At 37.4% G+C, this 72,089-nt stretch overlaps 1 protein-coding gene, 1 non-coding gene and 1 pseudogene across 8 annotated transcripts; 2 read left to right on the top strand and 1 right to left on the bottom strand.

Moving 5' to 3' along the window:
- The first annotated feature begins 15,614 nt into the window (after positions 1–15,614).
- LOC114394328 lies at positions 15,615–15,721 on the top strand. Its single transcript, XR_003662729.1, has one exon. It is a non-coding gene; the product is annotated as a small nucleolar RNA R71 (small nucleolar RNA).
- Positions 15,722–50,291: 34,570 nt separating this feature from the next.
- On the bottom strand, positions 50,292–64,450 carry LOC114394145 (tRNA 2'-phosphotransferase 1-like). Of its 7 annotated transcripts, none has more exons than XM_028355747.1 (14): positions 64,184–64,448; positions 61,801–61,890; positions 61,620–61,695; positions 57,004–57,072; positions 56,160–56,233; positions 55,993–56,053; positions 55,507–55,608; positions 54,456–54,566; positions 53,992–54,139; positions 53,199–53,288; positions 52,132–52,186; positions 51,695–51,817; positions 50,649–50,705; positions 50,292–50,490 (listed from the first exon to the last, which is right to left on the bottom strand). In XM_028355747.1, exons 3-14 carry the CDS (start codon positions 61,664–61,666, stop codon positions 50,366–50,368), a joined length of 1,062 nt encoding a protein of 353 aa, XP_028211548.1. In that variant the 5' UTR covers positions 61,667–61,695; positions 61,801–61,890; positions 64,184–64,448; the 3' UTR covers positions 50,292–50,365. The 7 variants fall into 7 exon arrangements, with proteins under 7 accessions (XP_028211548.1, XP_028211552.1, XP_028211550.1 ...); XM_028355751.1 differs by having other exon boundaries at positions 57,004–57,069; positions 64,184–64,444; XM_028355749.1 differs by lacking the exon at positions 55,507–55,608 and having other exon boundaries at positions 64,184–64,450.
- LOC114392409 lies at positions 58,440–59,574 on the top strand (annotated as a pseudogene).
- Positions 64,451–72,089: the final 7,639 nt, after the last annotated feature.

The following is a 72,089-nucleotide window of genomic DNA, read 5'->3' as shown; positions in this document are numbered from 1 at the left end:
TCAAGTCTAGCAACAGGAGTGAAAGTTTCATCGAAGTCTACACCTTCAATCTGAGTGTAGCCTTGAGCAACAAGTCTGGCCTTGTTTCTGGTTATAACACCTTCTTCATTGGTTTTGTTCTTGAAGATCCACTTGGTGCCAATCACATTAGTTCCCTCGGGTCTCGGAACTAGCTCCCAGACTTCATTCCTTTTGAATTGCTCCAATTCTTCTTGCATAGCATTGATCCAGAACTCATCAGTCAGTGCCTCTTTCACATTCTTGGGCTCAATTTTGGAGACAAAACATGAATTTGAGACAATCTCAATCTCCCTTGATCTTGTAGTGACTCCTTTGTTTGGATCTCCTATAATCAGCTCCTTGGGGTGCATCTTCTGGATTCTAATGGAGGGTTTCTTGTCAGGTTGGTTGATGTTTGGTTCATCTGTAGCAGAATCAGAGTTTTCTGCATTTTCTGCACTTTTAGCTGTATCTGCTACATTGTCTCCCGATGTTCTGACATCTTCTTCGACATCCTTCTTTCTTGCTGGAGTTAGATCATCAACAACCACATTGATGGATTCCATCACAGTTTTGGTTCTGGAATTGAATACTCTATATGCTCTGCTGTTTGTAGAGTATCCCAGGAATATTCCTGCATCACTCTTGGGATCCATCTTTCTCCTTTGCTCTCTATCTGCCAAAATGTAACATGGACTTCCAAAGATGTGGAAGTGCTTGACAGTTGGCTTCCTCCCTTTCCAGATTTCATACAGTGTGGTTGGAGTCCCTCTTCTAAGTGTGACTCTGTTGTGGATGTAGCATGCGGTGTTCATGGCTTCAGCCCAGAGATTATAGGGAAGTTCTTTGGCATGAAGCATGACCCTAGCAGCCTCTTGCAAAGTCCTGTTTTTCCTTTCAACTATGCCATTTTGTTGTGGTGTAATGGCTGCAGAGAACTCATGAGTGATGCCTTCAGATGTGCAGAATTCAGTGAACCTGCTGTTTTCAAATTCTCTGCCATGGTCACTCCTGATTCTCTTGATGACACAGTCTTTTTCTCTTTGAAGTTTTAGACTCAACTCCTTGAATACTTCAAAGGTGTCCGATTTCTCTCTGATAAAGTTGACCCAGGTAAATCTGGAGAAATCATCCACAACAACATAGGCATACCTCTTTCCTCCAAGGCTTTCAACTTGCATAGGCCCCATCAAGTCCATGTGAAGTAGTTCCAGCACCCTGGAAGTGGTCTGATGTTGAAGCTTCTGGTGGGACATCTTGACTTGCTTTCCAATCTGACATTCACCACAGATTCTGCCTTCTTCTATTTTCAGATTGGGAATGCCTCTAACAGCACCTTTGTCAATGATTTTCTTCATGCCTCTTAAGTGCAGATGTCCAAATCTTTGATGCCATATTCTGACTTCATCTTCTTTGGAGGATAGACATGTGGATGAGTAACTGGTTTCTTCTTGAGGTGTCCATAGGTAACAGTTGTCCTTTGATCTGCTGCCCTTCATTAGAACTTCACTCTTCTCATTTGTCACCAAGCATTCTGACTTTGTGAAGTTTACATTGAATCCTTCATCACACAGCTGACTGATGCTGATCAAGTTTGCAGTCAGTCCCTTCACCAGCAGTACTTTGTTCAGACTAGGAAGTCCATCATGGACTAGCTTTCCCATTCCAGTGATCTTTCCTTTAGAGCCATCTCCAAATGTCACATAGCTAGTGGAGCAAGGTTCAATGTTCACCAGGAATTCTTTGACTCCTGTCATGTGTCTGGAACAGCCGCTATCTAGGTACCAATCTTCCTTAGCTGATGCTCTAAGTGAAGTATGAACAACAAGACTAACAGTCTTGTGTTTTGGAACCCACATCATCTTCCTTCCGCTGTTGCTGCTTTGAGTTCCATGATGTGGATGGCCATGTAGATGATAGCAAAATGGCTTTATGTGACCATACTTGCCACAGTAGTGACACCTCCACTTCTTTCTTTTGCTCTTTTTCTGCTGCGTTCCATGATGTCGAGACCGATGTTGTGACATCGTGGCTCCAGTGCTGTTTTTGGCAGGAACAAATCCTGTCATGGTTATTCTGCCAGCAGATTCATGATTAAACCCAAGTCCTCTCTGGTTTCCAACATTCTTCCCAAGCTGTAGCACCTCATCAAGCATATCTGAGCCTTTATTCAGCATCTTTATTGATTTGGTCATGTTTTCCAGTTTAGAGTTCAGAAAACCGACTTCTCCTTTAAGCTCAGAGATCTCCTCTTCATGTGCCTCCTTCTCAGCCTCCAGATTTGCAATGACCTTCTTTAGTTGTGCTTCTTGCTGAAGAATTTTCTCACTTTTGATGCATAGTTCTCTATAGGATATAGCAAGCTCATCAAAAGTGATTTCACTATCTGTATCACTTGAATCTTCAGCAGATTCAAATCTCCCAGTGAGTGCATTCACATCTCTGTCAGAATCACTTTCTTGTTCACTCTCTGTATCATCAGACCGACATACAGAAAGTCCTTTCCTCTGCTTCTTGAGATGAGTGGGACATTCAGCTTTGATGTGTCCAAAGCCTTCACACCCACGGCATTGAATTCCTTTGCTGTGACTGGGCTTTTCATCTGACCTTTTCTGGTATTCACTACCTTTCCTGATGTCGAAAGGGATGTTCCGGACATGTGGTTTCTGCCTCCTGTCCATTCTGTTCAGCACTCTGTTGAATTGTTTTCCAAGGAGCACAACTGCATTAGTCAGACCTTCATCAGTATCCAGGTCATACTCATCTTCTTCTCCTTTATCATTGGACACGAACGCCAAATTCTTGCTCTTCTTTTCAGCCCTATCCGAGAGTCCTAGCTCAAAGGTTTGAAGGGAACCAATGAGTTCATCTACTCTCATGTTGCAGATGTCTTGGGCCTCCTCTATTGCAGTGACTTTCATGTCAAATCTCTTAGGCAAGGATCTGAGGATCTTTCTCACCAGCTTTTCATCTGTCATTCTTTCTCCCAAGGCAGTGCAAGCATTGGCAATTTCAAGAATGTTCATGTGGAAGTCATGAATACACTCTTCCTCCTTCATCTTCAGATTTTCGAATTTTGTGGCCAATAGTTGCAATCTAGACATCTTTACTTTGGAGGTTCCTTCATGAGTGGTTTTCAGGATCTCCCATGCATCCTTGGCCACTGTGCATGTGTTGATCAGTCTGAAGATATTCTTGTCAACTCCATTGAATAGAGCATTCAAAGCTTTGGAGTTTCCGAGTGCCAATTCGTCTTCTTCTTTTGTCCAGTCTTCTTCTGGCTTCAATTCATTTGTGGGCTTTCCTTCTGTGTCCAGCATCTTGGGATGTTCCCAGCCTTTGATGACAGCTTTCCAGGTTCTGCTATCCAGTGATTTGAGAAAGGCCACCATCCTTGCTTTCCAGTATTCATAGTTGGTTCCATCCAGGATTGGTGGTCTGTTTACTGGTCCTCCTTCTTTCTCCATGTTCATCAGAATTTATCTCCCTAGATCTCACTCAGTGATTTCGAGTGCCTGCTCTGATACCAATTGAAATTCTGATACTGGGGACAGATGTCGTACAGGATGTCACGACATCACGCTTCAGAACATGCAGATTATCTCTGAGTGTATGAACAGATTAAACAAGTAAATAACACAAGAGAATTGTTAACCCAGTTCGGTGCAACCTCACCTACATCTGGGGGCTACCAAGCCAGGGAGGAAATCCACTAAAATAGTGTTAGTTCAAGGTCTAACAGCCACTGTTTACAACCTTCTCACCTAACCACTACCCGTGCGACCTCTACCTAAGAGCCACTCTTAGATATGAGAACCCCGCTCACTCCCTCTCAATCACACTCCCGTGTTTACAATTAAATCAAAGACACACCAGAGATTGCTCTCTGAACAATAGAGATCAACTCTACACAAACTACAGAGATCAACTCTACACACTATAGAGATCAACTCTACACACTCAGGTCCAACACTTGATGTTAGAGTACCATCAAGGTGGCTCACAAAACACTCAAGTCCCAATCCTCACAAAATAACTCTTCAATCCCGGACTTGGTACAGAACTCTTGCAGCCTTCATGTTTATATAGCAGTGTGCGTTTCTGGGCTGCAACTACTTGTGCTGGATTAGATCTATCATTTTCCTGAAAATCTGCGCTTAAAGATCTAAAAGATACAGTTTGATCTTTTAGTTTTTATCTTTAATCTTTAATCCCTGAACGAACTCTTCTACTTTGAAATTCGAACTTTAATTATCTTTTAATTCGTTCCTAAAGATAGATCGTCTAATCTGTTGCTAACTGCACAATAATCTGTTAAAGAGATAACAGATTTATGTGTCCAGTATTTTCGGGCCGGATGTCAGGACATCGTGTCCGACATCGTGAATCCTGCAGCTTCATTTGACTTTTATCTTGCCTTGTGCATTGTGCAGCACCTCCAGTGTTTTCGGGCAGGATGTCCAGGACATTGTATCCGACATCGTGGATCCTGCAGCTTCAATTCTTCATTTGACATTTTATCTTGCCTTGTGCATAGTGCAGCCCGATCTTATTCCTTGACATAACGTTGGACATCTTGTGCAGCAACTTCCAGCTTTCCTTCATTGTCTAAGTGCTTATGTTTTAACAAAATCTTAGCCAATCTTTTAAACACTCAGTAGAGCTAAGCACTAACAAAATACACACCAGAGATTACTCTCTGAACAATAGAGATCAACTCCACACACTATAGAGATCAACTCTACACACTCTAGAGATCAACTCTACACACTCAGGTCCAACACTTGATGTTAGGGTAACATCAAGGTGGCTCACAAAAGACTCAAGTCCCAAAACTCACAAAATAACTCTTCAATCCTGGACTTGGTACAAAACTCGTGCAGCCTTCATGTTTATATAGCAGTGTGCGTTTCTGGGCTGCAACAACTTGTGCTGGATAAGATCTATCACTTTCCTGAAAATCTGCACTTAAAGATCTAAAAGATATAGTTTGATCTTTTAGTTTTTATCTTTAATCTTTAATCCCTGAACGAACTATTCAAGTTTGTAATTCGAACTTTAATTATCTTTTAATTCGTTCCTAAATATAGATCACCAAATCTGTTGCTAACTGCACAATAATCTGTTAAAGAGATAACAGATTTATGTGTCCAGTATTTTCGGGCCGGATGTTAGGACATCGTGTCCGACATCGTGAATCCTGCAGCTTCATTTGACTTTTATCTTGCCTTGTGCATTGTGCAGCACCTCCAGTGTTTTCGGGCAGGATGTCCAGGACATTGTATCCGACATCGTGGATCCTGCAGCTTCAATTCTTCATTTGACATTTTATCTTGCCTTGTGCATAGTGCAGCCCGATCTTATTCCTTGACATAACGTTGGACATCTTGTGCAGCAACTTCCAGCTTTCCTTCATTGTCTAAGTGCTTATGTTTTAACAAAATCTTAGCCAATCTTTTAAACACTCAGTAGAGCTAAGCACTAACAATCTCCCCCTTTGGCAAATTTTGTCTAAAACATACTTAGACACTTCCTGAGCAGGTACGAGCAGTTATGCAAGTGGGATCAGCAACTTCCATTATCAGAGTAATCAAGCACAGCGGAATTGGTAATGGCGACAGCAAAATTCTGCAAGTTGCAAGTCGTTTCCAGGATGTCAAGACATCTCACGTGACATCAGCTTTCTGCTCCCCCTGTCTCCATGCTCTTACTGCAGCAACTTCTATCAGCTACTAGTCTTTTCCAGGATGTCAAGACATCTCATGTGACATCAGCGTTCTGCTCCCCCTTACTGCAGCATCTTCTATCAGCTACTATTACACCAGTCATCATCAGCAGCAGCAGTCTCCCCCTCAGGATCATATACATACAACTCCCCCTCAAAATCATGAATCATGCATACATCGTATCCTACTTCTCAAAATCATACATCATGCATAACACTACTATTGCATACATAGTATCCTACTACTCAAAATCATGCATGATAATACTATTACTCCCCCTTTTTAGGCAGAATTTGACAAAAGTAGAATGCATGAACTTAAAGTGCAAATATTACAGACCAATAGTAATAAATTGTTCAAAGGGACATGCCCCTATAGCTAGTAAGAGGCAAAAATAAAGGTCTGATGGTCATGGGGTGGCTTCAGAATCATCATCATCCGATTCTGTATCCTCTGCTGCATCTTCCTCTTCCTCAGCTGCCTCTTCTTCTTGCTCAGCTGCTTCTTCTTCCTCAGCTGCTTCACCATCATCAATGCCACTGTCTGTGAGTCTTTCGATCAGCCGTTCCAGCTCCATTTTCTTCTCTGTGGTGGCTTTGATGGTTGCTTCCAGCACCTTGCATGTGTCCTTGAGTTCAGCAATCAAGGCATCCTTGGATACAGCACCTGAAGCAGCAGCTTTCCCTGATGTCGAGACAATGTCTGGGACATGTGTCCCCTCAAACAGTTTGTAATGCAGGGATAGAGGAGATTCTCTCTTCATCACAGAGTCAGTGTAGTTTAAAATATTGGGATGTTGACTCAACATAATGCCACACAATACAGTTGGGAAGGCAATGGGTAATTTGACAGCAAAGGATTCTGAATGCTTAACAGTTTGATCAAATATATAGTTTCCAAAATTAAATTTGGACTTGGTTCCAACAGCATACAGAAATTTACCCAAACCTGTGGCAACAGTGGAAGTGTGATTGGTGGGTACCCAGTTTGCAGCTCCAATCCTGTGCAGGATTGCATATTTCACACTTAGCTTCCCTGCAGAAAGCTTCCCTTTCTTTGGCCAATGCTGGACTTGTTTGGCAGTGATTTCCTTGGCAATTTGATGCTCAGAGACAGTAATATCCACCACTCCATCTGTTGGTCTGCCCAGGTATTTGTTGATTACAGCAGGGGAGAATCTAACACATTTTCCTCTGACAAATACTTTTTGATACTCATCACTCTTTCTGTTTGTTATGTCAGAGGGAATGTTGACAATAAATTCCCTGACTAGGCTTTCATAACAGTCTCCCAACTTGGTGACTGTCTTCAGTAGTCCAGCAGCCTTAATGAGGTCCATGATCTCCTTGCAAGCCAAGGCATCTCTTCCCAATTCTCTTTCAACCGCAAGTCTGCGTTGATACACATATTTCCACTTTTCAACATTGCCAATGGAGTGGAAAGAGATGTTGTCCAATGGTGCATCAGGAACATTTCCAGGCACCTTTCTCCCAGATTTCTTGGCCCTCTTTGATGTCGAGACATCTAGTTCGACATCATCATCAGAATCAGATGAGGAAATTTCTTTCCTCTTCTTGGAGGGGATTGCAACTTTGCTCCTTCTGGATTTGGTAGGAGTGATTGGAGTGCTCTTCTTCTGGGCCATAGTTTTGATTCGTCCAGACCTCTTAATGGGGGTTTTCCCTTTTCTGCTTTGTAACCTTTCTGCAATGCCAGGTGCCAACCTGTTGGCAATGGGTTCCTCATCAGATTCTACTCCTTCAAGGTCAATGAGGTCACCTGGAGCAGGTTCTGGTGCCCTTGGTGCAGGGGTCTCCTCTGTGGCTTGTTCCTCTTTGCTGGGTGAAGAGACGACTTCAGCATTTGGGGTGGAAGATGTTGGAACATCTTTCTCAGCATCAGGAACAGCAACATCTAGGGTGGAAGATGTTGGAACATCTTCATCAGCATCAGGCACAGAGGCATTTTTCAGGATGTTACTCACAATACTGCGGATCTTCTTATCCATCTCTGTGTCTACTTCCCTAGGACTTGTTGCAAGGCTAGGGTTTTCAGAAATCTTCACACCCTGTTGTCGTTTGGGAACCAGTTTTTCAGGAACAGGGGCTGAACCAGGAATCATTTGTATAGGCTGGATATTGAATTCAGGTCGTTCCTGGTTTGATGGTGCTTTGGTGGATGATGGAGATGATGGTACAGAGGGTGAACCAGGAGCTGAAGTTTCTTTTGGTGAGGTAGCCATGGAAAAGCAGAGCGTTTGGAATGATTTCATAAATCTCTGAGAGCTGTTGGGGAATGCTGAAAACGAGATTTCCACGAAAATATAAGTTTGAATGAGGAATGTAGAGGGGCGTGTAAAGCAACGGTCGAATTCGTTTTGGCTTAGTAGTGAACGTGCTATTAATGTTAAGTGAGACGTTTGAGCACGTTCAGATAGCAGTAGCTGCTATAATTCCTCTAGCAGACAAATGCCCAGCTTGCCCCTCAGTTTTTCAAACTGATTTGCATCCAATGCCTTTGTGAAAATATCTGCTATTTGTTCCTCAGTGTCAACATGCTCCAGTGTGATAACTTTATCATCAACAAGCTCTCTGATATAGTGATGTCTAATGTCAATGTGCTTGGTTCTGCTGTGTTGCACAGGATTTTTAGAAATATTAATAGCACTCAAGTTGTCACAGTATAATGTCATGACATCTTGTTCGACATTGTACTCCTTGAGCATCTGCTTCATCCAAACTAGTTGTGAACAGCTGCTTCCTGCTGCAATATACTCGGCTTCTGCAGTAGATAGGGACACACAGTTCTGCTTCTTGCTGAACCATGAAATAAGATTGTTGCCCAGATAGAAGCATCCACCAGAAGTGCTTTTTCTGTCATCTGCACTTCCAGCCCAATCAGCATCACAATACCCAACCAGCATTGAATCTGAACAATGACAGTACATAATCCCATAGTCACTGGTGCCATTTACATATTTCAGAATTCTCTTTACTTGAGTCAAGTGACTTATCTTAGGATTGGCTTGATATCTTGCACAAACACCTACTGCATAGGTGATGTCGGGTCTGCTAGCTGTTAAATATAGTAAGCTCCCAATCATGCTTCTGTACAGACTTTGATCAACACTGGTGCCAGCTTCATCTTTTGACAGCTTCAAGTGAGTAGGTGCAGGTGTTCTTTTATGGCTGGCATTCTCCATCCCAAACTTCTTGACAATGTTCTTTGCATACTTGCTTTGTGAGAGGAATATGGAGTCTTCCATCTGCTTCACTTGGAGTCCCAGAAAATAAGTCAGCTCTCCAACAAGACTCATCTCAAATTCAGACTTCATCTGTTGGACAAAATGTCGAAGCATCTCATTCGACATCCCTCCAAACACAATGTCATCAACATATATCTGTGCTATCATCAAGTTTTCAGCATCTTGTTTGACAAAGAGAGTCTTGTCAATTCCTCCCTTCCTATACCCTTGCTGAGTAAGGAACTCTGTTAGCCTTTCATACCAAGCTCTTGGAGCTTGCTTCAATCCATAGAGAGCCTTCTTGAGCCTGTATACATGATCTGGATGAGTTGGATCTACAAATCCCTTTGGCTGCTCCACATAGACTTCTTCATTCAGGTATCCATTCAGAAACGCGCTCTTCACATTCATCTGATACAGCTTGAATTTGAGGATGCAAGCTACACCAAGTAACAATCTGATGGACTCAAGTCTAGCAACAGGGGCGAAAGTTTCATCAAAGTCTACACCTTCAATCTGAGTGTAGCCTTGAGCAACAAGTCTGGCCTTGTTTCTGGTTATAACACCTTCTTCATTGGTTTTGTTCTTGAAGATCCACTTGGTGCCAATTACATTAGTTCCCTCGGGTCTAGGAACTAGCTCCCAAACTTCATTCCTTTTGAATTGCCCCAATTCTTCTTGCATAGCATTGATCCAGAACTCATCAGTCAGTGCCTCTTTCACATTCTTGGGCTCAATTTTGGAGACAAAGCATGAATTGGAGACAATCTCAATCTCCCTTGATCTTGTAGTGACCCCTCTGTTTGGATCTCCTATAATCAGCTCCTTGGGGTGCATCTTCTGGATTCTAATGGAGGGTTTCTTGTCAGGTTGATTGATGTTTGGTTCATCTGTAGCAGAATCAGAGTTTTCTGTATTTTCTGCACTTTTAGCTGTATCTGCTACATTGTCTCCCGATGTTCTGACATCTTCTTCGACATCCTTCTTTCTTGCTGGAGTTAGATCATCAACAACCACATTGATGGATTCCATCACAGTTCTGGTTCTGGAATTGAATACTCTATATGCTCTGCTGTTTGTAGAGTATCCCAGGAATATTCCTGCATCACTCTTGGGATCCATCTTTCTCCTTTGCTCTCTATCTGCCAAAATGTAACATGGACTTCCAAAGATGTGGAAGTGCTTGACAGTTGGCTTCCTCCCTTTCCAGATTTCATACAGTGTGGTTGGAGTCCCTCTTCTAAGTGTGACTCTGTTGTGGATGTAGCATGCGGTGTTCATGGCTTCAGCCCAGATATTATAGGGAAGTTCTTTGGCATGAAGCATGACCCTAGCAGCCTCTTGCAAAGTCCTGTTTTTCCTTTCAACTATGCCATTCTGTTGTGGTGTAATGGCTGCAGAGAACTCATGAGTGATGCCTTCAGATGTGCAGAATTCAGTGAACCTGCTGTTCTCAAACTCTCTGCCATGGTCACTCCTGATTCTCTTGATGACACAGTCCTTTTCTCTTTGAAGTCTTAGACTCAACTCCTTGAATACTTCAAAGGTGTCTGATTTCTCTCTGATAAAGTTGACCCAGGTAAATCTGGAGAAATCATCCACAACAACATAGGCATACCTCTTTCCTCCAAGGCTTTCAACTTGCATAGGCCCCATCAAGTCCATGTGAAGTAGTTCCAGCACCCTGGAAGTGGTCTGATGTTGAAGCTTCTGGTGGGACATCTTGACTTGCTTTCCAATCTGACATTCACCACAGATTCTGCCTTCTTCTATTTTCAGATTGGGAATGCCTCTAACAGCACCTTTGTCAATGATTTTCTTCATACCTCTTAAGTGCAGATATCCAAATCTTTGATGCCATATTTTGACTTCATCTTCTTTGGAGAATAGACATGTGGAGGAGTAACTGGTTTCTTGAGGTGTCCATAGGTAACAGTTGTCCTTTGACCTGCTGCCCTTCATTAGAACTTCACTCTTCTCATTTGTCACCAAGCATTCTGACTTTGTGAAGTTTACATTGAATCCTTCATCACACAGCTGACTTATGCTGATCAAGTTTGCAGTCAGTCCCTTCACCAGCAGTACTTTGTCCAGACTAGGAAGTCCATCATGGACTAGCTTTCCCATTCCAGTGATCTTTCCTATAGAGCCATCTCCAAATGTCACATAGCTAGTGGAGCAAGGTTCAATGTTCACCAGGAATTCTTTGACTCCTGTCATGTGTCTGGAACAGCCGCTATCTAGGTACCAATCTTCCTTAGCTGATGCTCTAAGTGAAGTATGAACAACAAGACTAACAGTCTTGTGTTTTGGAACCCACACCATCTTCCTTCCGCTGTTGCTGCTTTGAGTTCCATGATGTGGATGGCCATGTAAATGATAGCAAAAGGGCTTTATGTGACCATACTTGCCACAGTAGTGACACCTCCACTTCTTTCTTTTGCTCTTTTTCTGCTGCGTTCCAAGATGTCGAGACCGATGTTGTGACATCGTGGCTCCAGTGCTGTTTTTGGCAGGAACAAATCCTGTCATGGTTATTCTACCAGCAGATTTATGATTAAACCCAAGTCCTCTCTGGTTTCCAACATTCTTCCCAAGCTGTAGCACCTCATCAAGCATATCTGAGCCTTTATTCAGCATCTTAATTGATTTGGTCATGTTTTCCAGTTTAGAGTTCAGAAAACCGACTTCTCCTTTAAGCTCAGAGATCTCCTCTTCATGTGCCTCCTTCTCAGCCTCCAGATTTGCAATGACCTTCTTAAGTTGTGCTTCTTGCTGAAGAATCTTCTCACTTTTGATGCATAGTTCTCTATAGGATATAGCAAGCTCATCAAAAGTGATTTCACTATCTGTATCACTTGAATCTTCAGCAGATTCAAATCTCCCAGTGAGTGCATTCACATCTCTGTCAGAATCACTTTCTTGTTCATTCTCTGTATCATCAGACCGACATACAGAAAGTCCTTTCCTCTGCTTCTTGAGATGAGTGGGACATTCAGCTATGATGTGTCCATAGCCTTCACACCCATGGCATTGAATTCCTTTGCTGTGACTGGGCTTTTCATCTGACCTTTTCTGGTATTTACTACCTTTCCTGATGTCGAAAGGGATGTTCTGGACATGTGGTTTCTGCCTCCTGTCCATTCTGTTCAGCACTTTGTTGAACTGCTTTCCAAGGAGCACAACTGCGTTAGTCAGACCTTCATCAGTGTCCAGGTCATACTCATCTTCTTCTCCTTCATCATTGGACATGAAAGCCAGATTCTTGCTCTTCTTTTCAGCCCTATCCGAGAGTCCTAGCTCAAAGGTTTGAAGGGAACCAATGAGTTCATCTACTCTCATGTTGCAAATGTCTTGGGCCTCCTCTATTGCAGTGACTTTCATGTCAAATCTCCTAGGCAAGGATCTGAGGATCTTTCTCACCAGCTTTTCATCTGTCATTCTCTCTCCCAAGGCAGTGCAAGCATTGGCAATTTCAAGAATGTTCATGTGGAAGTCATGAATACATTCTTCCTCCTTCATCTTCAGATTTTCGAATTTTGTAGCCAAGAGTTGCAATCTGGACATCTTCACTTTGGAGGTTCCTTCATGAGTGGTTTTCAGGATCTCCCATGCATCTTTGGCCACTGTGCATGTGTTGATCAGTCTGAAGATATTCTTGTCAACTCCATTGAATAGAGCATTCAAAGCTTTGGAGTTTCCAAGTGCCAATTCGTCTTCCTCTTTTGTCCAGTCTTCTTCTGGCTTCAATTCATCAGTGGGCTTTCCTTCTGTGTCCAGCATCTTGGGATGTTCCCAGCCTTTGATGACAGCTTTCCAGGTTCTGCTATCCAGCGATTTGAGGAAGGCCACCATCCTTGCTTTCCAGTATTCATAGTTGGTTCCATCCAGAATTGGTGGTCTGTTCACTGGTCCTCCTTCTTTCTCCATGTTCATCAGAATTTATCTCCCTAGATCTCACTCAGTGATTTCGAGTGCCTGCTCTGATACCAAATGAAATTCTGATACTGGGGACAGATGTCGTACAGGATGTCACAACATCACGCTTCAGAACATGCAGATTATATTTGACAGTATGAACAGTTTAAACAAGTAAATAACACAAGAGAATTGTTAACCCAGTTCGGTGCAACCTCACCTACATTTGGGGGCTACCAAGCCAGGGAGGAAATTCACTAAAATAGTGTTAGTTCGAAGATCTAACAGCCACTGTTTACAACCTTCTCACCTAACCACTACCCGTGCAATCTCTACCTAAGAGCCACTCTTAGATATGAGAACCCCTCTCACTCCCTCTCAACACTCTCCCGTGTTTACAATTAAATCAAATACACACCAGAGATTACTCTCTGAACAATAGAGATCAACTCCACACACTATAGAGATCAACTCTACACACTCTAGAGATCAACTCTACACACTCAGGTCCAACACTTGATGTTAGGGTAACATCAAGGTGGCTCACAAAAGACTCAAGTCCCAAAACTCACAAAATAACTCTTCAATCCCGGACTTGGTACAAAACTCGTGCAGCCTTCATGTTTATATAGCAGTGTGCGTTTCTGGGCTGCAACAACTTGTGCTGGATAAGATCTATCACTTTCCTGAAAATCTGCACTTAAAGATCTAAAAGATACAGTTTGATCTTTTAGTTTTTATCTTTAATCTTTAATCCCTGAACGAACTCTTCTACTTTGAAATTCGAACTTTAGTTATCTTTTAATTCGTTCCTAAAGATAGATCGTCTAATCTGTTGCTAACTGCACAATAATCTGTTAAAGAGATAACAGATTTATGTGTCCAGTATTTTCGGGCCGGATGTCAGGACATCGTGTCCGACATCGTGAATCCTGCAGCTTCATTTGACTTTTATCTTGCCTTGTGCATTGTGCAGCACCTCCAGTGTTTTCGGGCAGGATGTCCAGGACATTGTATCCGACATCGTGGATCCTGCAGCTTCAATTCTTCATTTGACATTTTATCTTGCCTTGTGCATAGTGCAGCCCGATCTTATTCCTTGACATAGCGTTGGACATCTTGTGCAGCAACTTCCAGCTTTCCTTCATTGTCTAAGTGCTTATGTTTTAACAAAATCTTAGCCAATCTTTTAAACACTCAGTAGAGCTAAGCACTAACAATCTCCTCCATATTCAAAATATAAAAATCAATAGGAAAAATCAGTTCACCAACTCTAACTAAGATATCCTCTATGAAACCAACAGGATAGGCAACACTTCTATTAGCTAAATGAATTACCACATCAATTGACTGCAAAGGACCAAGAGATAGAGAATTAAAAATAGACAGAGGCATAACACTAACAAAAGCTCCTAAATATATCATGGCATTGTCAAACTTATTGTTCCCTATAATACATGGTATGCTGAATGTACCTGGATCTTTACATTTTTCAGGGATTTGGGGAACAGATTTACCAATCAATGCAGAGACATTTCTGCCCATACTAATTCTTTCACTTCCTTTAAGCTTCCGCTTATTAGTGCACATCTCCTTCAAGAATTTAGCATATCTTGGAATTTTCTTTATTGCATCCAGCAGAGGTATGTTTACCTCTACTTTTCTAAATGTTTCCAAGATCTCCTTCTCTGTTTCTTCCATTTTTTTGTTGGAAATTGCTCTTGGAGGGAATGGAAGAGGGATATGCTGCTTCTCGTTAGATTCACATGGATAGAAATTGTTAGGTAACTTACCCTTTAAATTTTTGTCATCATCTTTTTCTGGAGTAGAGTGAAGTTGGGCAGGTTCATTTGTGGATGAGGAGGATGTTGCTGGTTAAGGTCCTTGACACTGCTTTCCCGACCTCAATGTAATGACACTCACATTTTTGGGATTCTGGACAGATTGAGAAGGTAATCTGTCATAATTCTGGGACTGTTGTTGATTTAACTGTGTAGCCAATTGTCTCATCTGATTAGTTAAGCTCTGAATGGAGGCTCTGGTCTCTTGTTGAAATTGCATGTTTTGCATAGTCATTTGCCTCACAAGTTCTTCAAGGGAAGGTTGCAGAGGAGCCTCAACTGTTTGCTGTTTCTGGGGCTGTTGCTGTTGGATTGGTGGAGGAACGTATGGTCTGCTTGGGCTAGCAGCATTTTGAAAATAAGGTTGTTGTTGCTGCTGTTGTGAAGGATTCAACCATCTAAGGTTAGGATGATTCCTCCACCTGGGATTGTACCTGTTGCTGGAGAGGTAATAATTGTTCTGTTGTGGCTGATTTTGCTGCTGAGGTTGAGGAGGTCTATTGTAGATGTTTACAGCATAGGCTTCAGGCTGTTCAATTGCTTCAGATTGTTGCACAAAAGGGCAAAGGTCTGTGTGGTGGTCGGCAGAGGAGCATAAACCACAGAGTCTGGCGACAGGTGCAGATTTTTTATTCATGGCCAGTTGGGTTACCAGGTTAACCAAGGCATCTAGTTTACCTTCAAGCTTCTTAGTCTCACCTGATGAAGATGAATTCGTGGCTACTTCATGCACTCTGCTGGGAGTTGGAAGCCATCTTCTCAATTAAATTTCTGGCTTCAGCAGGGGTCATGTCTCCAAGGGCTCCACCACTGGAAGCATCTATCATACTTCTCTCCATGTTACTGAGTCCTTCATAAAAATATTGGAGAAGAAGCTGCTCTGAAATCTGGTGGTGAGGGCAAATGGCACATAATTTTTTAAATCTCTCCCAGTATTCATATAAGCTCTCTCCACTAAGTTGTCTAATGCCTGAAATATCCTTTCTGATGGTCGTGGTCCTGGAAGCAGGGAAATTTTTTTCTAAGAACACTCTCTTGAGGTCATCCCAGCTCGTGATGGACCATGGAGCAAGGTAATAAAGCCAGTCCTTTGCCACTCCCTCTAAAGAATGAGGAAAGGCCTTTAGAAATATGTGATCCTCCTGGACATCTGGGGGTTTCATGGTGGAGCAGGCAATATGGAATTCTTTCAGATGCTTGTGTGGGCCTTCACCTGCAAGGCCATGAAACTTTGGAAGCAAATGGATTAGTCTAGTTTTAAGAACTTATGGGACATCCTCATCAGGGTATTGGATGCACAAGCTTTCGTAGGTGAAATCAGGTGCAACCATTTCCCTTAGAGTCCTCTCACGGGTGGAGGTTGTGCCATGTTCTCAGAATGTTCAAAATCAGAATGAGCAAAACTATAATGCTCAAAATCACCAATAACAGAATGCTCAGGATGCTCAAAAGGTACTAAATGATGTCTAACTAATCTATGAAATGTCCTATCTATCTCAGGATCAAAGGGTTGTAAGTCAGATTGATTGACTCTAGTTATACACTATATTCAGCATGCACAACTAGTTGCCTTCTTATGCAAGTAACACTGTAGGTTTGAACTACAGCTACCATTAAATGATATCCAAATTACTTGAAATTTTGTGAGCAACCTTATAAAATGATGATAAGATAGCACAAAAAATTTCAAACAAAAATTCAAAGTGTAACTATAGAAGCTAAAAATAATAAGTTAAGAAAAATAAGAGAATAATACTTGGAAAATAAAAAACTTTTGGCAGAATCGCAATTTTTGGAAGAAAAAGACCTCAGCTGGCCTATAGCGGGCTGTCATGGCATGGGAAATTTTTTTCTACCCCAAATACATATATAATAATTGCGATTTTGATAACCGGAGCAAAAGTTATGGCCGTTTGAAGTTTTGACAAAAATCAAATTTGCTACTTTTTTGGAACTTTCAAATCTGACCAAACTAAGGGCTCCAACTATTTTTTCCACAAAATATGGATCAAAAGAAGTGATCACAAAAAAAATTCAGCCAAAAATAACAACTATAGTTACCAAAAAAAATATCCTAATTAATTTAGCAAGGGTGGTCTCTAAAATCCGTCGCTAAGGGATTTCCACTACTACCCTGTTTTCCAGTTCACAAAAGTGGTCGCTAAATTCGTCGCAAAGCTCTATTCACAGCAAAACACAAAAACTGAAACAGGGGAAGCGCTGAACTAAAACAGAACACACAATAAACAAAATAACAAGGTACTAACACAATACTAACACAACATGAAAGAATTAAACACTAACACGACACTAGCTATTATGAACCTTTGAACACTGCTCCCCAGCAACGGCGCCAAATTTGATCGAGGCCGTACCCGAATCAAATAAATATTAAAAATGCAGTATCTAGGAAGTGATCCTAGATCGTCTCCCAACGAGCAATGGCCAACCAAACGTTCATAACAGATAGTAGGAAAATAGTAACGAATTGGGGGGGGGGGGGGGGTTGTTGTTTTTGTAAATTAAACAGCGAGTAAAATTGAATTAGAAAATATCAGAATTAAAACACGTTGCTTCCCCTTGATTCACAAGCAAGTCTCTTATCCTAGGTTACGAGAGTTTATCCTTTATCAGTTCAACTACTTAATCCAACCCTAAATTAAATTACTAAGCGAAATTTAACATAAGGCATTCATTATGTGATTAAGCAACACATACACCAATTAATCATAAACGATCATTAAGCATGAACGTAAATTAAGCGCAGAGACAATTACTCAAGCACTAAGCATGCATGAATTAATAGCAACAAATTCAGAGTAATTAGTGAAGAGGAAAAATTGAACATAATTTAATAGTAATAATAGAACCTCAAAGAGAACTGTGCTTGATCCTCAAGAGAAAATAACGCTGGTGACTTAGCCTTCCATTAATCAATAGAGAACGAAATTATAGATTGAAGAACGAAATTTTATTGTTGAAATGAAAAGTAAAAACTGGAATTGCAAAACGGAAAAGTGTCTAAAAGAAGAAAAGCCTAAAACTAAAAACGAAAACAGGAGAGAGAGAGAGAGAAGGGAAGAGAGAGCCTAAACTAGAACCTTGGTGCTGTTATATAGTTTTCAACCCCAAAGCTTACAAATATGTTTTAAGTCCAAGCCCATAAATAAAATAAAATCTAGATGAAATAAAATCTTAATAAGATAAGATAAGATCTAGATGAAATAATATCTAGATTAGATAAAATCTAGATAAGATAAGATTTGATCTAGGTAAGATAAAATTTGATAAAATTGTCTGCTCTCTTCAAGTCCAAGCCCAATTCTGGATTCAAGCCCAATTGCTTATAATTCTCCTAAAATTAAATTAAAAACACAAAATTAGTCCAATAGGCCCAAATGATAAAACTGCATAATTAATTTGATAATTAAGACTAATCAGTAATTAAAATGGTGCAAAAAGGGTTAAGAAATAAGAGAAAATAATGGCACATCACTTACTTTTGAGGAGACACAGGTTTGTGCATATGTCTTCAATCCAAACATGGACCCGAGGTACATTGGCTCACCTTTTACTCATACAAATTATATAAGTCATGGTTCAAGTCATTTATATTCATGGTTATTATTTTACTGGATTTTGACTACTATAATTGTTTAATTTTTTGGGAATGCTTATATTAGCGGGAACACAATTTTGTATGGAGCAGGAAACAACTTGGGGACACGACAAAAATTTTCGTCATTATGTCCCAATAAGCCAATAAAGGAGGAGGTATATGGTTCTTTCATCCCTAAGTATCCTATTGTAGTAAAAATAATTCACAAATTTGGAAGTTGAAAAATTTGACAATTAATTGGTTGTAGATAATAGTATTCATGACTTTGAAGGTTGCTTATAGCCAACTCTACCACACAAGGAGTGTTTGGTGTATGCCCCTAGCTTATGCGGTACAGGATACATCATATGGCTATTCAAGACAACACAAATATTAATTAACCTATATAATTTATGTAAATAATTCCAAAAAGTGGCATTTCATTTTGATTTCAGTTGGACGTAATTGATGGAACCCCAGTGGAAACTCTCATTAAGCATTATGGGAAGGATTGGATGCCTTCATTTTCAAACTTAAAGCTGATAAATAATTTTTATAAATTAAATGAAACTCATCATTGACTGATAAAAAATGAAAAGAAATGGGTACATAATGTTACAATAAAACTAAAATCATGTCCTGCTGATGAGACACATGACAAAAATGAATTATTATTACATGGTATATATTAATTAATGATAATTACTTTTTCTTCAGATATATATACCCATCCATCAAAATAAGGATCATTGGTATCTGATGGTCATACACATGCATGACAAAAAAATTTATCATCTGGTTTGTGAACTAACAAGTCAAACCACATATGATCGAAAAGTCACTATTAAAATCATGGTTTGTTTATATATCAAATTTATTAACTATCAAATTAATCACATTATTATATGTACATTGACTAACAATAATAATATTGATATATATAAACAGGGTCATGTCATGCTCACTGTTCTCCAAACTGTGTTTGAAACACAAGATTTGCTTTTTGGATTTGATGGAATGGATAGTTGGGACATTGTGGAAGCTAGAAGAATCCCTAATTGTGGATCCAAGTTACTTTTAAAAACATAATCCATTTAGTATAAATTCATGTTATATTTCACAAATAATGAAATACATAAAATATGTTTTTGGTTTAAAAAAATGTAATTAATACAATTGCAGTGAGAAATCAGCATTATGGGTCCTAGAGTGGAAACAAATGGAGCAATCATTTGTGAGTGTCTTGTATGGAGTGGTAGGAATGTTGCACCTATGGTTAAAATTTGATAACTTTTATTTTATTTTAAAGCAACCACATTTTTATTTCATGTACTCCATAATGTACATAATAAATGTCCTAATTTATGACATGAAATTGCAACTTGATGAAAAGGCAGTGAGAATAAAGGTGACAATGATATTGCGACTAGGGACACACAACCACTACAAGGAAGACTTGATCAGAAATGCAAAACGCACTTGGCATGACTGTATTCATGGCAAACATTGACAGTCACTATATTTTTTGGAGTATTTTTTGTTTGGTGAACGGGATGGGCAATCATTTAATATATCTTTAATATTGCATATAAAAGGAAATATTAAAAATATATTATCAATATTGATTTTGATTTGCCCAATATTTCAATATAAAGTCTAGTAGAAACCATGAAAGATACTTTTTTTTTTGTATTTTGGACTCCCCGTGCAATGCCAAATAATTACATATATGTTGCAGTCAATCTAAATGTCCCTAATTCTTACTTTATATAATTTACAAGGATTTACAATTATTCTAGCGGTTCATTGCATACTTATGAATTACAATATATGAGGTGATCTAAAATATAATATTTTGTTACATATAATACGTAGTGAACAAATAAAAAGAGAGGGGGTTGAAGAATCTGATTAAACAAATGGAATTTCTTCAACTAAGTTGTAAAAAAGAAGAATAAAATGAAGTTTTTTTAAACATCCCCTCTTGCTACTCTAACCTCCCCAACCACGATTTTATACACACACACACACACACACACACACACACATTCTAAATATTCAACCTCAAAATAATAAATTGTATTGATAGTGGATATAATAAAACATAGTAAGTAGTAGTAAATAAAATAGGACATCTATAAAAATTGGGTGGGTTCCATCATTTCTATGATTTTTTTTAGAAATGGCCAAACAATTGGTGCATTGGTCTTTGCAGCCTTCATGCTTTTTGCTGGTTGGTTTCATTATCACAAAGCTGCTCCAAAATTGGCTTGGTCCCAACATGTAAATCCAAATTCAATCACCATTTTATCGGGCTCCTGGGGTTGGGATCTCTTTCTTGGGCAGCACATCATGCCATATTTAATTCTTGCCCGTAAAACTAGACACCAATCTTAGTATTGGCACTGAAAATGTTAAAATTTGCATTATATCTACATACCATTTACCTATAAAATTAACCATATCACAACATCAACAAATCAACATAATGGCTCATCCAACTGGGCTTATTTTTCATGTTAACAATTATATGCAACTGCCCCAATACAATTAATTAATCCCATGTTGGTACAAACATGGATCAAATAAAATTGCATATGGTAAAAACATTGCTTCAGTTTACTTTGCGGATTGGGGATGTGCCTTCTTTGTCTCGTGATGGTAGCATCTTTGTCATTAACCCATTCAGGTCTAACCCAATAAAAATAATTGCACCCACATTCTTCACCTTTTTTTTAACCTACAAACAAACATGACACATTTTGTTCAAATAGCATTTTTTATACAAAAGAATTTGTTATAAAATTTGGAAAGTACAACCATGATGAAAATATGTTGTGATGTCTATTTTTTTCTGTATAAAAGACAAGAAATAACAACAACCAATTAAAGGATCAACAATGCAATAGGGCTCTTATGCATAAAATAGGTTACAACAGTCATCTTACTAAGCTTATTAAGATGTTAAATAAATTATTAACAGGGTACTTTATGTTAGGCTGATTGAGATGATGGTAAATATTTCAAGGAAGACATGCTTTAGTATTTCCCACAAGAGTACACCTACACCAAAGAGAAAACAGCCCCATTTTCAACTATTTAGCCTTTTTTTTATATATAATCTTCTATGCAATAGTATCTCAAATAGGGATAACTTGTTACCACAAATCTTCATATTCCAAGGCCCCCTCTATGGTGTAGTCTTCAATTTGGAATGTTAATTGTGGTTTGTCATACCCTAATTTCATCTAGGGACGATCATTTGCAAACATTTGGATTCTTGCTAGCCGAATTGAGCTGCTTAACTTTAGTTGTCGTGTAATCCGTAAGGTTTTTGACGTTTCGGAAAAGAATGTGAAAATACCCAAAATGGAGGGCAAAATGGTCATTTGGTGACTTTTTCAGGCCCATGGCTTCCCCAGGCTAGCCCCTGGCTCGCTTGGGCCACCAAAAGGCTTAAGGTTGAAGTAACCAGCTCGCCTGGGCGAGCAAGGTTACCTCTAGAGGAAGCAACCAGTTCACCTAGGCGAGCTGAGCTTGCCTTGGCGAGTTGCTGCATGACCTCCACCCCTAATTTCTTATTAATAGGCGTGAGGGGGCTGAGGAGAAAGGTCCAGCATCTGAATTTGAGAGATTTTGAGTAAAATTAGTGAGAAGAAGGACAAAGAAGAAAAAACAAGGCCGAGTCGCTTCCGAAACTTTTTCGTGATCAATTTCATGATCATTCTTCACCATTCTTCATCCGTTCTTCATCGTTCTTCATCCATCGACCGGTTAGTTTTAACTTTTGAAGTTATGAATTCTTTCTATGCACCCTTAGGGGTTCTCTCTTGCTTTTCACATCTTCATCTTCATTCTTCTACCATCAGTGATCTCATTTCTTTGTGTAAAGCGAGTTTCGACCGATTAATTATGCCGTAATCTCATTTTTATCATTGTAAAGTGAGTTTCCACCAATTAATTGTGTTGTAACCTCGTTTAATCATTGTAAAATAAAGTTTCAACCGGTTATTTACTTTGCAAGTCCTCTTTTAATGAGTTTGAAAGTAAATAAGTGAAACTAAAGTTAAAATCAACATATAATCAAGCTTTTATCCACAAGAAAATCGCTTGAATCCGTTCAAAGGTCCAATGCCTTAACGGTCTTTACTTTTATTGGTTAAAATGAACCTTTCAAAGTTTAAAATCAACCCCTATATGTAATTTTCTTGCTAATAAGAATTACGTAGGTCTGAGTTCCTCATCGCACTTGAGGATACGTAGGAGCAAAAGCCACGCTCTTGTCGACCCCAAAAAGATAAAAAATATAAAAAAGGAAAAATAAAATAAATATTAAAGTCATGATTTTGCACATTTGATTAAAGTCTATTGTTCCTTGTCACAGACACGTGGGGTGTTAATACCTTCCCTGCACGTAAACAACTCCTGAACCTTTATTCTTAAAATTCGCAAACCCTTTTTGGTTTTTCTATCGTTTTCCTCAAATAAACGTTGGTGGCGACTCCCATGCGTTTTTCTTTATTGGAAGACGCACCCTTAAGTCTCGCTCACCCTCCCACCAAAGGGTAGGTTGCGACAGTTGGCGACTCCACTGGGGACTTTTTTTTTAGAGAGTTAGGTCGTTTAACCTGTGTGAAAATTTATCATGACTTTTTCTTTGCATTGTTTCCCTTTTCATTCCTTTATGTTCTTGTATTCATATAACTCTTAGGATGTTTTTTTACTTGGTGTATTTGTCTTTTTTTATCATATGCATGTTTAAATATTTGTACATGCACACAAGGCACCTACACTTTTGCACATAAGGTCTTTGACTCGCTTGATGACAGTGAAATCTCATTTAGAGTTTTTCTCTTTGATGATACATTGTTGCTCGTAGTCCCTACCACCACAATGTTTGATATCAAAGAGGATGATATCTCTATAAACCTTTGAAAGTTATATGCAACTACCTTGGGGGTTATCACTAAGTAGCAAACTTTTAGTCCCTCTCATTAGGTTCCTGAAATAGGGGCATGAAGCAAACACACTATGTTTGTTTCCTTGATATTGTCATGCATATCTTTATGATGCCATGATTGTGTGCGTATTTCCTATGTTTGCCATGTTGTTTTGGCATTAATTGATTGTGCTACCATTCTTATTTTTCCACTATGATTGTCTTTGTGCTATCAACCACGTGCTCTCAAGCATGTGTATTCATACCGTGTCGTCACTCATGCATTGCATTTTGTCTCCTTATTTTGTCACGGGAAGTCGTAAGGTCCGTATCACCTTCTTAAATGCATGCATGGGGCACCATGGTAATGACTATAAATGAACCATAATGCTCAATGCATTATGGGTAGGAAGAGATGATCTTTTGGGCTCTCGTGTCTGTAAATAAATGTTTTTTTTTCATGCATAGCATAAACATTCCATCATGCATTCATCATGCTTCCTCCATGATAGGATGTGGAAGTATTGATCAGCAGAGTTTTTCATTCTAGCAAACATGGGATCAAATCAAACACCCTTTTCTAAGAAAAGGTTCTATCATGTCAAAATCAAAAGCCTAGAAGTAGCGAGTTTGCAAGAGTTAGGGAAACGGATGGGCCAGCTGCAACGTCAAGCTTTCCGCAAGACATATGGAAAGATCTGGTATTTGGCGATGATAGAAGTATTTGTTGAAGCCATCGCATCCCTCACTCAATACTATGACCAACCGCTAAGGTGCTTCACGTTTGGGGACTTTTAGTTAGTACCAACCATAGAAGAATTTGAAGGAGTCTTGGGATGCCTGCTAGGAGGAAGGAAGTCGTATATGGTTTCTGGGTTGTACCCTTCTATGGCAAGAGTAGCGAAGGTGGTTAAGATCTCGGCTTAAGAATTGGATCGAGTAAAGCAAAATAGAAATGGGGTGATTTGGATACCAAGGAATCACTTGGAAGAAAGTGCAAAGGCCTTGGTAGATCAAGGAGAGTGGGCCTCATTCATTGATATTCTGGCACTCTTAGTGTTTGGGATCGTCCTATTTCCGAATGTGGATGGGCTAGTGAATCTAGCGGCCATCAATGCTTTCCTTGCTTATCACCACAACAAGGAAAGTCTGGTCGTTGCTGTGTTGGCTAATGTCTATGACACATTTGACTAGAGATGCGAGAAGAGCGACGCAAGGATTATTTGTTGCACACCTACTCTTTATGTATGGATGGTCTCTCACAACTTTCATCATGAACGTAGACCCGTCTGTCCCCTACAAGGTCACCACATGTGTGCCGAGAAAGGGAAAGCAAATTGGGAACAACTCTTGGCTAGTATGGTAGGGGCATCTGTTAATTGGTTCCCCTGATGGAAGGAAGTGGGGGCCGAAGTTTGGTCCTCATGTGAAGGGTTCCCTAATGTCCCTTTGATAGGAATGAGGGGTTGTATCAATTATAATCATGTACTTGCCATAAGACAACTTGGCTACCCCATGAAAGGAGCACCGTCAGAAGAGAGTATCGCGTCATTCATCGCATGAGGCTTCAGTGACCCCAATGCAAGAATGGTTCAAAGAGTCCGAAAAGCATGGAATGTGGTGCAAAGAAAGGATAAGGAGCTTAGAGGAAGCAACAATGAGATCATCGGCGGCTATAACAAGTGGTTGAAGGCTCGAATGCAAGAGACAGACTGGCTCCTAAAGCTAAAGGTTTCAAGTGAGGAAGAGGTTGAAACCCCTGAGGAGAGTGAAGAGGTGCAAGCCTTGAAGGCGGAACTTGAAAGAACCCAAGTGGTCAAGGAAAAGTTCAAGACGACGACCATCAAGGTCTGGAAAGATTGCGACAAAATGAGGGACGTCAGCATGGCCACAACTGAGGCATTAGAATGGGAAACGAAGAGGGCCCGAAAAGAAGAATGGGGCCGAAACAAGTTCTGAAGGGCTTTGTGGGGCAGCAACAATGAACTTAAGCTTCGAAGGGCCGAGAGAGACCAGTCGAGATTCAAAGGTATGATATTAGAGGATGAGTTGAAGGCTTGTCAAAGGTCAAAGAGAAGTTTGACTAAGCAGTTGAGTAGGACAAAAGCAAACATGTGGATGATCATTGACCAGTACAAAGAGAAACTAAATCTAGCTGCTGGCCATGAGCAAAAATTAGAGGACGAGCATGCAAAGGTATCGGCTCTCCAAGCAAAAAGGGAAGCAGAGGATAGAGTGATTGATTCATTACACATAGAGGCTATAATGTGGATGGATAGGTTTGCTTTCACTTTGAATGGGAGCCAAGAGCTTCCAAGGTTGCTAGCCAAAGCCAAGGCAATGGCGGACGTGTACCTGACTCCCGAGGAAGTTTGTGGGCTCTTCGATTATTGTCAGCATATGGACAATTTGATGGCCCACATAATTAGGAACCGCTAGGGCATTTGTATTTACGCTTTGATTTTGACGAGATGAACAATTTTTTCCCTTAATGAAAATGAGTTTGGTTCAATCCTATGTCTTTGCTAAAAATTTTGCGTGGGTCCAATACTTTGACAACTTCTCATTAGCATGCATTCATGTTTACATTCTTTGTTGCATTACTCATTGCATTTTGTTCTTTTAGTAGTAAACACCATAACCAAACATGATTTACGTCACCCCTATCAAACCCGTTCCAAAACTAGAAACATGGCTGAGATAAAGGAGGTGCAAGAGAAAATGAAGGCCGATATGGAGGCCTTGAAGGATCAAATGGCCTCCATGATAGAGGCCATATTAAGCATGAAGCGAATGATGGAAAGCAATGAGGTCATAGTTTCCACTACAGTGTCGCTGCTGAGGCGGATCCTACCCATCCATCCGCCATAAACCAAGCGAACCAACTGGTGCCGGACATGGTGGGTTAAGGAGGAGAGGTGCTAGTCAGCACAAGCATTCAACACATAGGGCATAATAGGAATGCTTACCCCCCCCCCCAACTATACACCACCCAATGCCATACACATTCCCAACGAGAACGCTAACCGTGCCGTTCCCGTTCCCCTTGAAGGCCAACAACCCCAGCTTGTAGGGGACACCCGTGAAGAGCCTCGGGATCATGCTCAAGGTGAATTCGACCTATACCCCACATTCACCACCGAGGGACCAGCATTTAATGCTATGCCTCAGCCTATTACCATGGGAGCTCCTCAACACCGCCCACTACAACCTCTGCACTTCTCAGTGGGGAGACTGCCTTCGACCATGGAGGAAAGGGAGAAGCTGGATCTCATCGAGGAGAGATTAAGGGTCTTCGAAGTTTTTGGTGATTTCCCATTCGCTGACATAGTAGATTTGTGTTTGGTACCTGACGTTATCATCCCCTCAAAGTTCAAGGTATCGGATTTCGTTAAGTATAAGGGGACTACTTGTCCCAAGAATTACCTGAAGATGTACTGTCGAAAGATGGGGGCATACTCTAGAGACGAGAAGTTGTTAATGCATTTCTTCCAAGAGAGTTTGGCCAAAGTACCGGTCAGCTGGTACACCAATTTGGAGGCTTCTCGGATCCATTCATGGAAGGACTTGATTACTGCCTTTATCAGGTAGTACTAGTATGTGAATGTATGTATACATGATTTTGATGATGTCAAAGAAGAATCTAACAAGGCTGCTTCAAATGATAAGCATTTGCTTCAAGAATAATTCAAGATTGCTTCAACAAACAAAGCCTTGTTTCAAGATTCACTAAAGACCAAGCCTTGCCTTAAAACAATGTGCTTTCAAGACATGCAAGGCTCTGGTAATCGATTACCAGGAAGTGTAATCGATTACCAGAAGACAGGGTTGAGAAATAGCTGTTGAAAAAGGTTTTGAATTTGAATTTTCAACATGTAATCGATTACCATATGTCTGTAATCGATTACCAGCAACGAAACTTTGGAAATTCAAATTCAAAAGTCATAACCCTTCAAATTATAACTGTGTAATCGATTACACAAACATTGTAATCGATTACCAGTGGAAAGTTTTCAAAAAATCTGCCAACAGTCACATCTTTTCATTAGATTTGTGAATGGTCATCAAAGGCCTATAAATAGGTGACTTGGGCACGAATTTTAGAGAGAGAGTATTTTTGGTCCAAAATGTCTTATCCTCTCAAAAGACAATGAGAGAGATTCCAAAAGAACTTCATTGTCAAATGCTCTCTCAAAAGAAATCCTTGACCAAACACTTGCAAAATCTATAAGGATTCTTACATGATCTTCATTGTAATATTCTTCTCTTGAAGAGATAATTCTTCTTCTATTCTTCTTATTCAATGAGATTGGTTAAGAGACTGTGAGTCTCTTGTTGTAAAGCATCTGAACACAAGGGATGGGTTGTTCCTGTGTGGTTCAGACTTTGTAAAGGATTTTACAAAGATAGTGGAAATCTCAAGTGGGTTGCTTGAGTACTGGACGTAGGCACGGGTTGTGGCCGAACCAGTATAAAACTGTGTTTGCATTCTCTCTTCCCTTATCTCATTTATGTTATTGCAATCAATTTTGCCTTGCATGTTTATAGAACATTATTAAATTGATTATTGTTGCTTCTTCTGCATTCTAAGCCTATCCCTCTTAAGATTATTGAGGCCACAAGGTCCAACAAGTGGTATCAGAGCGGGATTCTTGTATAAAGTTTAAAAGCTTCAAGAATAGATATGGCCTCAACCAAATTTCCATTTTCTGAGGAAAATTCTATCTATAGGCTCTTATGTTCAATGGTGAGGGTTATCATTATTGGAAAACCTGAATGCAGATCTTTATAGAAGCCATAGATCTAAAGATATGGGAAGCCATTGAATTTGATTCATTCATTCCTACAATGGTTGAGAGAAATGCAACTACATAAAAAAAAACTAGAGAAGAAAGAAAATGATGATGAAAGAAGAAAGAAGAAGGTTCCTCTTTAGCCCCAAAATGTTGAGTGCGATCAACTTGGGCACATGAGATTCAATTGTCCTGTGTTTAAAAGAAGAATGGAAAAATCCGACAAGATGAATTTCAAAGAGAAGAAAGAAAAGAAAGGATATATCACTTGGGAAGATAATGTCTTAAATTATTCAAGTGATTCAGAGAAGAAAATCATAAGTTTGGGTATCATGATGAAAGACTATGAAAATGGAGAAGAGCAAAGTCGATACATTGATAGCAATTTCTCCAAACACATGGCATGCATCAAAGTTTATTCATATTTCTCCCCAAGAAAAGTGAATATGCAATTTATGGAGACAACAAACAAAGGCCACTTGATCAACAACCCCAACAAGTAATATCAAATGATACCAACAGGTCACTTGTCTTTGATTGATTACTTTTGATGCTTGTTTTCTACTTGAGTTTAGACTGTTCTTGATGATTGTGATTGAATTTGATTGACTGTGTTTGATGATTGATTGATTGTATTTTTTATTGTGTGTTTGATTGTATTGTCTTTGATGTTTGTTCCTGATTAAGTTTTTGATTGTTTTTAAAGAATCTATTAAACTTTTCAAATTATTTTCATGTTTTAAGAAAACTATTTCAAATTTAGAAAAAGAAATTTGAAATTTGAAATTGAAAATTGAAATTTGAAAAGTTAAATTTGAAAATTGAAAATTTAAATTTGAAAATTGAAAATTAAAATTTGGAAGTTGGAAGTGGAAGTTACTGGAAGTTGGAAGTTGGAAGTTGGAGATGAAAGTTATTGGAAGTTGGAAGTTGGAAGTTGAGAATGGAGGTTGGAAGTTGGAAGGGGAAGTTACTAAAAATTGAAATTGGAAGTTGGAATTTAAAATTTAAAATTTAAAATTTAAATTTTAAAAATTTGAAATTTGAAATTTGAATTTTGAATTTTGAATTTTGAATTTTTTTTAATAATAGAAATTATTGTGTATAGTTAGTTGATTGTTAATTTAATTAATTTGATTTGAAATATTTGATGATTGATTGTGTTTGATTGTGTTTGATTGATGTGTTATTGTACTTGTTTTTGCTTGATTAATATTGAATGATTGTTTTAATGCCTTTTGGTATCACTTATTCTCATACATTGCAACAAGTGGTAACATCTTTCTCCTTTCTATTCATGATTTGTTTTTTATGTTGACAAAGGGGGAGAGAAAGATAAAAGATAAAATAGTAAGAAAAATTATCTATTGTTTTATGAGACAACTTTTTATATATGAAAAATATGAAATCTTCAATTGTCTCATATAAGCAATCATTGTAAAACCAAGGGGGAGTAAACTATATGCAAATAGATATTTTCTTTGTTGTTGCTCCTAACCTACAGGTGGTTGTCATCATCAAAAAGGGGGAGAATGTAAATCATGAAGATTTTGATGATATCAAGAAGAATTTGCTTGAGAAAGAGGGAGATGTAAATCATGCAAGCTTTAATGGTGTCGAGAAGAAATCACATGTTTGTCATCATCAAAAAGGGGGAGAATGTGAATGTATGTATACATGATTTTGATGATGTCAAAGAAGAATCTAACAAGGCTGCTTCAAATGATAAGCATTTGCTTCAAGAATAATTCAAGATTGCTTCAACAAACAAAGCCTTGTTTCAAGATTCACTAAAGACCAAGCCTTGCCTTAAAACAATGTGCTTTCAAGACATGCAAGGCTCTGGTAATCGATTACCAGGAAGTGTAATCGATTACCAGAAGACAGGGTTGAGAAATAGCTGTTGAAAAAGGTTTTGAATTTGAATTTTCAACATGTAATCGATTACCATATGTCTGTAATCGATTACCAGCAACGAAACTTTGGAAATTCAAATTCAAAAGTCATAACCCTTCAAATTATAACTGTGTAATCGATTACACAAACATTGTAATCGATTACCAGTGGAAAGTTTTCAAAAAATCTGCCAACAGTCACATCTTTTCATTAGATTTGTGAATGGTCATCAAAGGCCTATAAATAGGTGACTTGGGCACGAATTTTAGAGAGAGAGTATTTTTGGTCCAAAATGTCTTATCCTCTCAAAAGACAATGAGAGAGATTCCAAAAGAACTTCATTGTCAAATGCTCTCTCAAAAGAAATCCTTGACCAAACACTTGCAAAATCTATAAGGATTCTTACATGATCTTCATTGTAATATTCTTCTCTTGAAGAGATAATTCTTCTTCTATTCTTCTTATTCAATGAGATTGGTTAAGAGACTGTGAGTCTCTTGTTGTAAAGCATCTGAACACAAGGGATGGGTTGTTCCTGTGTGGTTCAGACTTTGTAAAGGATTTTACAAAGATAGTGGAAATCTCAAGTGGGTTGCTTGAGTACTGGACGTAGGCACGGGTTGTGGCCGAACCAGTATAAAACTGTGTTTGCATTCTCTCTTCCCTTATCTCATTTATGTTATTGCAATCAATTTTGCCTTGCATGTTTATAGAACATTATTAAATTGATTATTGTTGCTTCTTCTGCATTCTAAGCCTATCCCTCTTAAGATTATTGAGGCCACAAGGTCCAACATAGTATAATACCGACATGGATCTTGACAGAACCCAACTGCAAAATATAAGCAAGAGGGAGCATGAGTCCTTTAAAGAGTATGCCCAAAGATGGAGGGACTTGGCAGCATAAGTGGCACCCCCCATGGTGGAAAGAGAAATGATCACTATGATAGTAGACACATTGTCAGTGTTCTACTATGAAAAGATGGTGTGGTTACATGCCCTCTAGCTTCGCTGATTTGGTATTTGTGGGCAAGAGGAATAGGTAGGCTTAAGGAGGGGAAAGTTTGATTATGCCGCCTCCACAAGCACAAATAATAGGAGGTTTGGGGCAAGCGGAGCAAAGAAGAAGGAGGGAGATGCATATGTGGTGACTTTAGCTCTGACGTGGCCTAAAACCCAGCAAACCCCTCACAACACCTACCAATATGCCCCACACCAACCAAGCTTTTCGGCCCATGTCGGAAACCCTTCCAAACCGACGCCCGTCCAACAAAGAGTGCTTGCTCAACCACAAAGGAATCCCCCACAAAACTCAGCTCCCGCACAATCTCGTCCTGCCGGCAACTCCAACCCTAGCACAAGCACCAATTCAGGATGGAATTTTCCAACAAAGAAGCCTGCAAAATTCACCCTGATCTCGATGTCGTATATTGATCTGCTATCGTCCTTGATCACCAACCAGATGGCGGTGGTGAGCCCTAGGAAGATCTATCAATCTCTTTTCCCTCGATAGCACAACCCTAGTGCAACCTGTGTTTACCATGGAGGTGGCCCAGGGCATTCAATAACAATGTGTGGCCTTCAAACATAAGGTCCAGAGTTTGATTGACATGGGGTGGCTAACATTTCAAGAGGACAACCCAAATGTAAGGACAAATCCTCTTGCCAGTCATGGGGGACCAATGGTTAATGCGGTGGAGGAGTGTGGGCCTCAGAGGTCGAAGTTGATGGAAGATGTGTTAACCTCGAGGAGGTTCATGTTGGAGGCGCTGCACGAAGCGAGCATGATTTGCCTCAAAAGGGGCAAGGGAGATGCTTGTTTGATACACTTAGGAGCAGCACACGATGTAGAGGCATGCCCTGCGGTAGAGGATTTGCTACAAGGAATGATGGACAAAGGCGTGTTTGAGGTTTGTGGCACAAGGAAGGGGGAGCAAGATGTGTGCATGCAATTGTCTGATAAGAGCCCGAGCAAACCCAAGCCCTTGGTGATCCACTTCACCAGGGATGTGGCCATGCAAAAGCCCCTACAAAAGTGACAAGGCGGTGCCATGTAGGTACGCCACACAAGGGCCCAACGGTAAGAAGGACGCTTCTGTCATACATGCTAAGGATGATCTATCCTCTGCCAAGGTCACTAACGTCTCTGGCACGAGTGGTATGACCCGTAGCCGGCAAATCTTCGCAGCACCCGAGCTGTTGGTGCGGTCCAAGGACATAAAGGGAAAGGCGGAGATGGGTGCGAAAGAGAATGACAAGGCAAGCCTGATTCTAGATGAGGAGGTCCCGGTTAGGAGGTTTGCTAAGTGAGAGGAAGACTTCAGCAAAAAAGGAATATCTGCTAAAGAAGCAAATGAATTCCTGCAAATCATCTAGCAAAGCAAGTTCAAGGTAATTGAACAACTTAATAAAACCCCAGCTAGGGTCTCCCTATTGGAACTACTCATGAACTTTGAACCTCATCGGGCGCTATTGGGCAAGATTCTGAACGAAGCCCAAGACATATTTTTGAGGGTTTCGGGGGCATAATCAACAATATCATGGCCAATAATTACCTCATATTTGCCGATGAAGAAATACTTGTGGAGGGTCGTGGGCACAATAGAGCCTTGCATGTGTCCATCAAATGTTTGGACCACATTGTGGCCAAAGTGCTAATTGACAATGACTCCTCACTCAATGTCATGCCAAAGGATACTTTGGACAAATTTCCTTTTAATGTGTCACACCTAAGGCCGAGCTCCATGGTGGTACAGGCTTTTGATGGCAGCCGACAGGATGTAAGGGGGGAGATTGATCTCCCCATTCAAATTGGACCCCACATATGCCAAATTACTTTCCAAGTGATGTACATAAACCCTGCCTACAACTGTTTACTAGGTCGGCCTTGGATTCATTCAGTGGGGGTGGTCCCTTCAACGCTATACCAAAAGTTGAAGTTTGTGGTGGAAAGGCAGTTAATCATAGTCTCGGGAGAATAGGATATTCTTGTGAGTTGTTCTTCTTCTACGCCTTATGTGGAAGCCGTGGAGGAGTCCTTGGAGACATCCTTCCAAGCCTTGGAAGTGGTAAGCAACGCTTATGTGGAGTCTCCCTCAGTACAACCACGCTCATCTGGGGCTGCATTAATGGTAGCTCGGGTGATGTTAAGGCATGGGTACGAGCCCGGAATGGGTTTGGGCCGGAACGACGATGGCGTGGCGAGCTTGGTAGAGTTCATGGAGAACCGTGGAAGGTTCGGACTAGGATATAAGCCTATGCACGTCGACATGAGGAGAAGTGCCCTAGAAAGGAGGGGAAGGAGCGTGGGTCAGTGGCAAGGGCTGTAAGCGAAAGGGGTTCCCTTGTGTCACATCAACGAAAACTTTGTCAGTGTGGGTTGGATGAGCGAAGGGCGGGTCGCCATGATACATGAAGAGACCCCTTAAGAGAAACTAAACTGGATGCGGTCGTGTCTTCCAGAGTTCGAATTAGGGAACTAGCGAATGGTCAAACAACCCACGGTTTCCGTGGCAAACACAATGTAATTCTTTAGTCCTAACCCTATCGTCGGGCCTAGGCTTTAGGGTTTTCTCCTTGTTGGGCATGTCTTTTGTTACCACAAATATATAAATATACAATCCTTCTTCATTTTCTCTTGCACTGTCGTCCATTTTTATTCTTCTGGATATTTATTTTTGTTGCGATTAAATGGTACAGATCCGACAATAAGTCCTATGAAGGTAATGATACCGAGGACCCGGACGTCGATTTTGAGTAGCCAATAAACCAAGATGAGGATGAAGAAGATAAGGATTGGGGGCTTCCCCCAAAGCTAAAAATAATGGTCAAACAAGAAAACTAGGAAGTGAAGCCACACCAAGAAGAAATGGAGATCGTATACTTGGGTGTTGGCGAAGAAAGAAAAGAGGTAAAGGTTGGCACGGGCATGACCACACACATCCAGGATGAATTGGTGGCTCTGCTGCGATACTACCAAGACATATTTGCTTGGTCATACCAAGATATGCCCGGCTTGAGTCTCGACATCGTGCAACATAGATTACCTCTGAATCCCAGGTATTCCCCAGTAAAGCAAAAATTGAGAAGGATGAAGCCTAAGATGTCCTTAAAGATAAAAGAAGAGGTGAAAAAGCAGTTTGACGCTGGCTTTTGGGCTGTGGCTCGATACTCGGAGTGGGTTGCCAACATTGTGCCAGTCCCCAAGAAGGATGGGAAAGTGCAAATATGCGTGGACTATCGGGATCTAAACCGAGTCAGTGCAAAGGATAACTTTCCTTTACCGCACATCGATGTCTTCATAGATAACACGACCAGTTTTGCTTTGTTTTCTTTCATGGACGGGTTCTCAGGCAAAACCAAATAAAGATGGCACCAGAGGACATGGAAAATACGACCTTCATCATCCTGTGGGGAACGTTCTGCTACAAAGTAATGTCCTTTGGGCTTAAGAACGTAGGGGCAACCTACCAATGGGCTAGGGTAGCATTATTCCATGACATGAGAAGGTGGACCCAGACAAGGTGAAAGCCATCCTCGAAATGCCTGAGCCACACACTGAGAAGCATGTCTAAGGTTTCCTAGGATGTCTGAACTACATAGCGAGTTTCATATCGCAGCTGACCGCTACTTGTGAGCCTCTCTTCAAGCTATTGCGTAAGAACCAGTCCGTCCAATGGAACAACGACTACCAAGTGGCGTTCAAAAGGATTAAGTGATGCCTTATGAATCCTCTTGTGTTTGTGTCGTTGGTGCCCGGAAGACCCCTCATCCTATATATGATGGTGTTGGATAAGTTGATGGGGTGTATGTTGGGGCAGCATGACGAGTCCGGAAAGAGGAAACGAGTCGTTTACTACTTGAGCAAGAAGTTCACGGCATGTGAAATAAACTATTCTTTGCTCGAAAGGACATGTTACGCCCTGGTGTGGGCAACCCACCATTTAAGGCAGTACATGCTGAGCTACACCACTTGGTTGGTGTCCAAGATGGACCCAGTCAAGTACATATTTGAGAAACCTGCTCTCACAGGACGGATCACTCGGTGGCAGGTTCTTCTATCGGAATTCGACATTGTTTATGTCACTCAAAAGGCGATAAAGGGAAACACCTTGGCAGATTACCTGGCTCAGCAGTCCATGAACGACTACTAGCCTATCCATCCAGAATTCCCAGATGAGGACATCATGGCCTTGTTTGAGGTGGAAGTAGAGGATGAAGACAGGGACAAGTGGATTGTGTGGTTCGATGGTGCATCCAACACACTAGGCCATGGAGTAGGGGCGGTTTTGGTTACCCCCAACGACCAATGTATACCCTTCACTGCTAGATTGGGTCTTGACTGCACGAACAACATGGTTGAATACGAGGTGTGCGCCCTTGGGATCCAAGCAGAATTGACTTTAAGGTTAAGTTGCTCAAGGTGTATGGAGACTCAACCTTAGTGATCCACCAATTGAGAGGAGAATGGGAGACCAGGGATCACAAGTTGATACCCTACCAGGCTTACATTAGAAAATTGATAGGGTACTTCGATGATATCTCCTTTCATCACATTCCCAGAGAGGAGAATCAAATGGTTGATGCACTTGCCTCTCTAGCATCCATGTTTTAGATGACCATGCACATGGACTTTCCGTACATCGAATTTAGATGTCGCGACAAACCCACACATTACTGCTTGATAGAAGAGAAGCAAGATGATAAACCCTAGTACTTCGATATCAAGCAATACATCAAAGACAAGGAGTACCCATGGGAGGCTTCCGACAATGACAAGAAAATGTTGCAAAGGTTAACAGTCGGCTTCTTCCTGAGTGGAAATATCCTATACAAGAGGAACCATGATATGGTTTTGCTCCGATGTGTGGATGCCAGGGAGGCTGAGCAAATGCTAGTGAAAGTTCACGATGGGTCCTTTGGAACACATGCCAATGGATATGCCATGGCCCGGAAGATTCTGAAGGCTGGGTATTATTGGCTCACTATGGAAAACGATTGTTGCCTCCATGTGAGAAAATGCCATAAGTGTCAGGCCTTCATAGATAATGTCAATGCTTCGCTCGTGCCTTTGGACGTCTTGACGACGCCTTGGCCATTCTCTATGTGGGGAATAGACTTGATTGAAGCTATTGAGCACAAGGCTTCGAACGGACATCGCTTCATTTTGGTTACCATCGACTACTTCACCAAATGGGTTGAAGCAGCTTCATACGCCAGTGTGACAAGGAGTGTGGTGGTCAAGTTCATCAAGAAAGAGATAATTTTTCGGTATGGGTTCCCTAGGAAGATTATCATTGATAATGTCACCAATCTGAACAATAAAATGATGAAGGAAATGTGTGAGGATTTCAAGATCAAACACCACAATTCTATGCCTTGCAGGCCCAAGATGAATGGGACAGTTGGGGATGCTAATAAGAACATAAAAAAATGGTTATGAAGATGACTGTGTCATACAAAGATTGGCACGCGATGCTCCCTTTTGCGCTACATGGTTATCGAACCTCAATACGCACATCAACTGGGGCAACTCCGTTCTCGTTGGTGTACGGGATGAAGGTTGTGCTTCCGTTTGAAGTAGAGGTTCCCTCTTTGAGAATTCTAGCCGAATTAGGGTTGGAGGAATCGAAATGGGCCCAATTAGGGGAAAAAAAATTCCAATTTTCCTATCGGGGTATATTTTAAAAAATTATCCAAAACAGAGTAGTCAGAAGTCGTAACACCTGTTACGACTTGTTATTTTTTATTTTTATTTTTTTAACTGAAGTCGTAAAATTATTTACGACTTCAGTTCAAATGTTATTTTTTTACGACTTCAAAGTCATAAATATTTTTACTTTTTTTAAACCGAAGTCCTACAATTATTTATAACTTTTTTTTTGTTTTACGACTTTAAAGTTGTAAAACTTTTTTTTTAATTTTTTTAAAGGTTTAAGACTTTGAAGTCGTAAACTTGTTTTTCATTTTAAAATGAGTTTAGACTTTAGTGTTTTAAGTATAATTAGAAAATTAACTTCATAGTAGTCAGTTTAAAGGTAAACTTGTAAGAATATCTCAAAATTTCATGAGAAAAAAACACTAATTTTTACAAAAACAAAATGCCATTCAAACCTAATGATTTCATTTGCGTAAATCTCCACTTAAATGATTTAATATTTTGTCCACCCAATTGCATATTGTGTAGATTGGCCCACAATTTATTAGAAAAATTTTATTTTTCTATTATTATTTCTACATTTTTTAAGAATAAAAAAAATTAATATTAACAAAATATGATAAGTAATGTGAAAAAATATAAAAAATAAAATTATAAAAATACTATACGAATAATAGAACTCAATTTCTTGTCCAAACTCTAATTAAATACATATTTTACAGCCCAAATTATTTTAAAGCAAATTGGAGCTTTTGCAAACAAGCACTTACTTTGTCGGCAAAAGAAATAATGATAGTTAGCAAAATTTAAGACCTAATATTTGGGCCGTGCGATTCCAGTTTGGTAGTGGCTTCTTGTATGCGCGTTTCTTTATGTACCTACCATTCTAATATTTCCATCATGTAGCTATGAACATTGAGAAGATGAATTTTAAAGTAGCATTATTATATTATTATTTTGGTAGGATTTGGACAATAGCTTTATTCTCTGAACTGCGTACTTCAATTTGAATAGATTTAACGAGTGCAGGCTTCTCTCTGACTTCATTTTTCTGATTCTTTAACCATAGCTCTTTTATTCTTTATCCATTCTAGAAACTCACCAATATTTGGAATGGATTTAACGAGTGCAAGAACTGGGACTGCAAAGAATTTTAAAAACAAAATAGCGTCGTAAGATGATTTTTTTTTTTTAAAAAAAAAAGAAGAGTTGTTTGGCTTTTCTTAGTGACCACTTATGGGTCCATTTATCCAATGTTAATTGGTATATGTTTTATTTGATGCAACAACATAATTATCGAAAATGTCAACGTCAATTTTTTTATAATTAGTGTCTGTCAAAGTCGATGTCATTATGTGTTTTTGTTGTCTGAAGTTAGTTAAAGAGCGAGGTCTCTTAATCAAACAAATATAAAAAATAAAAACAAAAAGTGAAAGAAATAGATCGGTTTACCTGAAAAGTCTTCTCTATCCTTTTTACACTATTCCAAATAAACATTCAAATCATTGGTAGAAACCAGAAAACAACACATTCATATAATTTTAAGGGATAATCATAGAACGATTACTTGTCTAATAGAAAGTTAATATCATTATTTATTATTTATAATAAATGGTGCGATAACGATAATAACAAGAATAGTAATAGTGATTATAACAAATGAAAGTGTTGATGATGGATTAGTTACAATGTGAAGCATCGATTATTTTTAGTTGTTTTCTTTTGATGATAATGTGTAAATAGTAATATGCTACTACTTATTAAGCTTGTTCTCTTTATTTAATTTTTATTTGCTCCGTGCCATCACCAAGTTAATGAATAACTGCGATCGAGTAGGAAAATGTTTTTTTTTTTCCTTTTCCTTTTCCTTTTCAAAAGACGTTTGTTGATACAAAATAAATAAAAAAATGGGAGTCGCAAGGCTAATGATTACTATTCTCCTTATTTATCCATTCCAATGGGGTCACCACATATTGCCACCCATGCATGCATGAGGAAACATAATTATATACACACCCACCTTATATAGCACTGTGTTATCTCATCTCATCCTCGGCATTAAATAGCTCGCACCGACGTTCAAGGAAAAAGGAAACATCCCATCTACAATTGTATCCATCTTGTTGTTGCATTTGTAGCTTTGTACAGTGGGAATTCAAAAAACATTGCAGAGAGACAAACTACGATGTCTCGCGCTAGCTGTCTCCTTATACTTTTATATATCTTCGATAGCCTTTTCAAAATATAATAATATACAGATTTACAAATTGATATTGGGTGTTTCTTTAATCGTTTTCAGGACTTGAAAGAGACATAGAAACGGAAATTAATTGTCTTCAGGGGTAAGAAAAATACTTTTATTTGGGTGAATTCAAGCCAAACACCAATATCTAGAAATATTGAGATTTGTTTAAGTTTATACTCCTCTCACAAGATTTTTTCAACTATTTTATGTTACTTTGAGAAAAATAATTAATTTAATTAATCATATTAAATTTATTAATTATTTATATTATTATTAAAAAATTATCATTTTTTTATTATTTTATTTACTTAATTAATTTTTTTATCATTAATGTATAAAAAGAGAATAATTAAGTATATATCTTGGTTTGTCATGCTTTGAATACACGAATCAAGTTGTGTTATATGCAAAGCTTTTGAATGTTGCCAAAAGCTATTGAAATAGCCTCTGATAAGAATTGGAAGAATCTATGTTTGGAATGTGATTCTCAATTATATTAGGGGTCCTAACTCCAAAGTTTGTGGAGATAGTCTCATGACAAATTCAGAACAAGTGACAAAATACAGTTTGACTCACCAAATCAATGAATTTTTGTGGTGAGTAGACTTGGGCAAAAAAGTTCAATATTTTAAATTAACCAATTTTGAGTCTAGTCCCATCTGTTTTAAATCACTTTAATGAATTAAACTTTTAAAATTCATCCACATCTTATTTAAGATCCAAAATCTATTATCTGATACATGGATCTTAAGTGAACATTTGAATCCAAACCAATCAAAAACAACATCTAGTTGTATCCTTGTTCCTTCAAAATTACTTCATCAACTCTCTCTATCCATTCTTCAATAATCATGTGTTTCTTATACATTAGTATTCGTCTACGGGATCATTGATCATTCATTTGCTTAGAAAGTGTTTCTACAGCAACCGATTTGATTAATTTAAATTTCCACTAATAACTCCCCAATTATTCTCCAATTACTACCACTAATTATTGGTATCTCTCTTATTTATTTTCTTCATTTTTGGTTTTAGTGAAAGATGTTTATTTATAGATAAAACGTGCTGTGAGATTTTGGATTTTGAGTTACTTGCATTTTCCAACACTTTTGCTCCTATTTGGTTATAATTTGAACAATTTCTACTAACTAACTTGTATATATGAACAATTTGGAAGGGATATTGATGCTTTCTGTTCAAATATGTGTTTTTTTTTATGAAATTTCTTTGCTCTGAATTTTGCATTGCCAGACCTAGGTTTGTGGAACTTCAATTTTTTTTTTTTGCTAGTTGTGTGTTTTGAGTGCTTTGTTGTAGGGATAAGTGGTAGAAATCGCATAAAATTTGTTTCTTTTGATTTGTTATTTCAGTTTTTGATCTCAGTGGAATTGGAACGGGTCTTGGTTTAATATATGCAATGGTGTAGGTGTAAGAGTTGGGGTTTATGAATATTCGTTGTGAATTTTTAAATTTATATTCATATTTTTTTTTAAAAAAAAGAATGCATATAACATTTAAGTAGATGTAGATTGAGTATGACCAAATTTATATACACTTAAATGGATTGGATCTTGAATCCAAATTGTTTTAAAAAAATAGAGATATAGATTTAAGATCCAATCTATTTAAGTATATATGGATTGGATATGAATTGGATTCTTAAAAATCCAATCCATGTCCACCCTTAGTGGTGAGTCACACTTGTTGTGAAGGCAATTCATGTGTAAATAGACTTGCCTCACATGCCACCAGGATTTTTGTTGGTATAGTTGGTCTTTGGTGCTCTGGTCTTTTGCTTGTTGTGACAACAAACACATGGCCTCAGCTTAGTGCCCCTTTTGCTCAAAAAAAAAAAAATCAAGTAAAGGTATATAGAGAACTAAAATTATTAATACATTTAGAAATTAGAAAATAACCTTATAAAAAAAGGACAAACAATTTTTTTAAAATAATCTTATAATTAAAAACTAATGAAGTATTTCTTAATGAATTTTTTATACACGCATACTTTAAGATTGAATCCAAACTATATGCCTAACAAATATGATTATTTGTCAACTGTTGGAATGTTTGGACACTCATTATAATGTGAAAACCCACATTTACTTGAAACAATTTGAAATAGTTTTTAAATCTTTGAACATGAAAAAAGAGTGTGAATATATTTTTAAAATTTGGTTTCAAACATATACCATGGTATCATTACATGGTTAGTTCAAATGAATTTGAATTTAATTATCTTTAAACAAAATCTTGAGTTTGAGTTTTACAAATGAAAAAAAATATATATGATAGAAGAAAAGATTTCACTAAAAAGGATAGATTTATCCAAGATATAGTGGGACAGTTCCCCCTAATTAATATATGTGAATATTATCTTCACAATTAGAAAATTTTGAATTTCTCTAGTGAAACTAATCAACATGTAGGTTTTAATAAAAAATTCATCATTAATAAAGTTTATAGATATTTCACACGAATGTTAAAAAGAAAGTAGCACAGATATGTCCAAATTACAGAGTACGTAGCTCACTAGCTCATTACCTATAATTACTATATATAGTATATTAATTTCACACACGGACTATATAACACTACTCCATTATTATCTATAAAAGCTAATATTTATGGATTTACCCATCTCTTTCCGAAGAGAAAGGCAAATAATATATTTAATGTACAGATCAGTTCATGACCTATATATGGTATATTAATTTGACACATTAACTAAAACACTACTTCATTAGTAATTATTATCTATAAAAGTTAACATGCGTATACATTTTCCTTTTCTCTTGTGGAGGAAAGGGAGAAGAAGAAGAAAAAGGCAAAATCACGAGACCACGAATGTGAAATATCTTGTCACATGGAAGCAAATTAATTCTAAAACCCCACAAGACAAGGGCATCACGGACAAATAACAGAACAAACATGCATAGATGATAAAATTTGTCGTCGTGAGAGAATAATAAACTCATCCACAATAAGAGATCATGGGTCTACTGCACATGCAAACACGTAGCATGGTGCACAGTGCACACAATGTGGTAAAGGGCTGCTACCCCTATCTCCAGAGGAATATATATATATATATAAAAGAAAGGAAGATAGTTTTTTAATAACAAATTAATTATAATATATTTGGCATTGTGGCAATATAAAATTCAATAGAAATGTAGTTTTCGGGGATAAGAAAAGCATATCCATTATTATCAAAAGAAAAAAAACATAGTTAAAATAATAAAAAAAGTTATTGAAATGTTACCTTAATTTGTTCAGGAAAAAAATGGATTGATTGTAGATAAAAATAAGACAACTTAAAATAATTTATCAAAAGTGTAAATTAAAAAAATGAATAATTTGGGATTATGGTTATTTTTTACACGTAAGATTCACGACTGTTAGGTTTTTGTTTTATCACAATTAGGAGTGGGAATAAGTCAGGTCAGTCTATAGGGGCCTATGACCTGACCTACATAAAGTCTGGCCTGAACTAGCCTATTTAATTAAAAGGTTAGACTCAGACTTTTTTAAAAGCCTATTAAATTAAATAGACCAGGCTTAGGCTTATTAAAAAGCCTTATAAGCCTGATAGGCCGACATATATATATATATATATATATATATATATATATATATATATATATATATATATATATATATATATATATATATATATATATATATATATATATATATATATATATATACTTATATTATTTTTTGGATACAATTAATTTTTTTTGAAACTATTAGATTTTGATTACACATTACTGTTCCATAACTTCTATTCCTATAATTAAGGACTTTAATTACAACAATTTATGTGTGAGTCATGTGCCCTTTTATATTCCTCATTATTTTGATTGATTTTTCTTTTTCTTTAACTTTCCTATTACGTTCCTATTCCATAAAATATTAAATATTTATTGTGAAGAAGACTTTTAAAAAGGCTATCAGGCCACACCAGGCTTTTAAAAATGCCAGACCGAGCCAAAATAAAAGTCTTTGATAGACTATAGGTCAGACTCAGGCCTCAAAGATTCATCGTAGGCTAGGTTCAGGCCTTTCAAAGTCTGGCCTGGTCTGGCCTATTCCCACCCCTAATCACAACACTCATAATCTTCAGCAATGAATCCACCGTAATTGCGTAAATGCAGATAATTTAAATTCGTTGCCATGTGTCCTGGTGTATAAAAATAATTTGTATATGTTGTTACTTACCTCACTTCACAAGTGTAATTATTATGTCACTTTATTTAAATATATAATAAATGTGATGTTATGTATTCTCTCATTTTATTAATATGTATTATAACTAATATATTGTAGTAAGTGTAAATTAAATAATTAATATGTTATCCTGTGGTTTGATAAATTTAATTATTATATCACTTCATCCATGTACATAATAAATATGATGTCATATAATTTGATAAGTTTAACAATTATGTCACTTTATTAATATGTATACATATTGTCATATGAGTTTAAGTGTATAAAATCATTTACATATTATCAGATTACTTGATGAGTATAATTATTGTGTCACTTCATTTAAATGTAAAATAATTGATTTGAAATTATATGTCTAAGTGTAAATTAACAATTTACTTATTTTTATGTGACTCGACAAATGTAAATACATTGTGTAACTTCATTAATGTGATAATAATTGGCATGTTGTCATGTGTCCTAGTGTATAAAAATAATTTACATTATGTCATGTGTATGTACAAAAACTATTTGACTTATTTAAAGTTTTAATTCTCAATTTTGTTGCACTTTAATTTCGTTTTTTCTTTTTAACCCCTTTTAGTTATAAACCTTTATTTTCTTTCTTCTGTTTGAGCCTCACCCCTCAACTTTCTTTTTCTCATCTAGCTCTTTCTCTCAATTTTTACGACCAACAAAGATATTTTTGTTGGGCTGAAACTGAAGTTTGTAATGAAATCTAGTGTGTATATGTTATGAATGGAAAACAGAACACTGAACAATACGCAACAACAGAATAGTATGCAGAATCGAATGAAGATGATGCAACAATGATAGAGCATGAGGCAGAACCAAATGAGGAAGAGGACAAAAGGCCAAAAAGGGAAATCAGCAGGCCGCGATACCTTGAAGATTATGTAGCTAAGTAAGGCTGAGCTGACAGTGACCTTCTAGAAATAGAATCACAAATCATTCCATGTCGTTATAGGTTGTCTTCCCTAGTAGCGCATTCAAATTCCTCCAAGGCATACACTACCAAAATCTGTTAGATTTTTCATCTAGAATTTGTAGTAGAACATCTATATATATGAGAAAGATGTAACTCTAATGGATAGCAATAAAACAATTTCCTTTTCCTCTCACCTTGTTCTGGAGGTCCTAGACCTCGAATTCTAGGCTTGCTCTGTAGTTCACAACAACTTGGTGCTTTCATTGACTTTCATGGTGGAATCAACTCGCTCTAAATCCAACATGGAACGCTTGGAGGAGGCTATGGCCAAACTAGCCTCAAACCACCTTCACATCACCGAAAAGCTTGACGACCTGATTCATCGCGTGGCCGTGCTTGAAACCACCTTCCATCACTCGACCTCTCCTTCTTCATCTTCCACCATACCTACACCAAACACCCATATAGTTAACCCACCCAGAATGAAACTTGATGTTCCAAGATTTGATGGCTCAAACCCCTCGGGCTGGGTATTCAAAATTACACAGTTCTTTGAATATCATGCCACACGTGAGTCAGAACGGCTTACCATAGCCTCCTTCTATATGGAGGGGCCATCCTTAGCGTGGTTTCAATGGATGATGAGAAATCATCAACTCACTACCTGACCTAGTTTTTTACAAACCATTGAAGCCCATTTTGCACACTCACCGTATGAGGATCCCACTGGACTCCTCTTCAAGCTCACACAGAAAGGTTCAATACCTGACCCACTTTGAAGTGCTAGCCAACAGGATTGTCAGGCTGCCGCCACCCTTCCTTTTGAACTGCTTCATCTCCGACCTCGACCTAGATATCCTCTGTGAGGTGCAGGCTCTTCAGCCTTTGACCCTGGTGCATGCGGCCGGTTTAGTTCGACTCCAGGAGGAGAAAATCCATGAAAATCGCAAGGGCCTTCGTGGACGAATGCCTTTGGGGCCTAATTTTTCCTCACCCTTACCGACCATCATACCTTCACCCACCCCTAACATTCCCCTGTTACCCTCCCCAGCAAAGCCCCCACCCCTCCCTTTAAAACGACTCACTCCTGAAGAACTTGCAAGTCGCAGAGAGCGCAGACTATGCTTTAACTGTGACGAGAAGTTCACGAGGGGTCACTGTTGTGCCTCGCGATTTTTTCTTCTCGTCGCAGATGAGGAACAAGGGGATGAAGCTTGGAGCCCTAAAATAGCCAGCCCTTACCCACACTCAGATGACCCGACCTGCACCGACCCACAAAATAACCCGCACCTTACCCAACCTCAAACCGAACTGCTTCAGGCCCAAATCAGTTTGCACGCCCTTTCGGGCCAAACCGCCCCCGAGACCTTCGGATAGTGGGTCAGATTTCTCACTAGCACGTCGTGATCTTGGTTGACAGAGGTAATATGCACAACTACGTGTAAGAACGCTTGGTGAAGTCCCTGGGTCTGAGGGCCCAACCTACTCCAAATTTGCGCGTGCTTGTCGGCAATGGTAATGAAGTTGAAAGTTGCAACTTATGCCGGGACGTGGCAATGCATGTACAGGGACGCGCATTCACGGTGGACCTCCATGTGCTTCCCCTGTGCGGGGCTGATGTTGTTCTAGGGGTCCAGTGGCTCAAATCCCTTGGACCGGTGTTAACTGATTACAATGAGTTGACCATGAAGTTTGTCTATGATGGTAGCTTAATTGAATTGAAGGGCAACTCCAACATGGCCTTGATGGCAATCACTCCTCCTCAGCTCCGACGACTGACTCAAACCAGGAGTGCTAGTGAATACTTCCATATCAGAGTATGTCCCCAAACTCCACCTGCCTAAATTACCCACCCATATATCCTTACTTTGACCACCCAATTCTCTTCCCTCTTTCAGACACCAACAACCCTTCCTCCTTCCAAAACCACCAATCACTCTATCCACCTTTCACCAAATTCCACCCCGGTCAACGTTCATCCATACAGGTACCCCTATTTCCAGAAACAAGAAATTGAATCCCAAGTCGCACACATGATCCAAAACGGAATTATCAAGCCAAGCACTAGTCCCTTTTCACCACCGGTATTATTAGTCAAAAAGAGAGATGGTTTTTGGCGATTTTGCGTGGACTACAGAGCTCTAAATGTGATCACCATTAAAGACTGCTTTTCGATTCCAACGATTGATGAAGTGCTAGACGAATTGGGTGACACACGTTGGTTTTCCAAGTTGGACTTGCTATAGGGTTATCATTAGATTCTGATGGCGGCGGCGGATGTGTGCAAAACGACGTTTAGAACTCATCATGGCCACTATGAGTTCCTGGTGATGCCTTTCAGCCTCTATAACACCCCATCATCCTTCCAGGCTACTATGAACATGACCTTTGGCCCTTATTTGCGTAAATTCATCATCGTCTTCTTTGATGATATTTTAATTTACACCAAATCATTCTCGAAACACCTCGACCACTTGAAGATAGCTCTTCAGACCCTCCGAGATCACAACTTCTTCCTCAAACTATCCAAATGTTCACTCGCAACCCAACAGGTCGAATATTTGGGTCATATCGTCTCGAAGCGAGGGGTGGAACCTGTACCTGCCAAAGTGGAAGTTGTTCATCAATGGCCGACACCACGGTTTGTCAGAGCCTTACGTGGCTTCTTGGGCCTCTTCGATTTTTACCCTTTTGTTCGAAATTGCTTCGTGAGTCCACGTATGTGCGAGAACTGGCGGTGATCACGGCGGCAGTCAAAAAGTGGCACCAATACCTATTGGGCCACCTTTTCACGATCTTAACAGATCTTTGGAATCTTAAGGAACTCATGGCGCAAGCAATTCAAACCCCTAAGCAACATACATATCTCGCACGATTATTGGGTTATGATGATACTATTCAATATCGTGTTGGCAAGTCGAATTTGGCGGCAGATGCCCTGTCACGTCGACCGCAGATTTCTTCGGGAGAATTTTTTGTGCTAACAATCTCCAATTGTATTTTTTTGTAGGAATTGAAGGCAGAGCTTTTAACTAATTAGGAATTTTTGGGGTACCGATAGAAGATCATGGACGAATCCCACAATCATTCTGATTGTCTTCTCCGGCAGGATTTAATCTTGCAGAAGGGATGCATCTGGCTACCATAGGGAGCTCAGTCAATACCAACCATCCTCGTCGAATTTCATTCCACACCCACCAAAGGACGCATGGGGGTTATGAAGACGCTAGCATGGGTTCGCGAAAACTTCGTCTGGGCAAGCATGAAACAGGATGCCCGTCAATATGTTGCCAATTGCATCACATGCCAACAAACAAAATATGATCATCGGTGCCAACCAAGATTACTTTGTCCCTTACCCATTCCGGCATGACCATGGGAAGAAACTTACCAAAGCACAACAACGAATGAAACAGTTCACAGATCAACGGCGTCGAGATGTAAGTTTTAAAGAAGGAGACTGGGTACTAGTCAAATTGTGGCTGCGCCGGTAGACGATCACCGCCGAAAGTAAGTTCTCCAAGCTAGCAAAATGATTCTATGGACCCTTTCGAGTTACTAAGAGGATAGGGGCAATTGCATATCAGTTGGACTTGTTGGCAACCTCAAAGATCCATCCAGTGTTCGACTGCTCCTTATTAAAGTCGTATCAGTCAGCCACAACAGACATCCCCTGGAATTGTCGGCTCTATCTGAAGACAATCAGCCCTTCATCACACCACTCACAATTCTAGACACAAAGTGGGAAAGGACGGCTTCAGGGAAGCAACTATTAGTATTGGTTCAATGGTCAGGGCTATTCCCGAAAGACACTTCATAGGAGAAGTGGGAAAATCTTAAGGAAGATTACAACCTTGAGGACAAGGTTGTTTTGGAAGCCCGAAGGGATGTTATGAATGGAAAGAAAAACATAGAACAATAAGCATAATCGAATGAAGATGATGCAACAATGACAAAGCATGAGGCAGAACCAAATGAGGAAGAGGCCAAAAGGCCAAAAATGGAAATCAGCAGGCCACGATACCTTGAAGATTATGTAGCTAAGGCTGAGCTGGCATTGACCTTCTAGAAATAGAATCACAAATCATTTCGTGCTGTTATAGGTTGTCCCCCCTGGTAGTGCATTTGAATTCCTCCAAGGCATACACTACCAAAATCTGTTAGATTTTTCATCTAGAATTTGTAGCAGAACATCTATATATATGAGAAAGATGTAACTCTAGAGGATAACAATAAAACAATTTTCTTTTTCTTTAACCTTGTTCTGGAGGTCCTAGACCTCAAATTCTAGGCTTATTAGTTCACAACAGTATCATTTCAAAAACCATTAAAACTGAAAACCAAAGTTAGAAATAGAGGAGACACATATGGACCAAGTAGATTTACTGCAGTTGCCATTTTCACACATTTACGTAGGTACCATATTCGTAACCTTAGATGAAGATTGAAGGCCTCAAATATCAAATGCATGTTTTAAATATAATTAATTAATCAAAATAAACTATTAGTCGTTTGATTTTTATCATACAGTTCCAAATTACCACCCATGTAAATGTGTGGGAAAAGCAATTACAAGAAATTTGAATTCAACAAATAAATCACCTAGACATACTAATGTTTTAATTACTTTATTATGAATAATGATGTTAGTTGAAGTAATTTATTAAACATTTCAATGTTATCTAAATTTTTAATGTAATTTATACATTGCTCATTTTACACAAAAATAAAATTAATAACCCTTTTAGTGATGTAAGTCATGTAACTCTTAACAATAGATAAATATATATAATTGTATATATAAATTAATAAATTAATAAGACACAATAGACATAAAGTAAAAATAAACGTACATTCTTTTTTTTAAAAAAAAATACATGTACACACTATTTTAATTATAGAAAAAATGTATCACAAAATTAATTTTAAATACGATATTGTATATTTATTAATATATTTTTATTACATTAGCGTATCTTTGAATTTTATGTCTCAAAAAATATTTTATAAAATAAAAAGATGTTATAAAATAAAAAATAGTTATTAAAATAATAATAAATACTTTAACTAATATATTATTAAGTAAAATTGGCTGCTTAAAAATAATCCCATCTCAGTAAAATGTTTTTGACTTTTATTATTTAAATAAATTACTCTAAATGTCTAAAATGCATTTAAAATGTCAAAAGCACATTTGGTGTGGATCATACATGTAAAAACATTCCAATTTAGTAAAAAAAAAATTCACTTGATCTTAAAATTTGTTGATATGATATTACACATTAACTACTACTATCCTATCCTATATAGTATATACATAAAAATAAAAATAAAAACTTTAAATTTGAAATTCCTAACTGTTTAACTCTTTAACTGAAAGCAAAGTGTAATATGATGAGTGGGGTCCGACAGCATGATGATCTTCTTCATTGCAACACTATCAATTTCTTATTTTTTGACTAAATAAAGCTTGGTTGCTGTAAATGTCGTTAAAGTTGAAGACTTGGAGCAATAAATAAGGCTTTGATTAAAAAAGCAAAAAGAACAAGCTTTTTGTAGTTCTCAAACTCTTGAGACCTACGCAAAACAGTCCAAATATCAAAACAAAACATAAATTATAAATTATAAATGGTAATAAAATAGAACACAATTTGGCTTTTTTAGTGAAAAGGGATATTTTTTTTGTTTTTTTTTTAAATGAGATTGTTTTTGAATTATTTAAGTCGTAATAGGGGTTACGACATCTGAGTGAGAAGTCGTAACATCTAATCCAACTTTAATTTTTTTAACTAAAGTCATAAAATTATATATGACTTCAATGTAAATTATTTTTTATTTTATAACTTTAAAGGCGTAACATTTTAAAAAAATTAAAGTCGTAAAATTATTTATAATTTCAATGTAATTTCTTTTATTTTACGAAAGTTTTTTTTATATTATGACTTCAAAGTCGTAATCCTTACTTTTTAATTTAGAAGTGCATGGAGTTGAAGTCGTGAACTTGGCTACGACTTCACTGTGCCTTTTTATTTTATTTTATGATATTATATATTATTTTATAATATTAAGAATTTTTTAGACATTTTTTATTTTGTTTTGTTTTGTTTTCAATTTTTTTTAAATTGCTAAAAATATTTATTTAATTAATTATTAAATAAATAATTTTAATTTTACTTATTATCAATTTTATTTAATATGTTGTATATTTTTTATGTTTTTATTTAATATGTTATATATTTTTGAAATGTTTTATTATTTAAAATATATTATATCTTTTTCATATTATTTTATTTAAATAATCCTCAACGTATTGTGATCCTAAAAGCAAAATTGTAAAATAACTTTAAAAAGAAATGGGCTGTCTGCTCGGCCATGATTCTATCCTTTCAAAATACTTCGGAGGAACAACACCATCAAAACCTTCCGTCAAGATCACCTTGTTGTCAGAAATGTAAAGCTTTATACTTTCTGAAATAGGATGAAAAAATATATAGAGAAGTAGCGATCAGTAAACTTATTTGTTGTAGATTTTACTCACTATCAACAAACAACAAAAAATCCAACATTTCAAGATGAACTTGTAGACATTCAGTTCAGAACATGTTTGGAATATTGTCATATCATACCTTCTAATGCTTTTCTAACGTCCAGAAAGATCAGAACATTGACATCCTGCCTCATACCTGGAAAAATGGATGTAAATAATAAGTAACAGGCACACAAGAGTCCAACCTAAGTACTAGAACTTACTACAACTCATGAAATAACAGAAAACTACTAAAGATCACTCTACACATTAGTACTCGAAAAGCCGAGACCATTTTCTTCAAAGAATTGAGTAAAATGGTCTATGCAACAACTATAATATTCTAAACAAATTTCACAGGACACATTAACTCCCATGTCAGCCAAAAAAAAGGAGATTTCCAATTCCAAGGTCTCCACCCTCCAACAGGTTGGTTGCATAGGGATAAAGAGATGCGAATAGATTCAAGCTGTGATCATTAATAGTAACTGTGAAAGATATTGTATTGCTAAATTGAAACAATTATCTATAATAGGATGAGAAATGATTAGTCACTAATAAAAAGCACTAAAGTATACAGGTTTTTGCTTCCAAGTTACTAACTTAACCATATTTGAGACTTCGGAGGATGAACAAATTATTATTTGAATCTCTTTAATGAAATAAGTTTAAAATTTTTAATATTCCGGCTTTGGGGGAAAAACATACAAGTGAAAGGGTAGGAGGCAAAACAAGAAATTTCTCATTTGGATTCCACCTTTGGTACAAAGCTACATTATCAATTATAATAGACATCTTGATTGTCATTCCTTATGTATTTTAAAGTTGAGAACCATACTAACATCTTTAATATTAAAAAAAACTTCGTACCCCATTGCCCAGAGGCTCTTCGCTATGCGAAGGTATGGGGGAGGGATGTTGTACGCAGCCTTACCCTTGCATATGCAAAGAGGCTGTTTCCGGATTCGAACCCATGACCAACAAGTCACCAAGGCACAACTTTACCGCTGCACCAGGGCTCGCCCTCCTTAATATTCTTAATATTCCTGAAGGAAAATTAACTTGCCTAACCAAAATAAAATAAAATATCTATATTTAAATTTCAATAAGTAAATAGGATTCATTTTAAATAGAATATCACATTACCACTAATTACTTCTCCATCTGTTGGTAAACCACAAGAGAAATGAACATGCAATCTCTTCATGCGCTTCAGACCAGATCCTAGAATTGATTCTAGGTTCTTTCTGTAGGTTCCATGCAAACAAACTGTATAGTGGCAAAATCAAGCATATGAAACAAATAAAATAACAAAACAGAAGAAAAAAAATCCAAATTTATAGAATGACTTGAAAAAACAGATATACAACTCTTCAGTAATTAGAATTGTGTTCATAAAAGTTAGAATATGCACTTCAGTAACCATAAATAGCAACATATCAGCCATTCAAAAGATAATTTTTAAATTATAATTATGTACATAACATAATAACATAACATTCAGAAGTGAATGTATTGCAATGTACACTGTTCACCAAGACTCAAGTATATCATAAAAAAAATCCATCTCAAATAATATGCACCTGGAAATTCTTTGGCGGAAAGGATTGGTTTCAACAAACTTTCAGTTTCAACGACCTGCAGACGAAAGGTCAATAATTGTACTGAAAGGGAATATACAACCAATGGTTAAAAAAAATTAGCTCATTGACAGTAGAAACCATTAACTATTATCAACATTTCTCTGTTTTCAAGACAGAATATTAAGCTATAACAATCCCAATTTCTAACTAGTGTTCATTCTATTTCAATTCCTTAATGTTTTGCCTCCCTCAACCTTCAGGCAGTGTAGAACAGGATAGAACATAATACGTGAGTTATGTTCTATGTTTGGTGTCTTTTAAAATGAGAACAGAGCATAGTAAGGTTAAAAATAGTATTACTTTGGTTCCACCTTCAAACCAAATAGAATAGACTGTTCCACTCCATTGTGTTCATATGCCTAAGGCTTTGTTTCAATAAACATCTCCATAAGCACTTATAGCCATAGGAGAAGAAAATAAAAATATAAAGTGAATTAAGCTTCTTTCATAAGCTAAAATAAACTTATGTACTTGAATTTTACATAAGCTGATGTTTGCTCATGGAAGCTCAATGCATCTTACCTTCTTATTTTCTTCCACGATAAATGCTTAAGGAGACATTTATCCAAATAGGACGTAAAACTACCGAACAATCTAAAGGCATAAAAGGAAAGGAACAATAGATCATGTTAGTTACATGACAAATATGTTTTATTTTCATTACTAACAATATCATATCTAAAGTGCTTTTGGACTTTATTTAACCATGAAAGCAATAGATATACTATGAAGTCATATTAGCAGTTCTTATACAGAAAACAAAACACTCAGGCAGTCAATAAAAGAAAGAGAGAATAAAGCAAGACATTAATCAATAGTAGAATTTTTCATTAATGACATTTGAACATGACAATAACTAAATCAATTAAACAGAGAATTCGGTGCATTAGGATTTGAATGCATTACAGAGAAAGGACCTAATTACTTTAAGTTCTATTATTTTTTCAACACTTCAAATTTCAAGAGCAAATTGGATATGTCAACACTTGATAAAACAATTATTTTACCTTTACTGTGTGGCCTTGGTTTGCACGTATTAGTAGCTCCCCATTCTCTTCTAAGAGGCTAAACCGCTGCTTATTATCTTTTCGAACAGCCTAGGAATAACCAAGAGATATTGTAGAATAAAATGTTTTTCTTTCAGTTAATTCATATGATAATGAGATAGACTTTTCAACAAATACATTTAAGTATAATTTAGATATAGAAGAGGTTAAGTAAGCATATACATAAATAGTCATTCAAAATCAACATAACCTACAGACATTACGTAGAATTAAGTTAAAATTAGAGTAGGTTAAAACCAGTCATACAACCAACAAATAAATTCTTTGGCTGATAAAAAAACATGAAAATGTGTCTAGTCAATTTAATAAATTATTAACTTATAACAGAATTAGTTGTTGAAAGCAGAAAGAACGGATCAGGTAAATTCTTAGGCTGTTAACCATATCCTGACAGCTTTTACAAGAGAAAGACAAGTATCAATCTTCTAAATTTCTAAGGAAGTGAGGAAGGAAACTAGTAAATCAATACAAGTATAAAATGCATAATAGTTTTCAAGGTTCAAAGTGTCAATATACATAATGCAATGAATTGATCTTTAATGCTTCATAACAATAAAAACCAAATTGATGAGTCTAGCTAATATCAACTATATGACAGTTTTATATTTTCACCCAAATTCTTCTCAGATAATTTGACGCAAGAATCTAATGCAACAGAAATGGTATTGATACAGTAGCATAAAAAATGGAATGAACATGTGTTGAGAAGAAAACATATATGAAAACAACTAACCTCCCTAATATGATCAATAGTGTGCGATCTCAGTGGAATATTAGCAAATGTCTTCAGATTCAGCTTTAGCAAATCATTAACTTTTACATAACCATCACTCCGCATATTCAAATTCAATTCAGATGCCATATGCCGTAAAATTCGTGTCCTTCAGATATTAAACAGATAAATTGAGTGAATTTTCTTCATACAAGAATCAATGACAAAACAACTTATTTAAGACATATCACAAAGTTCATTCTGTCTGTTATTCAAATCTGAAGGCAAAGACAATATTGCTTACAAGGTTTCCTTTGCCAAACTTCTTTCCACACATACAAAGAATAAAAATACCCACTTTGTGATTTGCAATACAAAAAGAAAAAAAAAAAGAAACTCACATTTGGTAGCTCCGAAGAAAGGAAATAAAAGAGAAAATGTTTGTGAAAAAATAAAAAATGATTAGAGGGTCAGCTAATACTTACAGGAGCCTACTAAGAGAATCAATTTTGTCCTTTCCTGAGCCACTCCCACCTCCACACCCTGTTGTTCTCTCTCTATCGTTTCTCATATCAAAAGTCTTTCCTCTGCCAGTGCTGCCCATAAAATATCAAAAAGCATAAACTTTCTACTTGATTCTGTAATCGTAGCTACTGAGTGAAGTGACAAATGTATAAAATGTAAAGCAATCAATGACACACAGAAACTTATTCATAATATTAAATCACAAGCATGAAGTAGGAATTCCTGCAAATCCAATCCATTTCCCTTGTTTTCAGCTATAGTTGCCACCTGTCCTTGTAACCAACTTGACAGAGTCAGCACACAACTCAACAATCATCACATTACCTCACCTCTCCCATTAAAATAGACCTCGTCCTCGAGGTCGAAATTAGGATAGTGCCGCCAGAGGCAGGAGCACAATCCCAAAGTGACTTGTATCATGCCAAGCCCGTCCCCATGGAATAAGAGTTGCAAACTTACAGTATACCCACTCCATAAGTCGTATCAATGCACGCCCACAATTCTCTTTACTCAAATCACTTACATAAAAGTGATGTAATCACAACATTGCAACAGCACGTCTTAAGCTTCAATCATCAAGACTCAAGAGTTTTGTACATAACTACATCTCACTAGAATACAACATGTGTGCATCATTTTCCAATAGAATCTATGGATCACCAACACCAACCATGCAAAGCCAACACAACCCCTCTATTCCACCTCCTTGAGTAGTGAAAACATCAAAATGCTCAATCACATTCGGCCCTCGATTAATTACAGCCCCCAAATTCGATCCCTCCCAAAAAAAATATTAATTTTTTATAAATTAAAATAATGGCTGAACCACATTTTTCTCAGACAATCTAATAATTTGCTGGCAAGGGACTCGAAAGTTTAGCAATCCACAGGGATTAAAGACATAAAGGGACAAAAAAAAAATGAAGAGATCTCAGGAAAACAACGTTGGAAAGAAGAGAAACTTCAAACTAGGAAGGTGCAAAAAGCAAATGAAGAAGTTTTGGTACTGACCAGTTTTTTGGAGTCTTTTGCATTCTAGAGTTGCCCTTCCACGCATCACCAGTGTGGAAGCCGATGACTTGTCTCTCTTCAGCCATTGCACAAAATCTATGTCTAGAAAGAGAGAGATTGGAATTGAAAATGATATACAATAGAGACTCCAAGTCCAAGGTCGAGGCTTCTTATATTGTATTCCTTACAATGTTTTCCTCGTATTGTATTTTCAATTTTAAATTTTATTTCATGACTGATGCATGTGGACTCTCCCGGTGTCCAGATACATTTAATTAATTCTGCAATATCGATTTTTGTAAGAAAAAACTCTTTGTATACTTGTACCATGCAACTGTAAAATATATTTATCTGGAAATGCATAAGCAAGATATATGAGAATAGCATGACTGCAAGTGCAAAGAAGAAAATAACACACAAATTAATAAGAATGAAGAATGAAGATAAATCAATAGCAGAATTGCATGAAAAATGAAGTTGAAGTACCTCTCAAATAGTTTGAACCTTCCATCAACAACAGCAGGGACTTTCATTAAAGGGTTAATCACTGAAGGAAAATCCAATAAAAGTTAAAGGGTAAGAGAGACAAAGCGTTTTCCGTGAAAGTAAAAAAAAAAAAAAAAAAAAGAGAAGAGAAATAACGAATTAAGTACCTCGGAATTGGGGAGATAGCTGGTGATGTTGGGATAAATCGACTTTGACATCCTCAAAATCTATTCCATTCACTCTAACATGCGGCAGAGACCAAATTCAAATTCCAAAAATAAAATAAGAAAGGAAAAGCAAAGATAATAAGAGAAAATACTTGTAAAATATGAGAATCGCACGGGATGGTTGGGACATGCGGTCCGCATATACCTTCAGCTTCATCTTTGTTCGATGTCTACGCACCCACTCATCACCCTATTTTCTTTTTATTCAAATTATTATTATTATTATCTTTTGCGAACAAGCTGGGCCTTTTGGGCTCTTGGGTATCAAGCCTTGTGTTCGCTGGGTCAAAAATTAATATGCCTTACAATGTTTTCCTCATATTTTATTTTCAATTTTAAATTTTATTACATGACGGATGCATGTGTTACCGCCCTCTTAGATGTCCACCTTCATTTAAGATATTAAAATTGAGACAATAAGCTAAAAGAACTCCATGTAAATTAATAGTTACTTAGCTTATATATTTTCATAAAAATCACATGTCTTAATTAATATCCTGATATAAATTTTATACAGTTTAGATTTTTTTAAGGAAATATACATATATAGGTCAGAAAAATATTAATTGAATTTATTAGTAAAATAGTATAATATTTTTAACACTTTAGATTATTTTTTATGTTGTTGTACTTAACTTAAAAAAATAAAATAGTACCCTTATGCAGTAAAACTTCAATTTAAAAATTATATTAATAAAAGTCATATTTATCAACACTTTAAAATATTAAGGTTATATCAGACAAAACTAACTAAAAGTTGAAAAGTTTTAAACTAACTTATTACCTGGTTATCAAACTTGAGAGTTTACAGTGAGAGCTCCATAGACTCAACTCGTAGACTCGTAAGAATCTACTTCATATAAAAATAACAACAAAATATATATAAATAACATACTAATTAAAAATTTCAACAATATAATAAAGCAAAACGATAAATCATAAAGTTCAGAATATTTAAATAACTAAGTCTAGTAATAATACATCACTACTAGATAATAACAAGTGCACTGCACAACTCTTTGATCTCTCTTTATCTGTCTCTCTCTGCTGTTATCATTCTCTCTTCCCCTCTTTCTTTCTCTTTTCCACCAATATTCTATATTCATATGTCAACTAATTAGGCCAAAATGTATTATATGAATGATGATTGACTAATTCCTATGTTTTGTTATGGTAACATGCTTCTTGACTAATCAAGTCAGCTAAAAAAAGCAAACCATCATGACTTATTATTGAGTCCAATACAGGGACAAAATAATCCATCAATTGTATTTTTAGTATGTCATTAGATTCATAGGATTAGACTGAACCAATACAGGAACAAAATATATTCATCAATACAGGGACAAAATATATTCATCAATTGTATTTTCAGTATGTCATTAGATTGATAGGATTAGACAGATAACAATAATCCATTCACACTCATGACTTATTATTGAGTCCAATTCATTCAGATTTAGTCAGTTAAATAAAGGGCAGGCATTTGAGTAGCAAGATCCATTGTCCGATAATGTCTTTCTACCAGTCTACCTTCAGCTATATTATGCATAAATGCATAATAATGGCCAAATAAACAGAAAAGGTAAAATATTATATGGCGTGCAATTTTAAATAAGCATCATTTGTTTAGTGATATAAACACAAGCTGGTAAAAGAATATTTGCCTATGAGGCTATGACCATCTACAATTAGTTGTGCATGCTATATAGTTATAATTCCTAATATTTTAGTATTAATGTCATAATAGGACGAAGGTGATCACAAGTGGAAAACTTACTAATATATAGGCAATTTATAAGTATTACGATGCATGTTACTATACTATTAATTAACTATCCCATGATCCCATAGATGCCACTATTTGGGTTCTTTAAATTAGTGATAGGATTATCATTTTTATATATCATATTATACCTGTGGGTCAGCAGTTAGTTGTTGATTTATGGTGTTTGTTGATTTTTTCAGTTATTAGTTATTGATGTGGGTCAGCAGTTGTATCCTTTTCTAATACTTTAAAAGGAACATTTATTTTTTATCTATTTGTCTTTGTCCATGTTGATCATGAAAATATGAATCACATTTTCTGCAGAATAGTGTTACTTTCAGTTTTTCTCCAAGACACAGGATAACAACAGCCCCCCCCCCCCCCCCCCCCCGGAAAAAAAATTGAATAACACTGGCTATGAGACAACCATCTTGATCCCATATGCACAGTCAATGGTTGATAATGTTATTCCATTGAACTCCTGAATACTAATACATTCATGAATTGAGATGACTATTTGCTTCTTTGTATGCTAATGTTTAGTTGGCTCTGATTTTAGGTTCTAATTTTAAGTGAGAGACTCCATTCAGTTACCGCACAGTTTGATCAGCTCAGAGCAGGACGCTATTAACAAAGCAATACCACGAAGAAAATTTAACTGTGGAGCCAGGAAACATTCTGCAGAAACCTCTAAGTCAGGTGACATGGAGTTCAGAGAACCTGAGGAGTTATGCTCTGAGCCTCTAAGAGTCCAACAGCAACTCTTAGACGATGAAACACGTGCCCTTCAGGTGATAAAAATCGATTTCCTTATGAGTTTAAGTGGGAGTTATTCTATCATGTGTCATTTGTTTAATTGTAAGCTATTACATTGTTATAACTAACCATTTGCCATTGTTTCTTTTCGTGTAGGTGGAATTGACTAGTCTTCTCAATACAGGTCAAGAAACCGAAACTAACATGGTGGAGATGTCTGCACTAAATCACCTCATGTCTACACATGTTTTGCATCAAGCTCAGCAAATTGAGCATCTGTATGATCAAGTTAGATAACATATCATATTCTTCACCCTTGTTCTCCTTTTTTATTATTATTTTGTGAACATTTTAAGGTCGCCATCTATCATATCTCTGTTGCAATCTAAATATTATGCAAATCCCACTTGATAACCCAGTGATCCTAGAAATAAATAATCTGTATTTTAATCACCTAAAAATCCTAATATCCATACTCTATGTATTAGCAATTCATACTATCAAGGTATATATTTTCACAGGTTTCAACATTGTATTGTACAAAATGTTTAATCTGCACAAATAGTTGCATTTCCAATTTCCAAGAAATATAATAGTTCTTCTGCTGCCTTTTACAGGCTGTTGAAGCTACTAAGAATGTTGAGCTTGGTAACATAGAACTCTCACGAGCCATTCAGAGGAATAGCAGCAGCAGGACATTTCTTTTACTATTTCTATCTGTGCTTACTTTTTCAATCCTCTTTCTTGATTGGTATAGTTAAATGCTTTTGGCTTTCTGCTATCAAAGTGTATCTTATAGACACTCTTTGCCCCTTCTCTTTTTTCCCTGTTGCTGTCAATATTTGTTTTTACTTTTTACCCCTAGGAAGGCATCTTTTTCTAGATTCGATGTTTATTGGAGAAATAATTTTAGTAATCAATTTATGAAGGGCATTGTGCAAGAGACCTACCACTGTTTGGTAGGAGGGGAGGGAAATCAAAATATCTTATTTCGTTTGTAAGTTTGGAGGAGAAACAAAGGAAATTGAAGGGACTAAAATTTCTTCCCTCTTTTCCTTTAAATCAATCAGTTCCAAATAGTGGAAATTGGTTGGTGATCCAGATCCTGGTGTAGAAGGAAAGTGTTGCTTCTAGAGTTATTTACTTCAATGAAGTTACTTTTATTTTTCAAATTTCTACTATCTTAATATTTGTGTTGTTCACAATGTCCTACAGCTTCTTTCTGGATGAAACTGTATTCATCATAATTGTAAAGGTACATTGATTAATTACTTCGACAGTTGAGCATTGATATTATAGTCGTATATTACTTAGAGATAACTTGTTATAGAGTTATATAATTGTAGTTAGATTAATCCATATCATAAGATTGCTTAGGCAAGTAGAGGTGTCAACACAAAAAGTTCAGAAAACAACAATAAATACAGCAGAGACAGCCAACAACCAGCAATGTGAAAGGGACCACTCACACTTTCAACGACTTCACTTCCAATCTTTTCCATCTACTACAAACGGATACCTCAAGGATTTAAAATGACCTCGACTTGTTAAACTTCATTATAAGGAAGGGAAATAAAATATACAGGGTATGATGAAAAGAGCTTGAATTGAATAGAGAAAACATCTAAGTTTTGATACAAGTCTTTGTTAGCCAAAATAATATAGGATTAGAGGCAAATTCTTCACACACTATAGAGCGTTTATAAACACCTTTATAAGAGGATCCACAGTGAACAAATTATCCTAAGAGATGTTATAGGAGTTTGTCCTTATATTGAACCTTGTGATTCCAAAACTCAGAAGAGCAATCTGGGGATTGCTCTTGTTGGAGTTGGTTGTGAACAAAACAAGGTTGATGTTAGGGTGGACAATAAGCTTCGAAAGACTAGTGAAATAGTACTTGGGTTGAGTGGAGCCTACATAGACTGAGAATACAGGTGAAAAGCCTGTAGAGGCTTACACAAGAATGGTGACGGCCTATACAAGTAAGCACTCATACTAGTGGAAAGCTAGCAGAGGTTAGAAAACAATAGTGAAGGCCATGTAGAGGCTAGAAGAATATTGAGTAGTGAAACCTACAGAGGTTTAAAATACTGGTGGTGCCTGTAAAGGCTAAAGAAGAATCCTGGAAAGGTTGAGGATGTTTGAGGAGATACAGTACATTGTATTTGGTGTCTATGTTAATGAAAATCATACAGTTATAGGAACTAGATGCCTCCAAGATTTATGGGTGAACTAATATAAATTTGTGTGTGTTGTCTTGGTTTTCTTTATGATTCTCATGCATGTGTTTACTGCATCTTCATCATATCTTTTGATGTCTTTATATTTAAACTGAGTTAACATTTTTACATTTAAACAATATTTTTGAAAGAAGTTTTATTTTATTTTATTTCAGAAGCAACATCAGTGTGGTCATTTTTACATAATGTTATGCAAGTCAAAGGTCATTCACTTCCAGGAAACTACAGATAATTTGTCTGATTCCACTTTTAAGTAAGCCACTAATACAGTGTGGTATCTACACAAAATGAATACAAACAAAGAAATAGTAGGGCAACCTTACACACCTTTTTTTCACATGCGAACTAATATACATTGCATTTATATTCTCAACTCTGACTATACTAAATAAACCACATAATTCTCTGTGCATTCTAAATTACCCAAGTCAAAATCTATTAGGAAAGTCAAAATTTGTTGGAATCTTACAAAGGGAAAAAAAGGAAACAATTTTGTATGTGTTTAAGTGTCCAGATGGGGATGACATGAACTAATTTACTGAACAAACAATAAGCAAACAATGTGCATTCACTTCAACAACCAAATCCATTACAGCAAGAAAGAGTGAGAAACATAAAAGCATGTATACATACCAGCTTGCCACTTTCAGAGAACCATTTACTGAACAAACAATGTGCATTCACTTCAACAAGCTGGGCCTGTGGGTATCTGAATAGGGCAAAAGCAGGCAAGTTAATTATTGTTCTGTTTACTTGTCTTCATTGGGAAATATTGGTAGACTATTTAAAAAGTATTGACAATAGATTAATGCACCTCGAATTGAATCGAATTGATAATTTCTGAGCTAATGCTTTACATAAAGACGTCTTTCCAGTCCCAGGTGGTCCTTGTAACAAGATTATGCTGCAAATATTTAAAAGTCTCAAAAATATCAATATATGTTCATAGTTCAATGACTTCAATCATCTCACTTAAGTTTATAGTGAAACTTCCCATTATTGCTTCTCGAAGCAATTTTAATTAAACAACATTAAAACTGATAAAAAACAAGATAACAAACATGCTTTTGCTTAACTATGACAAATAAGTAGTATAAATATGGACAGTTAGATCATATTTCAATGTTCAAGATTAAATGATAAATGTACATATTTTTTTTAAGTGGCCATGTGTTTACTAAGTTTTACTCCGAACCATCTATGTATGTTTCTACAATCCAAATTTTTAATTCTCATTTCTCATAAGCAGGATTTCTTACTTAATATGCCTCTTATATATATATATATATATATATATATATATATAGTTGAAATTAAAGATATTAACATCATTCATGACCCTCCGTCTTAGATTCTTGTGTTTAAGAGACCAATGCTGTCTCAAGTCTGAACTTTTGGTTCCTCCTTCCCCCTTCTCATCTTTTATTTCTATTACAACAATCCTAACTAAATCCCTCTCTTAGTTGCACAGCTATTAGGGAGTTGCACAACTCCACTATTTCAAAGGCTATCATCCTCTACTTTTTTTTGTTCCTCTGTACATTTGCCCTCCTATTAGGTCTTAGTGTTTCATGTTATGCATTTCTTTTCTTCCTTTTTTTAGAAATGAGGGAATTGTTTCAAAAGACCACAGCTCCAAATGGGAACCTAGTGTTTATGTATTTGTGCAAATGTTGTGCCTTAAAAGGACAAATTTACTGTCTTAAGATCTAATAAAAGATTGTTTTCTGTACTGTAGGGTTTAAATTTGAAGCTGCAAAGCATCATGGTGATATCATTTATTACTCTTGGGTGTTAGAATGCTATGAACAAAAGAAGCTTGTCTGCTGACAGCCTAAGTGACTTATATGACTGAATATAAACTTATTTGAATCCTATAGAAGGTTTTGTGATTGTATATTGATTTCAATATTTCCTTTTAAAGGTACTTCCTTTTTCTATCTGGACTGACAAAGAAGTTGCAGGAAGAAGTTGATGAGTTCTCAAATACTTACTACTTGGACCTTCATGTTGGAGACATGAAGCAGGAAATAGCATTTGCTACTAGCTAGTTTCTATCTTGTCAAATTTTGGACTCTATCTATCTTAAGTAAATATTCACATTGAAATGTGAAGGAAACAAAGCACCATGTTAATATGAAGCTTGGGGTATGGTTTTGAGTTATAGCCTAAATTGTTACTTGACAGGCAGTGTTTTACTAAGCATGAACCACAATCAGTTAATCAAACATCCATATTCAGTACTCCTTCTCATTGTCCAGACATAGAAAAACAAACTCACACAAAATTGACAGAAGACAGGTATTGCCAAACAGAAACACCCTTTCTAGCATAGGGATTTGATCTCTCCACCTTGGTGAAAGCCTTGTGACCCATAAGGTAATGCATGCTTTATTAGTATTTTACATGCATCATTTTTTTTCTTTTTAAAATCTGGATTACCCTTATCTGCTAATAGTTTAATGTGTTTGTGATTCTTTTAATACAATAATTGGTCTTATTTTTTCCTCGGTGTCCATTAGGGACGTAATCATGGGTGTTTCTTCATCATCAACACAAAAATTAGTCTTTATTTTTGTGTATATTTTATTGTTTATGTTCATTTTATTATTTTGTTTGATGGATTAATTTATTGATATATCTGTGTGGGATTTTCCTGGCTTTTACAGAAGGTGGGATTTTGACTAGCAGGGTGTTTGGCTGTTGAGTTTATGGAGGGCCAAGTTCATTGTTGAACAGTGTTTGTGTTGCCTTTATCTGCAACTTTTAATTGAACCAATCCTACCCTTTTTTTCCATATGAAAACATCGGTTTTTTGTGATTCCTCCGATCATTGTTGTTGATGGGTCTCGTGAAATCAATCTAGTTTTGAGACCTGTTTACTGCCAGAGGTGACGGAGTTTCAGTTTTGCAAGTGCATGATCTTAATAATAAGGTTTTTATAGAAAAGAAAAGTTGAGAATAACATGGGGGAAGATGGTAATTCTTGGATTAGGAGGACAAATTTTTCACACACAGTGTGCCATCGTTTGGACCCTGCTAGATTAGGCTCTATTCCTATCAGTGTTCAGTCAGAGCAGAAATCAAGGCCTTCCTCAAAGGCTCTATTTATATACGAATGACCAACAACAACAAAATCAAATCCATCAGGTGGACATATGCATGTAAGCATTCATTAAGCGGGTTTAATGACTTACCTGTACGACGACCTAAGACGCGCTTTCCACGGGCAAACGACGCGAGGTCAGTATGAGGGAGACAGTCTTCACGACGCGAGCTCCACTGCTTCACGGCGAGGTTTCAAGGAGAGAGGGGTTTGAGCTCCACTGCTTCACGGAGAGGTTTCAAGGAGAGAGTGCTTGACGACGCGAGGTAGAGTGTTAACTACAGGGGTTTCAGCTAGGGCACGTTGGAGTTGCGGGCTAGAGTGTTCATTTGATTATCGTTCGAAATGTTCGAGTAGCTACAAAGACGGTCATAGGGATGTCCGTCGTTGTGTTATTTGAGCTAATTAAAAAATTACCACCTGGTTACATTCGATTCTTTGTAATGATCTTAGAATGTACCACATAAATAACTACCACTAAATTACAAAAATGCCACCCTTGCTTTTCTAAAACCTTGACTGTCTTAGAAACACCATCATAAAAACGCGTTTTTGTCACAAGAATTAGATAACCATGCAAACAACACCTAAAGAATTATCTTAGTTATGTAACTTTACTCCAAATCTACATTCTTATATGACTTTAATTAGCTCTAGTTTACTTTAACTGAAACCTGGTAGTACTGTAGTAACGAGATTTTGGAACTTTAGTTAAGTTTAATTGTACCTACTGAAGTTACCGAATAGTGTCATTTTGGAGAAGTTGAGCTTAATTAAGATTAAGTGTAGAATTATTATTTTGAAGGATAGGATCAGGAAATGAGATATTATACTACAAGAGACTCAAGGCAGAATGATTTATGTCTATTGAAATGTAAAAATAATTGGAAGATGAGACATATTCATAATATTTGACTTAGTTTCACAATCAATGGTTGATTGGAAGACAGACATGTTGAATTAATATTATGGGAAAAATTCTAATATAATATTAGATCGCATGGCATGATTAGTCGGAATTTTGTAAGATACCATGATAATGTTTGAAACTTATTATAAGTTGGACTAATATGTAAATATTTATATATTTGTAAACTAAATTAGTGATTTCAAAAATGTAAGAAATAAATTATAGTCCAAGGTGAGCATCTGAAATGTATTTAACCAATCATTTGAATAATAAAAATAAGATGTTAATTTTTTGTCTAATTTAGATGAGTATCTTCTAACTTATTGGACGGATCAAAGTCTAATTCCGCTCACAATATGTAATTATCACTAATTTAAGAAAATTTTATATACGATAAGAATCAAACACAAATTTTCAATTAAATAAATCGTTTTTCTTCATCTGAACCCAATAAAACTATATCAACCCTTTGAGTTAAATAAGATGTTGATTTTACCTAACTATTAAGACAGTGTTTTTAATTATTTTACGTGACTGGTATGTCATGGCTAAATGGCTAATGGTATAATCAATAATGATTCTGCTAATTGCTTCGTTTCATTGTGACGCAATAAATAAAAACATTAAAATTCAAGAATAGCACAAATTAAAATGGCATAGCCGTGGTGAAAGTCTTACTAACGGTGTTTTTTTCTTTTTCTTTTTCAGAAATGAGTTGTTTCTTATCTTACCAGGGATGCCTTATCTTATACTTTCAACTTATGATTGGAAAGATACGCGACGACACTGAAGGCGGAATGAATTATTGAATGATGATGACGTCGTATGTAATGATAAGAGTTTAAACTTTTATGCCACCTAACTTGAAATTTCTATGATATTATTTGGGAACAATATGATAGTTTATTATTTATATTTTAAAGACTTATTTATTTCTCTCTCCCACTCATTCTCTCTTCTCTTTTTAAATATTTTTTAATTTTGTTTAAAAAATACATAGTAGTTTTTATTTTGGGTAAATGACTTATTTGGTGCTCAAACATATATTGTGTCAATTTTGTTTTAAAAGATTTAGTCTCGGTCTTATAATATATAAATGTTGGGACAATTTAATTTTATCATTAATCTATCTTTGTTTGAATTAATATAAGTATACATGTGACATGCTGTTTGTGTAGGTGACGATTGCAAGCATGCAAAGTTGTTTTATGTAACGACCTGCTTCGTCGTTACGATATCACTACTCTAAACTGCGAGAATTTTAATTTTTAAATGAAAATTTCATTAATTTGCTTATGAAAAATGAAAATATTTTTTTTTTCTCAATATACATTCATCAAACAATGCACCATTACTTAAGTGAATACGTATATATAGGTATAGTAACTCAGTACACATCATTCACATAATGAAAAATAAATTTGTTCATACATATAATTAAATTTTGATTTACATCCTCAATTCAACAAAAATAATTATGGAACCAGTTATGGAGGAGTTGATTAACAAAACACAACTCTCTCCCAAAATAGTCTCAATGCCATCACGTCGGCTCGACGACTATGTTAGTTGTTATTCATGAGTTAGTATTGTATTGAAGATTTGCAAGAAAATAGCAATGTGCCTCCAATTTATGGTTCTTTTGTGGAAATTGTATATATTTTCTTTCTTGTGTGATTTTATAGAGTAGAAACTCCATTTTTGTGACCTAATGTTGAATTTAACTCAGTTTGTAGGTCAAAGAAGAGAAGGTGCAAAAAACTACTAATGAACTCGCTTAGCGAGACAGATTGGCTAAGCGAGCATCATCCGCTTAGCGAGGCAGCCATCTCGCTTAGCAGATGGGAAACCCTAGAAGAGAATAAGTCAAAGATCTACGCGCTCAGTGAAAAGTCAGCCCCCTCAACGAGGACGTTGTCTCTTCTCGCACTCAGCGCACCCACTCTCGCTTAACGAAATTTCACTTATTCTCGCTTAGCGAGACACGCTCGCTGAGCGAGCCTTCATGTGCTAAGAAGTCCAAGAGCCTTTAAAACACTGAGATTGGCAGAAACCAAGGGTGAAGAACCACGACCAGAGTCTAGCTAAGCCTTGCTACGTGAAAAACAGAGAGGAATAGGGCTGAGAGGCTGGAGAAGACATTCTCCTTCATCTTCTTCCATTTTCTTTCACCAAAAACATTTTCTTTCTTTGTATTTTGAAGTTTTGCTTGTAATGGAAGGCTAGAACCTCTTTGTTGGGGAGTAACTACGGAAACTCTTGATGTAATGTTCTAACTATCTATGAATGCATATGAGTCTTCGAGGTTGTGCAAAGAAAAGGTGAAGGCATACCATGACAAGAAGCTGCTGAAGAAATACTTCCGACCGGGTCAACAAGTTCTGCTATTCAACTCAAGGTTAAAGTTGTTTCCAAGCAAGTTAAAATCTAAATGGTCTGGACCATTCACCATCAAGGAGGTAAAGCCTTATGGAGCAGTGGAATTATTTAATCCTCAGTCAGCAACTCCGAAAAGGGAACATTGAGAGATATACCATGGTGGAAACATTGAGAGATTGACCACCATTCTATAATTACAAGACCCTTAGAGGTAACACATGTCAAGCTAGTGATGTTAAAGAAGCACTTACTGGGAGGCAACCCAACTTTTTCTTACTTTTCTCAATCATTTTTCTATTGATTAATGCATGTAGTTAGGTTTTGACTTACTTGAGACTGTTAGAGTAAAGTGTTAAGCATGTTTTTTAATGAAAAAAGGGGTTGGCCAAGAGCTTCTCTAAAGCTAAGGATGAGGAAAGAACTTAGAAAAATTTTCAATCATCAAACTCGCTCAGCGCGCCATCCGCGCTAAGCGAGCCATATGTTATGCATTAAGCGAGTAACATTTCTCGCTAAGCATGCCAACCCCCATCTATTGGTTGTTGGGGTCTCATTAAGCGAGACATTTGCGCTAAGCCCAAAAACCTCTCGGGTTGTGCATTTATTGAAATTGGGCTAAGCGAGTCAGCTCGCTAAGAGCGACATGGTCTCTCGCTAATCGCGTCTATGCGCTAAGCGCAAAAGGCTCTCTGTCTAGGCTTTCATAGTAATTGGGCTGAGCGAACCATCTCGCTAAGCCCAAAACTCTCTCTAGAATGGCAATAGCGCTAAGCGAGACCATCTCACTAAGCGCGACCCCACTACTGCTTCCTTAGGCATTTAATCCGTTGAGCGAGCCATGGCCTGCTTAGCGGAATTTGCAGACCAATCAGAGCTGCAAAACTCACTAATCGCGCATCAGCGCACTAAGCCCGAAAACCTCTCGGGTTCTCAATTTTACGAAATTGGGCTAAGCGAGTCAGTCTTGCTAAGCACATGAATTTAAATTATGAAAATTTAAAGGTCACAGAGTGCTCGCCTAGCGAGTCACTCGTGCTAGCGAGCAGATCGAAACTGCAAAAGAAAAGCATGACTGCCTTAGGGCAGTTACATTTTCATACATCCTATAACTGCACCACTTCATCCTCTGCAATCATTTTCTCATTTATGCTCTACCGCTTGCTCTCTGTTTCTTGCCTTTTTCACTTCATCCTCTGCAATCCAAGTAAGTCTTCGTTCTTCTCTTGTTATTTTTAATTTTTGAACCCTAGGATAGATGACCTTAGAGGATTTCGTTTTGATTTTGTGTTACTGCTGCTGTTGATTATTGTTAGTTTGTTGTTTAGTTAGTATGTTGTTAGCACTGTAATGTAGGTTGCAATGTGGGTTTTTTGTAAGGCTAAACCTCAAGCTTCCTATGCTTGAATAGTGGCTAGGGAGTTGAGGCTGAGAAGCCCCAATTTCTGGAAATTTCAATGAACTCGCTAAGCGAGCCCTGCCTGCTAAGCGAGTTCATCCTTTTTGGTGAATTTCTGGGTTTTCTAATGAACACGTTAAGCAAGCCCTGTCCCGTTAAGCGAGTTCATCATATTTGTTTGAATTTCTGCAATTTCATATGAACTCGCTAAGCCACTACACTACGGCTTAGCAAGCCTTTAACTTTATGTATTTAATTTCTAGGTTTGCATGAACTCGCTAAGCTAGGCTTCCGCGCTTAGTGAGTATACTTAGTTAAGTCTGTTACTTAGAGGCGTTTTGCATTCCTGTCACGGCTAAGCAAGCCATGCTCGCTAAGCCCAGAAGTGCCTCTGGAATAAAATTGGGTTAAGCGAGCGTATCTAGCTAAGCCCAAGGTAATTCAATTTTTGTAGGCTTTGTGCATACTTTGTCTTAGAATAAGGCTTAGCAAGCCTATCTCACTAAGCCATTAATGTTGCAGTAGTCAGTCCCGCTAAGCGCCCACTGGCACTAAGCCTGGATAGTGTGTCATGCTAAGCGAGTCATGCTCGCTAAGTGCAATTAGCTCTCTGTCTAACAATAAGGCTTAGCGAGCCACTCTCGCTTAGTCACACTTATGTTTCAGCTAAGTGAAAGTGTCTCACTTAGCCAGTGTCAGTGTTTTTCGGTTGTCGCGCTAAGCGCACCCTGCGCGTTAAGCGCATGTCTGTTATTTCTGAAGGCACACTAAGCGAGCCCATCTCGCTAAGCGCCCAACCCTTTTACTGCTTGTTTTTCTGTTATTTGTTTTTCAATAAAACATGTCTAACTTGATTCCTTTGCTGTGTTTTGGTGCAGATGGCCTTAAGAAAGAGACACGCTTCCACCTCCAAACCTCAAGAACCCTACGACTCATCTCGGTTTGTGTCTGAGGTTGCCTGGGAGCGATACGAGCAGAATGTCCATGCCAGGAACATCCTCCCAGAGAAGAATGTGGAGTTGGCCTTCTCCCAGTATGATGAGTTCCTCTGGGAGCTCGAGAGGTGTAGGTGGCACAGAGCCTTGACCAGATAACCACATAGATTTAGCCCTGGTCAATGAATTCTACACAAACCTCTATGATCTAGAGGATCGCTCCCCCAGGCAATGCAAGGTGTGGGGGAAGCTGATCAAATTCAATGCTGCTACTCTTAACAAATTTTTGGAGACCCTAGTGGTCTTAGATCTTGGGGAGAGGTACTCGGCTTACTCCCGATTCTGCAGCACCTATCTAGACCCATAGGAGCTTGCAACGAAGCTTTGCATTCCAGGGCGAGGATTTGTTCTTAATGCTGAGGGAGTGTTCGCTCTTCAGTAAGTGTACCGATTCGCTCAAGTAGTATAAAACTGTAAGACTGAGTATCATATCCTCAAGGAATTTGTTTCACTCAGAAACTGTACATCCAGTATGCAAACATTTGTATGGAGTAAAAGTAAAGTAAATATCAAGTTGGATTATGTACTAAAGTCTATTTGAACTTAAACTAAATATCTAAATTACGAAGGTGAAAACTATCAAGTAAAAAGCGTTGGATCGTTCTACTAAAGTTTTCTTGATGTTAATATGTATTTTTCTTTACTTGACGTTATCCTAGTGTTCTTATGCTAAGAAACTACTCAAACCAAAATCCCTCTAGTGAATGAGCCTAACTCTCTTTAAACTTCGTCCTTGATCCCTCAACAAACTTAGTCTAAAAGAGTTGCATTAAGTCTACAACATAAAATGGACTAGATCACTGCACTCCATTCCTATACATATAGATTTCTAGCTTGCTCTACCAAGTTCTAAGGCTTTAAAGCATTTCCCAATGCTAAAAATCCTAACTATACATAAAAATGGGTGATCAAGCCACAAGCATGTAAAATAAGCATAGATAGAAGCAATGAACACATAAAAATAACATTAACTAGATAGTGAAAGAATGTTACATCAAGGTTTTTAGCAGAACTCCATAACAAAGAGGCCTAGCCTTCCATTACAAGCAATGAAATCTCATAATACAAGGAAGGAATAGCTTTAAGGGAAAGAAAATGGCAAAAGATGGTTGAGGATGTCTCCTACAACCTCTAAACCCTAAACTTCACTACTTCTAACCTAAGCTCTATCTGTTGCTCTTCTTCTTGCGCTCTGTTCTTCAAAAAATGCGCTCTCTCTTCAAATTCTGCGAACCTCAGTGTTATAAAGACTTTTAGACTTTTCATCTTTCGAATGCTCGCTTAGCGAGACTGGCTCGCTAAGCACGAGTAAGTGAATTTTGGCTTAGCGAGACTGAGTGCGTTGAGCTCGAGAAGAGACAATGTCCTCACTAAGTGGGCTGGCTGCATGCTGGGTGAACACATCTCTGACTTATCCTCTTGTAGGGTTTCCCAACCCGCTAAGTGAGTTGTATCCCTCGCTAAGCGGATGCCACTCGCTGAGCGGATCTGCCTCACTGAGCGAGTCATCGGCTACTTGAACCTTATCTTCTTTGGCCTGAAACTGAGTTGGATTCAACATTAATTCATAGAATGAGAGTATCTACTCTTTAAAATCACACTAAACAGAAAAATATGTACAAATTCTACAAAAAGAACCATTAATTGGTGGTAAAGCGCTATTTCCATGCAAATATTCAACATAAAACTAACTCCTGAATAACGACTAACAGGGAACACCATGGAAGCTCCTTAGGAAGGACCTGGCCATATTGGATTAGACATAGAGTGTCCTTTCCTACTCCAACCTCGCCCCCACTTCTCACACCTTTGACCTTAACTTGGACAGGGCGAGGTTGGTTTACGGGCTCGTGATGAAGATGGATATGGACGTGGGCTCGATCATCTCAGGCCAGATCTCCCAGATGGCCCAGTCCAACTCCTCTAGACTTGGCTTTCTTGCATTGATCACAACATTGTGCATTGCCAGAGGAGTTGTCCCAGACTCACTCACCTTTGAGTCCCTCAGCCCGACCATTAACTTGGTTGACATTAGCAAGAACTACTGGAACCCAGATGATCCGACGATTACATTTCCCGGGTCCCGCAAGGCCAGGGCTAGGGCTCTCTCAGATGCTTCCACCTCAGCTTCTGCTCCCACACCAACACCAACACTAGCACCAGCACCAGCTCCAACACCTCCGGCCCCTTCAGCACCAGCCGACCCATCCATGCAGAGCAAAAATGCTATAATGTTGATGTTGCAGAGCCTTCACCATGACCTTTGCCTGGTGATACAGAGTATTCACAATTTAGCTCAGCAGAGGCACATTATGAG

Source organism: Glycine soja, chromosome 17 (genome assembly GCF_004193775.1).
Source record: "Glycine soja cultivar W05 chromosome 17, ASM419377v2, whole genome shotgun sequence".
Taxonomy (NCBI): domain Eukaryota; kingdom Viridiplantae; phylum Streptophyta; class Magnoliopsida; order Fabales; family Fabaceae; genus Glycine; species Glycine soja.
Note: the sequence above shows the minus strand (reverse complement) of the source record. Positions and strands in the feature narration are given on the sequence as shown.

What these genes read in the sequence shown, in the direction of transcription:
- LOC114394145 (XM_028355747.1), bottom strand. Translation starts at nt 61,666, where the DNA reads ATGCACATTGTTTGTTCAGTAAATGGTTCTCTGAAAGTGGCAAGCTG. An exon ending in GATTCTCTTAGTAGGCTCCT is followed by an intron (nt 54,140 to 54,455) that starts GTAAGTATTAGC and finishes TAATATCTGAAG; the next exon opens with GACACGAATTTTACGGCATA. An exon ending in CTATTGATCATATTAGGGAG is followed by an intron (nt 53,289 to 53,991) that starts GTTAGTTGTTTT and finishes GGTTATTCCTAG; the next exon opens with GCTGTTCGAAAAGATAATAA.